Genomic DNA, 72,089 nt, shown 5'->3' on the forward strand with positions numbered 1-72,089 from the left:
AATCGCTCTCAGAGACAGAAGTTTCCCCTGGGACCATAGAAGGATCTGACTGGCTAGTTTGCATAGAGGTCGCGAGCGCAGACCCCCCTGATGGTTGATATAAGAGACCACCGATGTGTTGTCTGTCCTGACAAGAACATGGTGGCCCCTTAGGTCTGGGAGGAAGTGTTTCAGAGCCTGAAACACCGCCAACATTTCTAGGCAGTTTATGTGCCATTGAAGATGATAGTCCTGCCACAGACCCTGAGCTGGGCGACCACTCATGATCGCCCCCCAACCCGTGAGAGAGGCATCTGTCGTTAGCAGAACGCGACGACAAGAAGCTCCCAGCACAGGACCTTGGGACAGAAACCAAGGATCGTTCCACACGATCAGGGCGCGAAGACACCGTCGCGAACTCAAGATCGTGCGGAGCGGATTTCCCCTCGGGGAGAATCCCCTGGTTCTGAGCCACCACTGCAGCGGCCTCATGTGCAGCAGGCCAAAAGGAATCACGTTGGACGCTGCTGCCATGAGACCTAACAGTCTCTGGAACTGCTTTACAGTGATAAGCTGGCCTAGCTTGATCTGTTTGACTGCGGCGAGAATCGAAGCAACACGAGCAGGTGACAGACGTGCCTGCATCGTCGTCGAATCCCACACTACACCGAGAAAAGTGGTTCTCTGTAATGGAGAAAGCACACTCTTCTTGGCGTTCAGTCTCAACCCCAACTTCTTGATATGAGCGAGAACGACATCTCGATGCCGAACCGCTTGCTGTTCCGACTGGGCTAGGATTAGCCAGTCGTCTATGTAATTCAGGATGCGGATGCCCTGAAGCCTCAGCGGGGCTATCGCCGCATCCATACATTTGGTAAAAGTTCGGGGTGACAGTGCTAGGCCGAACGGAAGAACCCGATATTGATACGCTTGGCCCCCAAACGCAAACCTCAGGAACTTCCGATGTTGAGGAAGGATCGATATGTGGAAGTAGGCATCCTTTAGATCTATTGTGACAAACCAGTCCTCGGACCTGATTTGTGACACAATCTGTTTGAGAGTAAGCATTCTGAACTTGAGTTTCCCTACAGTGCGATTTAAAATACGCAGATCTAAAATCGGACGCAACCCCCCGTCCTTCTTTGGAACAATGAAGTAACGGCTGTAATAGCCTGACTCCCTGCTGGGAGGAGGAACCCGCTCTATAGCTCCTTTTTGCAGAAGAGTCATAACCTCCTGTTCCATTACCAGAGCCTGCTCGGGGCCCACCACAGTGGGAAGGACCCCTCTGAATCGAGGTGGACGAGATCTGAATTGTATGGTGTAACCTCTCTCGATCGTGCGCAAGACCCAACGAGACACATTTTGAAGGTTTCTCCACTCTACCAAAAATTCTACTAAGGGAACCAGCCCCTCGGGGCTGGCCTCTGGTTGAATATTCGGCGTGACAGACACAGCGCCCTGTAACGGCGCACCGGCAGGGAGCAGCTGGTCTGAGCACACTAGAGCCCTCCTTGGAGGCGGCGAGCGTCCCTCGGGAAAACACTCGCCGGGCCGTTCTACGCCCTGGTTTGGCAGGGTTGGTAGAGCAGGCCCCTGAGGGAGCCGAGAGAGACAGGGCACCATTATAGGAGGTGAACACGAGTTTCTCTCGGCGGGGACCACCCTCAGAGCCCTGGCGCAGATCGCGTCAGGACCTCTTCGACGCGGCCTTCTTGGCGACAATGACTGTCCTCAGATCAGCCCTGCCACGAGAAGGTCGCGCCGGAGAGCGCCTCGTCTCGTCCCTCCAGTCTCTCTGCGGGGGGGCACGAGACGCGACACTCCGTTTCTGTTGTGTTCTTTTAGCAGATGTATTCGGCGGCTGGGTCTGCCCTCGCTCAGCAGGCCCAGTAATACGAACTTTTAGGGGAATAAATTTCTGAAAAGCATCCGTCTGTTTTTTCTCCTCCTGGAATTTCTCAGCGACAGAATGAAGAGCGTCACCGAAGAGACCCACAGGCGAGACGGGAGCATTAAGAAGAAGATTCTTATCTTTTTCCTTCATAGATGTTTGACATAACCATAAATGCCTCTCCGTGGCCACCAGAGCTGCCATAGACCTGCCGACAGATTTGGCGGTCTCCCTAGTGGCCCGAAGAGCAAGATCAGCAGTCTGCCTTAATTCATTAATAGTATTAACAGAAATTTCCCCCCCTTCACAAGCATCTTTGAGCAGGTCGGCCTGATAAGCCTGCATAATGGCCATAGTGTGTAAACATGCAGCCGCCTGCCCCGCCGCCGAATAAGCTTTCCCTACCAACACAGATGTACTTTTCAGTGGTTTAGAGGGAAGGGCCGGTGTTTTAAGTGAAGACGCCGAAGCCGGAGAGAGATAGCAAGCCAGCGTCTCCTCCGCCTTCGGCATCGACACATACCCTGAAGCTTTCGCTCCAAAAATGTTAGAATAAGCATTAGATTTATTCGTGTGAATTCTGCTTGAAACTGGACTGACCCATGATTTAGACACCTCAGTGTGCAAATCAGGGAAAAACGGCAAACACCGGCGAGAAAGCTGTGGACGTGGAGGCAGAAATCTATCGTATAATTTGCTTTTTTTATCACTAGACTCCTGCCTATCAGCTGGCCATTCAATACTGAGTCTTTCCACAGCACGAGACAAAACATCCATCAGCTCATCATCTGCGTTTATGTGTGACGAGTCTCCTGATGTGAAACTTTCGACATCCAGCTCCTCAGAACTGGATAATCTAAGTTCCACATCATCATCCCGTGCCTCGACCCGGGCAGAAGTAGCGGCCTCAGCACGCGCTTCCAGAGCCGGGTATGAAGCACTGGATCCCGCCGGAGAATGCTGAGATAGGGCGGGGCCCGTCTCAACATCGCCGGTGAGATCCATCTGCGAACCCCAGGACATGCGTCTCCGATCAGCCTCAGCTGAAGCGGGACCCGAGCCCTGGGGAGCTCGCAGCCACCCGCCCTCCTCGAAGAGCGAGCGCCGCGAGCGCAGAGTTCTGGATGGGAAGCGCTCACAATGCTCACAGTCAGCTCCCTCGAGAGCTGACTGGGCATGCTGCACCCCGAGACAGGCAACGCATAGCTGGTGTGAATCCCCACCCGTGATGTAACGAGTACAGGGGGGAACACACTTTCTATACTGCTGCTTTTCGCTCGTCATATTGACACTCGTTAGTTTTTTTATATATAGAGATATATAGTGATAAACTCCTGCCTACAACAGTCAAACACAATTTTTCACACACACAGATTTCAAACACACTCGATAGCTGCTGAAGAACAAAAAGCTAGCGGCTTGTGGATTCGGGGTTATTTATAGCTTCCTGGTCGGTGACGTCACTCGCTATGACGCTCCATCTTTTCATTGACGGATTTCATTCATACTTCAGACGCGTCACGCTGGGGGGCGTTCCCACTGCGAGTCTCGCAGCGAGAGTTCCTGAAGGGGAACTACTTCTTATGATCTCAGAGGAACACTTATGTTCAGTAAACCACAAATCAGAACCAATGTCAAACAGAGATGTCTGTCTGTTCAAGGGGTTAAACTGTGGAATAGTCTCGATGATGAACTAAAAACATGTAAATCCATTAGTAGTTTTAAGAAATTATATATAAAAAAAAAGATTACATTATACAAAGCTGAATGAATCTAGTTGCTTTTTCTTTAGTCATTGAACACAAGATGATTTTGGGATGTTTTGTGTGCTAAATAAATGATATGTAAAAAGGATCGGCGCAATAAGCATAAGCTTCAGCCGACACCTTTTCGGTCTATCTAAAAAAATATATATATATATATTTATTTTAAATATTGTTTTCATTGTAATTTAAATTTTGTTTTTATGTTTGTTTGTAAATTGTTTTTCTTTCTTTTTTTTTTTTCTTTTTTTTAAGTTGAGCGAAATAAACTTTAACTAACTAACTAACTAACGAATGGCTGGATATGCGATCGTGTTCAGTGACGCCAAATTGTAGATTTAAAAATCTTGCTTCCCCTTATTAATTGATTTCATGGAAACAGACACCAGTGATTTTGCCAAGATATCTAATTTATTTTACCATTTTATATAAGACATAAGGAAGAGAACGGACCAGCAAAAGATCTTCATGCATCTCAGTCATTTTCTCTCTCTCTCTGCCTAAACAAAGAACTTCAGTTTTTTTTATGCTGAAACATGTGGTTTCCATTAACATAGCATAGGATGTATATATTATGCTAGGTAGAAAAAAACACTGCATACATTCCATTCCAGATACACACTCAAAATCTCCCAAAGTCTCTCTCACACATATGCATTCAAAACGGTATGTGAACAGTATGATTCATAAAACACAATGATTACAAATGATTATGAATGTATATAAAAAGTATAAAACAGATACATAATACTTCTGATTATGAATATGAATTAAAAAAAAATAATAACACTAAAAACAACATTAAAAATATGAGATTGTAAGTCTTCAGTCGTAGAACGGTCAGTTCGGTTGTTCCCTGCCGGTTGGCCGCTTCAGGGCACCGAAGTGACTGTTCAACCAAATCCAGAGGCCAGTCTCCAGAGACTGGTGCCCTTAGTAGAATTTCTGGCAGCGTGGAAACTACTGCCACATATTTCTCAGTGGGTCCTGCACACTATAGAAAGGTTTCAGAATTCATTTCGGTTCTCCCAGATTTCTAGGGGTCCTCCTCACAGTGGTGGACCCCGAGCAGGCTCTGGTTATGGAGCAGGAAGTACTGACACTTCTGCAAAAGGAGCTATAGAAGGGGTTCCTCCTCCCAGCAGACAGTCAGGGTTTTTCAGCCGTTACTTCATTGTTCCGAAAGAGGATGAAGGGTTGCGTCCTATTCTAGATCTGCGTCAATTAAACAGCAGGTTTCAGAATCTCAAGTTCAAAGTATGCTTACGCTAATATGATTGTGTCCGTAATAAGATTCAGTCCGAGGACCGGTTTGTCACAATAGACTTGAAGGACGCTTATCTATCCATCCTCATCACAGGAGGTTCCTGAGGTTTGCTTTCAGGGGTGAGGCATACCAGTATCGGGTTCTTCCATTCGGCCTGTTTATCACCCCGCATCTTTACAATATGCGTGGATGCAGCTCTGGCTCCTCTGAGACTCCAGGGCATTTGCGTATTATACTATATCGACGATTGGTTGATCCTAGCTCAATCTGGGCATATGGCAGTTTGGCATCGAGATGTCGTCCGGTTTCATTTAAAGATGTTGGGGTTGCGACTCAACACCAAAAAGAGTGTGCTCCTCCCAGCTCAGAGGACCACTTTTCTAGGTGTGCTAGAACGATCCGCCGTAAATGGGGTAAAACTAGGCCAGTCACTCACTGTGAAGCAGTTTCAGACTGTTGGGTCTCATGGCAGCTGCGTCCAACGTAATTACTTTTGGCCTTCTGTACATGAGACCCCTGCAGTAGTGGCTCAGGACCAAGGGGTTTTCTCCGAGGGGAAATCCGTTTTCACATGATCAAGGTCACGTGCCTCGGTCATGTGAAAGAACCTTGGTTCCTCGCCCAGGCCCAGTGTTGGGGGCTTCTTGTCGACGCATTTTGCTATCGACAGATGCTTCCTTCACAAGTGCGGGGTGATCATGAGTGGTCACTCGGCGAAGGGTCTTTGGCAGGACCATCTTCCTTTTTGCACATAATTGGCTAGAAGTGAATGCGGTATTCCGAGTATCTCAATACTTCCTGTCAGACCCGAGAGGTCACCATGTGCCTGTCCTTTCGGACAACACACTGATGGTCTCGTATATCAGAGCAGATATCCTGTTGAGGCAGGGGCTGAGGCCCGGGGAATGGACACTTCACCCCGAGGTGGTGGAGCTCCTTTGGGAGAACTTCGGTAAACTCAGTCTACCTTTTTGCATCGTTTATACAACGCATTGCCCTTTGTGTATCCCTGACGTTGTACTAGGTGTGGTTGAGGCTACACCTGTACGCATTTCCCGATATCTTTGCTCCCGGGAGTTCTGGAGAGGGTTTGCCGGGTAGGAGCTCATCTATTATTAGTAGCCCCATTCCGGCCGGCCCGAGAGTGTTCTCAGACCTACTGTCCCTTCTAGATGGCTCTCCCATGGAGATTCCGATCAGGAGGGACTTAGCGTCCCAATCAGGGACACAATATTTCACCCTCTTCCGGAGTTATGGATACTGTGGGCTCGGCCTCTGAGGAGGCCCAGCTCATAGATTCAGGTCTCTCGACCGAGGTTGTGGAGACCATACTCCAGTCTAGAGCTCCCTCCACGAGAAGACTGAATATGCATTGAAATGTTAACTGTTCTCTGCCTGGTGCGGAGAACGCCTTCTGAATCTTGTTATCTGCCCAGTACTTGTTTTTTGCAATAAATGTTTCTTTGCTGGGTTATCTCTGAGGACAGATCCTAATTTAGTTTTCTCCGTGGTACATGAGGCTGAGGCCTGCACGTACTTGGATTTGCACCTGGTATGGTGATATTCTTTCTTCACCCCAGGCCGGGTTGTATTCCTAGGTCACTTCTAAATTTGCGGGTCATTTGTGCTGCAGGCCTTCTGTCCTCCACCTAATACCCCAGATCAGGAAAAACTTAATCTGTTATGCCCTGTCCGGGCTTTGGATGCTTATGTCCACAGAGCTGCCCTGTGGCGTATATAAGAGCAATTATTTGTTTGCTTTGGGTTAACTAGTTAGGTTGCCCTGCATCTAAACGGATAATGAGCAAGTGAGTAGTTGAGGATATCTCACTTGCTTATGAAGCGGCCGGACAGCCTTCACCTTTGGCTGTCCGGGCCCATTCTATGAGGAGTATGGCTGCCTCTATGGCTCTAATTTTGGGAGTTTCCCTTCACGACATTTGTGATGCGGCAGGCTGGTCCTCGCCACATACATTTGTCAAATTTTATGACTTAGACCTCTCCACTCCTGGTGCTAGGTTGCTTGCTTCTAGTGTGCGCAAGGTCTTCACACAGAACGGGCACTTGTCATTATGGCATAGTGGGTATGGGGTTCCCATTGCGTAAACGCAGCGGGAGTTCCCTTGATAGGGAACGTCTCTGGTTATGTATGTAAACTTAGTTCTCCTGAGAGGGAACGCAACGCTGCGTTCGCCTGCCATACTTCCTGCATGCCCTGGTCGACTTGCTTCAGGCTTTTCAGAAGCTGTCACGCTCTGCGTTCAGGGGTGATTTATAGTTTCCTGGTCTATGACGTCACCTGACGTCCCGCTCTTTCATTGGGCTGATTATACATGTGCTTCATGACGAAACACTCGGAAGTGTTCCAATTGCGTAAACGCAGCGTTTCGTTCCCTCTCAGGGAACTAAGGTTACATACGTAACCAGAGATGTTTTTTGGAAATGATAGAAGTGTATATATATATATATATATATATATATATATATATATATATATATATATATATATATCCTTTTTTTTTCCAAATATGTAGGGTGCCCAGGATGTTGGAGACAGTGATTTATCACAAAGGCAAAACAAAGAGACGGAATGTGCATCTCTCGAATTGGTGACTTTTTATCTTTAGTTTGCTTTCCTTTTGTCTGATCTCGTATTATAATTGTATGGGTCTATTTTGTAGTCATCCTTAGTTTAAAAAAAAAACACAATATTTTGTGTACAATATCACAATATTTTCTTCTTAAACAGAAAAGAGAGAGCACAGTCGACCCTGAAGTGGACCCTACACAGGTTGTTTTAGTTTATATTGAGTTTTTTTTTATTAATTTTTTGGAAATTATAATAATTATAATGATTTTTTGCCCAGGATGTTGGATATAGTCATTTGTCTCCATACCAAAATGAAGAGGCTGAATGTGCATCCCTCGAACTGGTGACTTTTTATCTTTAATTTGCTTTCCATTTTGTCTAACATAGACATTGTTTTAGAAATAAACCCCTCTCTCACCCTTTTCAGGACGTGTGGGTCCTTCAAACAGTGACTTGGCATCAAATTGTGCTACCACAAGTGAAAAGGTTAATGGTACTTTTTCTATTAAATGTAACTAATTTTCAAATCATACAATGACAAATTTAATTAAGTAAATTCTTTGCCATGCCAGATCTAAGTTATTTATCCATTGCAGATTAATTGTAATGTGAGAAATATAAAACAATTCACTTTAAAAGTTATTTGCTAAATGAAATAAATCTAAAAGACAGTAATAATCATTATAAAGATAAATGGTGGGGGGGCGCATGCGCGCAGTTCATGGAGTAGTCGCTTTTTACAGAGCTCTTCTCCGCTGACACTAGATTTTGATTGTTTTTGTAAATTAAGTACCATCAGTTCACCTTACAGGCGATAAAAACCTTTTGAGAGTTACCAGTTATCATTTGTTTTGAACATTTCGTGAAATTTAAGTGGATTGAGCGCGATTTTCGTTATTCACAAACTTATTCGGTGTGCGCAAAATGGCGTCGAAGAAATCTTCAAAAACCGTTGCAGTTATTAAGGAGGACGCAAATCCAAGTGATTCTATCGCACAGGGAAATGTGAACGCGATACTTGCTGCAATTGGTGCCCAAGGAGATGATTTAAAAAAACTGATAGAGGACAAGATGACAGCTCTAAGTGTTCGCTTGGATGCGTTGGACGCCACGCTGGTTAACTTGCAGTCTGAACAGACCGGCATTAAACAAAAAATGGTAGAGATTGAAGGTGCCCTGAACGGGACTGATTTACGCCTTGGTGCGGTCGAAAAGGTGTGTGAAGATTTGTGTGCGGAAAATAAATCTCTCTGGACTAAACTGAATGACTTGGAAGGACGCTCTCGCAGGCTAAACCTCAAATTTGTGGGAATAACCAAGGGTGAGGAGCGGGGTCGCCCCTCTGTGTTCATTTCAGACTTGATCACTGAGCTCTTCGGTCGAGACAACTTCCATAAACCTGTGAAAATCGACGAGCTCATCGGGCTCTGCTACCCAAGCCATCTGAAGGCCAGAGACCTCGCACTATTATCGCACGGATCCACAATGATCGGGATAAAGATTTAATCCTTCGTCTGAGCCGTGAAAAGTTTTCTCTGGAATATAAAGGAAAGCGGATTCACATCTTCCCTGACTATACTCCGGAGGTGACCGCGCGGCGACGTGCCTTCAGTTCAGTCACGAAAGCTCTACGGGAGGCTGGATTGAAATGGTCCCTGCGTTTTCCAGGGAAACTGACACTGCATCACAACGGGCGGGAGCGCACTTTTGAATCTCCTGAGGAGGCTAAGAAGTTTGTGGATAACTTGTCGAATGACTCAGGGTAACTTTTATGTGTGACTCTACTTAGCTTGATCTGAGTATGGTCCTCGATTATCTGAAGTGGACTATTTTTGGATTATTTTGTTATTTTCATTGTGGTACGTAATTCAGTTGAATGATTATTTGCGCGGCGGAGAGCAGCTTTATTTCTGTGGGTGTGTGTTAGCCTACTCCTTGTGTGTTTCGTTATTTCTGCTCTTTTTGGGCTAAGGTAAGCTAAGTTTAACTTTGCACTCTTGTTGTCTCCGAGTTGATGGGGAATACAAGCTGCTTCGGTTCTTGGAGCAGCTGTGGGGAGTTCGTGAGTTCTTTTTTTATGTTTTGTGTTGCACCAGATAATGCTACGATTATTACTATTTTTGTGTTTATGTTTTTTAAGATGCTGTATGAGTAGTGGCACTATTACTAATAGTAATGGCGATGCTGAAGTGAATATTACATTTGTAAGTTGGAATGTAAGAGGAATGGGACACCCGATAAAAAGGGGAAAAGTTTTTGCACATTTAAAGTCATTGTCGGCTGATATTATTTTTCTTCAGGAAACCCATATTAGACCCAGCGAACAGGTGCGGCTTAGGGCAAATTGGATCTCACAAGTTTATCAATCCACTTTTTCCTCTAAAGCCAGAGGGGTGGCTATACTTTTTAGGAAATTTATTCCTTTCCGAATGCAATCTGTGGTGTCTGACCCTGCGGGAAGATATATTATTGTATCCGGATGCATTAATAATTTTCCGATTACATGTATTAATGTTTATGGACCAAATATAGATGATCCAGCTTTTTTCAGGAAATTATTTGGACTTATTCCAGATACTAACTCGACTAATGTGATAATTGCTGGAGACTTTAACTGCTATTTTGATCCTCATATTGATCGTCATTCTTCACAAGTTCCCCATCCTATTCAATCTGTTGGTGTTTTAAATAATCTGATAAAATCCATGAATCTTGTGGATGTATGGAGATTACTTAATCCGACTGCTCGGGATTATTCTTTTTTTTTCTAAGGTTCATAAATCCTATACACGTATTGATTACTTTATTATTGACTCCAAACTAATTCAGGGGGTGACTCAGTCCAAGTATAATAATATTTTGATTTCTGATCATAGCCCTGTTTCTATGGGTCTAAAAATTTCACTACCAAAGGCGCAGTATTGTTGGCGTTTTAATCCTCAATTATTAATGGATAAACAGTTTCAGTCTTACATGTCTAAGTGTTTACACCAATTTTTGGAGACTAACGACAAGGGGGATGTTTCAGATTCTTGTCTGTGGGAAACATGTAAAGTAGTGATAAGAGGTAATATTATTGCATATGAATCCTCTTTGAGGAGGGAGAAGCGTAAGCGCCTGGCTGAGATAGAATCCACACTTCCATCTTTAGAACAAATGTTCCGTGCATCTAAAGCTCAGAGTGACCTCAACGCTATTCTTAAGTTGAAATATGAATATAACTCTATTTTGAGTGACCATGTCTCTAATTTGTTAATTAAACTTAAACAGAAACAATTTGAATTGGGAGATAAGGCAGATAAGCTTCTTGCCAGGCAACTAAAAGGTGTGCAGGCTAGTAGGGCCATTCATCAAATCAAATCTCAGAATGGTACTTTAGTAACAAACACATCCTAAAGAAATTAATAATCGTTTTGTTGAATTTTATAAGCAGCTTTACTCATCCAACTGTTCTGAACTGAACATTACAGGACAGCGATTCCTTGATGCGGTGGATTTTCCAAAACTTAATGAAGGTGCCAGAGAGGAATTAGAGGAGCCGTTTACTCTTTGTGAAATTTTGGAGGCAATTAATTCCTTTTCTAATGGTAAAGCCTCAGGCCCTGATGGGTTTGGTGTGGAATTCTATAAGGCTAATGCAAATGCAATTGCTCCTTTGTTACTTAGAATGGTAAATCATTAAATTGAGAAGGAAATATTTCCCGACTCTTTTTATGAGGCACATGTATGCCTTTTGAAGAAAAAAGACAGAGATGTTACGGAGCCTTCTAGTTACAGGCCAATAAGTCTTCTTAATTGCGATCAAAAAGTAATTGCCAAGATTTTGGCCACCCGTCTAAATAAGCATGTGGCCTCGTTAATTCATCCAGATCAAACTGGCTTTATCCCAGGAAGATTTTCATTTTTTAATTCACGTCGCCTGCTAAATATTTTGTACAGTAATCAGAGTAAGAGCTCTAAGGCAGCTGTTCTTTCTTTAGACGCTGAAAAAGCCTTCGATCGAATAGAATGGAGTTATATGTTTTCTGTGCTGGATCGATTTGGCTTTGGTGAGAATTACAAACGAATCATAAAAATGCTTTATTCTTCTCCCAAATCTGCAATACTCACTAATTTGGATAGGTCTGCTTTCTTTCCTCTTCAGCGAGGTACACGGCAGGGTTGTTGTCTAAGCCCATTGTTATTTGATCAAGCTTTAGAACCCCTGGCCATCCATCTTCGTAATCATCCTGAGATCAGGGGTATATCATGTGGTCATTCTGAGGTTAAACTTTCCTTATATGCAGACGACCTGCTTTTATATTTGAGTGATCCCTCTTCTGCTTTGCCATTCTTAATGGAATCACTTGAGGTTTTTGGCTCTTTTTCTGGTTATTCTGTTAATTGGGAGAAAAGTGTTTTCATGCCCTTGGGGGAAGGGTTGGATACTCAGTTTCAGAGGTCATTACCTTTTAGAGTAACAGAGGATCATTTCACTTATTTAGGGTTAATCATTCCGAAAAAATTTACACAAATTTTCACTCTAAATTTTGCAGAAGCCATAAATAAGTTAAAAATATCTATTGATAAATGGAGGGTGCTTCCGTTATCTTTAATTGGTCGGGTCAATACTATTAAAATGGTCTCTCTACCTCGCTTTGTTTATCTTTTTCAGAACCTGCCTATATATTTGCCACATTCTTTTTTTAAACAATTAGATTCTGTCATTTTGCCATTTATTTGGGGTTATAGAGCACATCGAATTTCTAAGGACCATTTGCAGAAGCCAAAAGAGTTGGGTGGTCTAGCGCTACCTGTTTTCCGTCGTTATTATTGGGCTGCTAATGCCAGGGCTATGATGTTCTGGCGGCTTAGTGATCAATCTGCTGATAAACTAATGGACACCCAACCCAGGTGGCTGTACATGGAGGCTCGGTCAGTTGTTGGTAGCTCTCTTGCTGCTATTCTTTTTTCGAACCCTGTACCTTTAAAGAAGTCACAATGTAAAAATGTTGTTGTGCTCAATTCCATTAGAATTTTAAATCAATTGAAGACTGTTTTGAATATTACGCATCCCTCAGTTCACCAGTCCATTTGTGATAATCATAATTTTTTGCCTGGCCAGTCAGATAAGGTATTTTTACTGTGGAAAAGCAAAGGGTTGACCATGATTAAGGACTTCTATATTGATGGAAAATTTGCCACCTTCGAGCACTTGTATAAAACCTTTGATCTTTCCCAATCACAATTTTTCCGATATCTACAGGTGCGCCATTATATTAAACATTATTTTACTGAGTTTCAGGAGTTAGGATCATTATCTGTATGATCTCAAATGCTTTTGGAGAATAAATCAGTCCAGATTTGGGGTTAGCTTTGTTTGGATGTTCTGACCCTATATTAGCATTGACATATTCTCAGCAACTGTCTCTTATGTTTGGTATGGTGGTGGCTAAAAGGGTGATCTTGATGGAGTGGAAGTCCACTGTACCACCCAGCTTTCATAAATGGTTGGCTGAAATGATTGCTGCCCTCAAGCTCGAAAGGATTCGTTTCTCTAAAGTGGATGCTTCTAAAAAATTTGATAAAGTCTGGGGCCCCTTCCTTAGGCATCTTTCTAAGAGTTGAAATATGTTTGAGCCTATATGTAATATGAATAACTACTCTCTTTAATCTCTTCACTCCATTGTTAATGTTTTGTTTTGTTAAAGTCTATGTATGGTTTTAAGGTGTAATTTCTCTTTCTATCTGGTGCGGGTTGGGTGGATGTGTGTGCGTTTTTTTTTTTTTTTTTTTCTCCCTTGTTTATTTTATGTTTAACATGCTTGTTGTATACATTTTGTGCATCTTTGTTTTGTGTTTGTATAAAAACTGTTATAAATAAAATTATGAAAAAAAATAATAGAAAAATAAAGATAAATGGTATTTTAGAAAAATAATTATTTGGTGATTCCCAGGGGAATCTTTTAGCATTTTTAAAATGGTCAAATGTTTATATATTTTCTAAAATGATAATACATTTCCACACATGAACTTAAGTTGTTTGTCATGTGAACATATTTGTAAGCTAGTGAAGAAGTAAGCTTAATATATTAAAAGTATATCTACCATTTTGTAACCTCTTTTTAATGAATTTTCCTGTATTACAGATTTGTGAGGGATCAGACAAATCACTTTGTATCTCTACTCACAGCAGTGAGAAAGAAGATACCTACTTCACATGTTCTTTGCCATGTCAGTGTCAGGGACCAAAGCAGTGAGGCAAGACGACACAGGAGACTGTCTCTCAAAAAGGGGGTTTTATTACCCAAAAATATTGAGAAGTTTACATAAGGACCAAAATTAATAACTAGGCCTTAAAAGAGGTCAACAAAAAAGTAACTGAATTTTAACTCAAATACATAAACTCATAACACAAGGTTAACTGAACAAGAACTGACCTGCCACAAAGAGACAGAAGGGAGCTTATATAACAGCTTGACAAAACCAAATAACATAGAAGGGGTAAACAAACTAACACTTGAGAACAAGAGCTAACTAAGGACAAAATCCCCCCTGGCACATGGTGAGACATGGTATGGCCTAATGAGCTGGCTTCTGGATATAAGTCTCCTCAGCCCTTAGCCACTCCTTTCGCCCAAGCAGGAAGGGACCGCCCCCAACAGTCAAGGTAACTCAACACAAAGAAACATGTGATTAGTGCATTCCCTGTAAATCAATGTAAAGCTAAAGCAAAATAAAACAAATCAAAAAACTGCATTGGGTTTGTTATTTAGATATCGTAGTTTAGATGACTGTAAATAATAATCAGTGCAACAAACTAAAGAGGTGAAATACTAAAATGGTAATCAAATGTTTAGAACTGAGGTGATATTACCCTGTGTGGCCCTAGCCATCACAGTCAGCCTTGTTTCTTTTTTATCGAACAAAAAGAGTGGCAAAAGCTAAGACAAGACCAGAAAGGGAGACTTTTTCAAGGACTTCAGTGGACTAATGTCATTGCCAAGGGCATCAAGTCTGTTCATCCCTACTGCAGCTTTGGTTTTAAGAGACACAGTGTGAAAACCCTGCAGTCACAGACACTGGCACCAATTTTTACATGTATGGCCTACTGTCGATTCAAAGATTACCCAGTCACTGTACATGTGGAAGTTGCAGAAGGAAACACCCTAAAAGCATTAGTGAAGCATTACCAGTGCGTGTAGGTGCACGACAGTCAGCAGCAGAAGTCCTTGCAACCAAGTTACCTCGGAGTTTGTATTTGGAGTCAATACAAAAAATTCCACCAATGGTAATTGATTCAGGTTGCAGGGATGATGCTCCATCCAAAGAAGTCCTTAAAAACATTGCGTGGAGTGAAAGAAAAAAAACCTGACGTCATTCTGATGAGCTCACAAGCTTAAAAACCATCATTGACGAACAGCGTGGTGAAGACAATGATGTTGCAGAGGGTAAAGATGCACCCAAAATGAATTATGCTCTGGTCAAAAAAGACCCTCTCTGTCTTCTACAAAAGATGCGAGGACATAGTGTACCTGGACACCACAGGGAGTATAATTCCAAAGGAAAAATCAGAAAGCCCCCCCCCACTATGTGTATGAACTGGTGGTAAGAAATCCGTCCAAGGGTGCATCACCTTTACCTGTGGCCACCTATGTCACATGTGACCACACAACATCTTCTGTGACCTACTTCCTGCAGGCTTTTCAGACGGATCTTGTCAGGATGTATGGAAATGGGGCAAACAAAAGGCCGGCTATGATCACGTGTGATGGCTCCCTTGTGCTCATGCAGTCTATTTCTATTGCATTCTGCAGAACAGGTCTGGATGATCTGCTGCAAAAGTACCTTCTTTTAATCAGTGGGCAATATCCTGCAGACACATTTGACCTCCCCAATCTTCATAGATGTTTAAGTCACATAATGAAGAATGCCAAGGATCTTTGCAAGAAACAGTACATATATTTTTTTTAGTATGATTACTTTATATTCAGTTTGAAATTAAATGTATGATTATAATCTTTGCTTTTGATCGCTTTCTTTGTAGAAGTCCCCAACACTACAAGCTTGCCATGCACATATTTGGCCTTCTTGCGTGTTGTACAACGCAGAAAGAAATTGATGAGGTGCTTCATAGTTCAGCAGTCCTCTTTTGCAGTCCCTGCAGTGGACTAAAGCACTACAAACATCTGCAGTTGCTTTTGCAGCAAAGGCAGACATTTGATCTGGATGAGGAAAACATAATTGCTGAAGACTACAAGGTATTAAATGTTAATATTGTTCATGTTACTACCGGATCACTCACCACCGATGCAACGTAAACTTCCGTATGCCAGAGAGAGAAAAGAAAAAAAAGAAAATTCCATCCTCCTCCATTGCAATAGTACAAAACAACAAGTCTCTAAATGGTCCGTATGCTATTTTGACCCTTAAATAGTCTTATTTTAATTAGCTTAAGTCTGCTTAGAATGTCAAGATCGTTCCATTTTAGTCCACAGGCCAGTTATCCACGACTCTAGTCAAGTGGGCCTCAGCGTCCTCAGGTGATTCAAAAGTTTTGGTCTCGCCTTCTTTTGGCGGTGACGATAAGTGTAGATGGGAACCGAAATCCGTACTTGATGCCAAGATTCTTACATTTCTTCTTAACTTCGCCAAAACAATATCTCTGTTTCAACACGTCCGCCGTCAGATCTGGAAAAATGTGCACCTTTTTTCCTTTATACTCCAAAGATTTCTCTCTGGCCAGCTTCATTATTAACTCCTTCGCTTGGAAATGATGTATCCTGATGACAAACGCTCTTGGACGGTCGTCCCTCGGTCTGCGCAGCGCCCTGTGTGCCCGGTCAATCACGATAGGCTTGGTGAAATTTTCCACTCCCAGCAATTTTGGAAGTAACTGCGCCATAAATTCAGTAGGTCTGCCGTTTTCTTCCCTCTCTGCAACTCCTACCAGCCGAATATTATTGCGTCTGGAGCGAGATTCAAGATCATTACATTTATCCCTGAGTTTCTTACATTCTTCCACAAGCTCCACACACTGCTTTTCCACGCTAGTGAGGCGAGTTTCCTGATTCGTAGTAGCCTCTTCAATTGTCGTGACTCTTTCTGCGATATCTGTCAGTGTAACTCGTATTTGATTAACTGATTGCGTGAACGTGTCGAATCTTTGGCTAAAGGAAACATTTAAAGCTGTTATCGCATCCATGATGTCTTGATTACTAGGAGGGGTTGCACCTGAAGTAGCGCCAATTCGCCTCGGCTCCGTAGCATTTCCCGCGGCCTTGCCCTGGTCATCGGTCTCTTAATTTTGTTTGTCGTTTTTTTCCGGAAGTTTTGGCATTGCTGTGGGTTCTAGTTGATTGCTGACTCAATATTGAACAAGTTAAGGGTTAAATGTCTAATTACATATATTGTTCGTTAAATTATTGGAGGATTCGCGGAGCTCTAGTCACGAGCGACTTTCTCCATGCAAACCGGAACCGGAAGTCAGCTTAATATCTTTGATATCTACAAGCAGTTGGAGATTCTAATTTGTTTCCATATGAGTGTTACTCTAAAAAGTATTACTAGTGTTACTAGTAAAAAAAAAGTTAGTGTAGTTTAAAATATTATGATATTATGATTATGATAAATGATTCAAAATACATGCCCTGAATGACACCTGCAAATTATTAATTTTTCATTTACATAACTGCATAACCACAGTCAATGAATTATAAAGGTAAATTTAGTTGTAAGCGTACTTCATGTCAGTAAGATCAGTACATTTATTTACAATTGTTAAAAAATTTATTCTGAAATGAACATTTCTTGCATTCTTTTACAGATATTCCACTCACGATTCAAGCTAATGCAAGGTAAGTTGGCAATACTTTATTACAGCACACCTCACAGATAGAGATAGCAATAAGTATGCATTCACATGTGCATCATTTGTTTACAGTAGGTGCCAGAGCATGAGGTGGAAAAGCTGGACTTCTATACTCCAAAACTCCTGGCTTTGTTTGAGATGAAGGGTGGGGTTGCTGACATAAGAATTAGACATATTCACTCAGCCAGGTGAATGTCATTATTATTTTTTTTACAATTGTGAATTACTCATGTCAGGGCTGGAGTGGGGCCACTTTTCAGCCCGGGAGATTCAGGCCCAAGACTGGCCCACTTTTTCCATGGTGGAATTCCAAATTAGCATTTTTTTCCAAATTGGATAAATGAAGCAACAGTTCAGCTCTTACTATTGTGTAGTTTGGATTAATACCATGGTTCAACAAATAATGTAAAGGTTAAATAAAAATTCACAGAAGTTAAAAAATATTCCACTATTCCATTGATAAATTAACAAAAGCAGAAAGAAAGGAAAAAGAAAGAAAGAAAGCATTTGAAATGTATCCCACTCTTCCACAAAGAGGCATATTGAACTAATGTTTACAGTTCTGCTGCTCAGAATTAACAACAAATAATTAAGAGGTCATTTTACTGCATACACAGATCAAGCATGAGTTTTCTTATCAATATTAAATTGCATAATATTTGCAAAGTCTATGAATCGCCATGACATGTATTGAGTGATACAAAAAGGCTAATATTTTAATTAAATTTTATATTTTGCTTGTGAATAGTTTGACAACGATACAACGTTATTAGCCGAATAATTATGTTGCAGCGTTGCTATTGCTAATCATTACTAGGCCTATCTCTCTTTACCTGCTTGCCACTTGTGTTTGTCCTCTTGAAAATAAATCTGTGTCATGAATTTGCGTGGAAGTAAAGGCGGTAGTCGGATCTAAATGCAAGCAGTAGACTTTGACCCCGTTTACACGATGGGAAAACGCAGATATTTCTCTGCGTTTTGGCCTGTCATTTACACGAAAACGCCGTTTTTATCCCAGAAAACGATTATTTCTAAAAACTCCGGCCAAAGTGGAGATTTCTGAAAACGACGGTTATGTGTTGTCGTGTCAACTGGGAGAAACGGGGTTTTAGGTTCTCTCTTGTCGATTCTGAGGATTCTGATTGGCTTGCATGGCTTTATCCTTCTCCCTACACTGCCGCCCATAGGTTTGGCATAGTTATAAAGGCGCTCGACGGCGTATTTATGCGGGTTGTGTGCACGATGTTATTATTGAAAACGGAGGGGGGGAAATATTCGTTTCTCTAAATACCTGGCTATGTGTAAATGTGGCCTTTAATTACTCAGAACAGGATAAACTCAGAACAAGGAACAGGAACACTCACACGGAACGTACATACAATCACTGACCAGGAACAAGAGAGAACACAGGGTTTAAATACACAGAGGGGAACAGGGAACGAGACACAGCTGGGGCAAATGACATCAACGATAGGGACCATACAAACTAACAAGGCAACACACCTGAAACAAAGGAACTAATTAAGCAGGCATAATTGAATACATAAGCACACAGAATCAAGGAAACTGAATGAAATAAAACAAAGTCCAAACACACAGAAACATGACACACACAGAACCTGGTCATCACAGTAAGCTTGGCACATTTGGCAGCATCCTCTTCCAATGCCTTCCTTTTTTTCAAACAGGCTTTTTCAGCCCCTCCTGGCCTCTTCCTCCCATCCATCCTCCCTGACACGTACCGTTACGGTAGGGCCGGCCCAGCTATCGGTACCTGAGAAAACGTTTTGGAAAAGACCCGCTATGGACCCAACCAACTATAGGGGAGGGGAGGGGAGGGGAGGGGAGGGGAGAACTGCCTCACATGGAACAACCCATGCAGAGGCTGCACGCTGCGGTGTCCGAATGCAGAACGCGTGTAGCCTAATATTGTAACTAACGCAGAGGTGGACAGTAACAAAGTACATTTACTTGAGTACTGTACTTAAGTACACTTTTTGAGTATCTGTACTTTACTTGAGTATTATTTTTTTCAGGAAACTTTTACTTTAACTTCACTACATTTGAAAGACAAATATCGTACTTTTTACTCCACTACATTTCTGTCAAGGTCCTTGAGTAGAAAGTAGTAATGTCAGGGATGATTTGGTTGCATTTTGGTTGGAAATGAAAGTCTGGTTGACGTCAGAACTCGACTGATGTTGGTTTCTGACGTCAACCGATTTTAAACCACAATACAACGTCTGTCCAACGTTGGAGATTAACGTCAATCTGACATTGGATTCTGACATCAACATGATTTAAATTTTCAACGTTGGGTTTGGTCTTCTAAATGCGAATTTTGTCATTGTTTTGGAGCACACTAGCTTATAGATAACAAGGCTAACATATTCATACTAAAAGCCAAAAAACTGGGAACAGCCATTTGTGTGTCCGAAACCATTGTGGACGTTATTGATTGACTTATTCAATCCCACGACTGGAACTGTGTTATAGAAATAAACGTGATATTGATATGAAGGTAGGCAGGCAGAGATTCAGAGGCATAAGGTACTGTAAGTATAACATGCAACAATAATAAAACTGTAAGAGCCATAATTGGAATAATTAAAATGTAATACTAAAGGCTTAAATGTTTAAGTATAGTTTAGGTTCATGTTATTTATGTACATTCGTTGAAGACCCCTCTGTTTAAGTTGTAATGGTTTTCTCCGTTTTAGTATTGAAACTGTCTTTAGCGCCTTTAAGAATGACGTTCCCTTTAAGAATTGCGCACTTCCTCAAAGAACGAAAGAAAGACGGAGCAACACAGTTTTTGACCGGAGTTTATTTATTGATTATTTTCTGTTTGTGCAAAAGCTTTCAGTAAACAAATGAAACTTGAACGAAGACCCGAGTCAATTCTTTGCCCGAAATAACCAGAAGGATTATTGCTATTATAAAAACAATGCATTGAAATTTACTTTTATACTTAAGTACTTTTAAAAATGAGTACTTCTGTACTTTTACTTAAGTAAAAATCGGTCTTTACAACTTTTACTTGTAACGGAGTAATATTTGACCAGTAGTATCTGTACTTTTACTCAAGTAAGTGAGTTGTGTACTTTGTCCACCATGACAAATGTAAAAAAATAAAAATAAAAAAAATAATCAACCGGCCCAAAAGTGAAGCGGCCTACCGGGAATTCTCCCGGTTCTCCCGATTACCCACCCCGGGCCTGACTCATGTGATGATATTCTGCTTCCTGACTCTGTAAATATGTTGTTATGTGTAGATGTATACACATTTAATGTTCACTGCATTTTACTTCTTGTTTTTAACAGCAAGAAGGCTTGAAGATAGGCGAGATGTTGTGATCCGCTGCCTCCTGTCTTTCCTGGGAGAATCAGCTGAGGAGCTCATTGAAGACCACCAGGTAGTACAGTTCAATTAAATTCAAATTTATTTGTATAGTGCTTTTTACAGTGTACAATGTTACAAGGCAGCTTTACAAAAAACACAATGTTGGGTCATCTAACGTCTTACTGGGAGGCGGGGTCCAGACATGGATATAAAATAATTACCGGTAGTTACATTATTGTATATCCATGCATACTACATACATGGCTACATACACAGCTACATCCATTTCTATTTTTCCTTGATTTTGGATATAGACAGTAGTGGTTTGACTGATATACTGTATTTATGTATTGGATGTTCTTTTTATTCCTGCATGAGCCATTAAACCGTCTACAAGGAAATCTTCCACAATCTTTCTTTTTGCAGAATTTTCGGCATATTTGAACCCTGTCAAGCACTGATGATGATGCTGATATCCATGTTTTCGTACTGAGGAAAATTGAAAGGCTTATGCACCATTGTTACAAAACTTAAAGAACACCCAGTGATGGTCAAGAAGGCAGCACCATACATTTAAATGTCAGGTGTATGTAAACTTTTGGACAGGATTACCAGTGTAAAATGTTATTTTGTTTATATTTCTTATCTTTAATTTATATTGTCTTTAGAAACAATTCAAATGTTTCCCAAAAGACATAACAATTTACACCAATTATCATTTCCAGAGGTTTACACCCTCCTGACTCTAAATGGATGGTGCTATCTTTATTAGCATCACTAAATGTTTCTATCTATTGTAATAATTGTGTATGAGTCTCATTATTGTGTTCAATCTAAAAGTATAACTTAACATCATACAGTTACTGCTGAAGAAACTGCATATTGGGTTTAAATATGCAGAAAATGCTAAAGATACTAGTGGACAGTTTGTCTCAGAACTGGAACCCATTGAGGAAAATTGAAAAATTGATACTCTACAGTATTTTAACCACTTTGCACTGATTAGTGTATTTCACAGGATATCAGCAGAGACATCATTAAGGATACCTTCTCCAGTCATGTCATGAAAATCATCATACTGAGCAGATCTGTAGCAGAGGAAGATGCCAGTATGTCTGATGTCATCATTGTCATCGAGCAAACTGAGGTGCTGCTGGGATGTAAAAATCTCACAAATGCATGTCTTTCACTCATGGGCTGCATTTACTCCCTAAACTTAAGCTATCCCCCAAAGCTGAGAAACACATTCGAAGTGTTTCAGAAAATGTTTCTTGGGCTAGATGCTTTAAAATTTTCTCCAAAGGTTAACTCTTTGCATAGAAAGATAATGTAATCTGCTAGTTGGGCACTACTTGCACTTATTGTACTTTTTACTTTGTACTTAACGTTTTATTTTATTTATTTTTTTGCAAGAAAGGTTGTTCAGAAAACAACTTCAACTACAGTACTGTTTAACATAACAATTCTTCTTCTGCAACTGAGGTTGTTGTAAAATGTTTATGTTTAAATGTTTATGCATTTTAATGCACTGTGTAATGCACTGTGTGGTTGTTTTATAAATGTTTACTGGAGTAAAATGCACTATAGTGCACCATTTACCAGAACCATCAAACTGATGGAGTTTTACTATTTGTTTTATTTAATCTTCCCATCTTTAAGGAATATCATTGAAATAAAAGTATTCAAGTAAAATGTATGTCAGTGTTATTTTATTGAACACTATTTAAATACATAAACAACATCAAGTAATTTTAAAATAATATTTAAAGTAAAGGTTACTCAAAATTTTGAATAAGATAACTAGGTAAAGATAACTATCTTGAATAAGATAACTAGATAATAAGATAACTTGTGTAAAAAAACATTTATAAGCATTTCTTAAAGGAGTCATGACCTGTAATTTTCACTTTTCCACGAGAATCAATGTATGTTATGATTGCCTAACGATTATACACTGGCCGGGAAGCTGATATTTAAAAGTGAAGCGTTTGTTTACCCCTGGGTTCGTAAACCAGCCCACGCGCACTCAAATACGAGATTTTAATTTCTGCCCCGACTTGACGTCAAGACGGGGCAGGATATTCCATATATGGACACCGCAGATCTATGCTGCAGGAAGCCCGCCCTGCCCCTCTCCCCCTCATATTCAGTCGCGAAACATGCAGAAACGTAGTACACATGTGAGTTGCTCTGTTGTTGACTGCCAGAATCAACATGTAACTTAAATGTGTTTTCTCTCCCAAGAACGGACCAAGCTGTCAGGGACCAGTGGATTAAATTCATTTTTAATGACGCGGTTCCTACAACCCTTCCCACTGGCTTAACGTTAGGTGTCTGTGCTAATCATTTTACGCCGGAATCGTTCACAAATTTGAATGTCTAAAAAAACACAACGTGAAACAAGGCAAAATAACACAGTCTCACCCCAAAACGTCACATACTGACGGGTCTTGACCATACGTCAACATACGACGAAAAGGGTACCCCTATAACAACGTCCATGTGTGACGATTCGGGTATTGTTGGGTTTAGGTATGCGTTAGGGTACCGCTAGGAGGCGCTGCTGGTGCGCTTATGTCTGCGTCTCATATTGACGTTATAGGGGAACCCTTTTCGTCGTATGTTGACGTATGGTCAAGACCCGTCAGTATATGACGTTTTTGGGTTAAGACCGGGTTGGGCAAAAACACCACATGCCCACATAGCAAACGGACTTGGCCCAAATGTGGCCTCATTATGGCACTGCTGGCGTGTTGCCGGCAATGGCATGCATCATGTCAGCCAACTGTGGGCCAAGTGTGGCAGTGATGGCACGGATGGGAGGTATGTGGCCCAGATCCATGTCAGCCAACTGTGGGCCAAGTGTGGCAGTGATGGCACTGTATGAATGACGGCAAACCAAATTTGGGCCGATTGTGGATTGAAGGTGTGTGGCCCAGATCAATGTCAGCCATCTGTTAGATGGGCCAGGTGTGGTAATGATGGCACTGCAATGACAGCAGACAAGCTTATTGTGCATGTGTGGCCCAGATCAATGTAGCAATTATGGGCCATACACTGCAAAAAATACTTTCTTAATTAGTATTTTTGTTTTGTTTCCAGTTTGTTTCCAAATATCTAAAAATGTTAAAATCAAGAAGAATTTACTAGAGAAGTAAAATGACATAAGAAATTCTATTTTGTTTTAAGATAAAAAGAAAGTAATTTAAGTAATTTTTTGCTTAAAACAAGCAAAATTATCTGCCAATGGGGTAAGAAAAAAGTTATTGGTTTCCATTTGAATTAACATTTTTTTTTCTTACCCCATTGGCAGATAATTTTGCTTGTTTTAAGCAAAAAATTACTTAAATTACTTTCTTTTTATCTTAAAATAAAATAGAATTTCTTATGTCATTTTACTTCTCTAGTAAATGCTTCTTGATTTTTAGATATTTGGACAGTTGGAAACAAAACAAAAATACTAAGTAAGAAAAGCATTTTTTGCAGTGTATACTTGTGTACTGGATAATTACTGCTACTATATTTTCAAGGCAAGATTATCCTCCCCGTTCTGAATAGATGTAAATATTTGATTAATTAATAATAATTATAATAACTAGCTAATAATCGAGTCAGTGTAAAAAAATATGAATAATGAATATAGTATTTTGTTTTCAGCAATGTTCACAAAACGTAATAATCATAAATTTTTACAATAGGCCTATGTACATTTTCCTTACATGATAATTTAGTTTAAAAATAATTATTTTAATTTGTTTTTATAGTAATAAAAATCCACATACAAAAGTCTACGTTTTCCATATTTTAATCATCATAATCATGTTTTAAACTTACTAAATATCTCTTTTTTTTCCTTCTAAATAACAGTTTATTTAAAAATATACAGCTTCATTCCATTCAGGCGCGATCTCCATGGTAACAGCAGCTTTTCTGGTTGGTGAATGAGGTTCACGTGATGCGTCGGTTGAAATTTCTCCCGCTGAAGTTTGAAGAAGAAGTCTCAGTCAACCGCTGTTCAGTGTTCAGGTAAGTGAAGTTCACTCTCTCTCTCTAGGCCTAACGTTAGCAGCTACTTGATTTCAAACTCGGATGCCACTTTGTTCTTTATTGAAGTTAACTTTTGTCTTTAGCTGATTCACTGCCCCTGAATGCCAATACAGACGCGAACCGGGTGCAATAACGTTAGACCGGCCCGCGGAATGTCCGAAGCGGCGCAGAGTGCATATTACCGGTTTTAAAATTGGCATTTGTCAGAGTGATCGGCCGGTCACCGATCACGTGAAAACCGGTTGATTCTTCCGATCACCAGCCGATCAATCGGTGCATTTGTTCATGTTAGTTCACTGTGTTAACTCATGTAAACAAGATTAGTAAATGTTGAAATTAACACGAAAAAAGATGAATAAATGCTGTATAAGTACAGTGTAAAACATTTTTTGTATGCCCAGTACTTCAATTTCTACAACTGTTTAAAACTATCATAATAGACTTTGTACATGTTAATTTGTGCATACTTTGCAAATAAATAATGCTACTAATACATGCATTTGGTATTTGTAGGAGGTCGTTGGTAGTTTAAAATGACCAATGCAATAAGTAGGCTAAGCAACTGTTTAAGATTATTAAATGCACTTTTTTTAAGGGAAAATAAGATTTTATGCTTTGAATGCGTTAGATTATCAGTACTTGAACAGTTCATTGGTTACTGTTTACACCACAGTTTCCATATATACACATTTTTAAGTTTTTTTCTGACAAGCCAGTTAGTCAATCAATAGTGCCACATAAGCAATCATTTCCTGTATAAAATGTAACCAAAGCAACCTTATTTTAATTTGTTACCTAAATTTATGTACAGTAGGTGGATGAATGTTTCTATATGTATCTGTTAATTTTGTATTATTAGGGGCCAAGCACTGAAGGTGCGGGCACCTATTGTATCTGTTCCCGTACCAAAAATAATTCTTCTTCTTCTTCCGCTCTGGGAGTCTATGGCAGCCCATAGAACCGATCGCGGGAAAGTTGTAATGGTTTGACATTCGGATAGAGGACAGTCCCAACATTAAATACACCAATTTTGGTGTGTCTAAGTCATTCCCTCTAGCGCCACCAACTGTCCAAAGTTTCACTCATGTTTATTCTAATAACTTTTGAACCACAAGGGCTAGAAACAAAATTCTTTTTTCCTCTGATTCCTGACCTCGTGACGATTCGATTGCACCCAATGCTGTCATTTTGCGCCATGAAAAGTTTTCCGCCATTTTGAATTTTCCGAAAAAGCTACTTTTTCGAACTCCTCCTAGGCCGTTGCTCCAATTTCCATGAAAATTGAATCAGATCATCTACAGACCATGCCGACAAAAAGTTATGGAATTCAAGTTGATTCGCTTAGCAATTTTCGAAAAAACCCACAAACAAATTTTACGTAGCGCTTGCGAAAACAGACGTAAGGCTGTATCTCCGCAACGCTTTGTTGGATTCAGACCAAATTTGCCACATGTCATCACAAGCATGACTTGAGGCTACATGCTGCGTTTCGGCGCAGCGCCACCTACTGGTCCGGAGATATGAAAAATGGCTATTTTTGCTTATAACTTCTGAACAGTTTGCCCAAAAATCATCAAATTGGTCTCGTTAGATTCAGGCCAACATGCTGAGTCGACTGATATCCAATTTTACCATGTCGGCCATTTTGGCTGTCGGCCATTTTGAATTTTGTGCTAAAATGCTGTATTTTAAGAACGCATGAATGGATTGTTACGAAACATGGTATGGGTCATCAGCACGATGCCCTGAAGGAGCGTGAGAAGTTTCGAAACAGCGCCACCTTGTGGTCAAAAGTTATAACAACATTTCCAAAAAGGCTAATAACCTTTGAATACATCTGCCTATTGAAATGCCACTGGTCTCAATAGATTCGCTGGGTCACGCTGAGAACATAGATACCAAGTTTGCCATATTTGGCCGAACTTCCTGTCCGCCATCTTGATTTTCAGTCAAAACCTACTTTGTCGAACTCCTCCTAGACCGTTTGTCCGATTTTCACCAAAATCGAATCGTATCATCTCCACACTGTACCGACAAAAAGTTATGGAATTCGTGTTGATTCGTCAAACCGTTCTCAAATACCGCGCAAACAAATTTTACGTTGTGCTACAGCTACAGATTTAGTGCAAAAGTACTACATCGCCCATAACTCCTAGAGTCCGTTTGTCCTAGACTCAAGTGTCTCACACCACTGTGATCCCTGGCTCAAGGCGGACAAAATGGCTATCTCCAATTTCGATTTAGGCCAGAAAAATTTTCTGCTATGTCGAATTTTGTCCGAAACCTACTTTTGCAAACTAGTCCTAGGTTTTTCACCAGATCGGAACCAAACCAGTCTAGGACATTTCTCTGGACTCTCTAGATCAATAAATATCGAAAAAAAAGTTGAACTTTTGCATTTGGGTGGCTGTAACAGGGTCATTTAGAAAAGGGGCGTGGCAAAATACACTAAAAAGCCTATAAATCCCATATGAAAATTCAGAACTTCACCAAAATTGATGAGCATATGTGTCAGAACATGGTGAGGAAGCATGCAGAGTTTCATGGAGATCGGACCATAGGTGGCGCTGTAACTGGCAAAAAGCCTTCAATCTTATTAGGGGTTCAAGCATGAAATGCTGAAACCCTATTGTAATTAAGGATTCGTAAAACGCATCGTGCAGGCCAAACCGTAAGGCCTAGAGACGTGAAACCTGGCCAGATGGTAGGCCTCAATTTGGGGACAACCTATCAGAGTATGACCCCGAATGGCCCATAGGTGGCGCTACAGCAACCAAAAGTTCAAAATTGATCATAGCTCTTAGACCGTTTGTCCCAGGATCAAGTGCCCCAAATCGTTGGAATCCTTGGCTCAAGGCGGACAAAATGGCCATCTCCGATTTCGATTTAGGCCAGAAAAAATTTCTGCTATGTCGAATTTTGTCCAAAACCTACTTTTGCGAACTAGTCCCTGATTTTTCGCCCGACCGGAGCCAAACCAGTCTAGGACATTTCTCTGGACTCTCTCGATCAATAGTTTTTGAAAAAAAGTAGAATTTTTGCATTTGGTTGGCTATAACAGGGTCATTTGGAAAATGGGCGGGGCAAAATACAGTCAAAAGCCTATAAATCCTAAACAAAAACTCAGAACATCACGAAAATCGCTGAGCATATGTGTCATGACATGGTGAACAAGCGTGCCGAGTTTCATGCAGATCGGACCATAGGTGGCACTATAAATGGCAAAAAGGTTCCCTTATTATTAGGGGCCAAGCACTGAAGGTGCGGGCACCTATTGTATCTGTTCCCGTACCAAAAATAATTATTCTTCTTCTTCCGCTCTGGGAGTCTATGGCAGCCCATAGAACCGATCGCGGGAAAGTTGTAATGGTTTGACATTCGGATAGAGGACAGTCCCAACATTAAATACACCAATTTTGGTGTGTCTAAGTCATTCCCTCTAGCGCCACCAACTGTCCAAAGTTTCACTCATGTTTATTCTAATAACTTTTGAACCACAAGGGCTAGAAACAAAATTCTTTTTTCCTCTGATTCCTGACCTCGTGACGATTCGATTGCACCCAATGACGTCATTTTGCGCCATGAAAAGTTTTCCGCCATTTTGAATTTTCCGAAAAAGCTACTTTTTCGAACTCCTCCTAGGCCGTTGCTCCAATTTCCATGAAAATTGAATCAGATCATCTACAGACCATGCCGACAAAAAGTTATGGAATTCAAGTTGATTCGAATTACCGTTCTCGAATACCGCGCAAATAAATTTTACGTAGCGCTTGCAAAAACAGACGTAAGGCCGTATCTCCACAACGCTTTATCGGATTCAGACCAAATTTGGTACATGTCATCACAAGCATGACCTGAGGCTACATGCTGCGTTTCGGCGCAGCGCCACCTACTGGTCCGGAGATATGAAGAATTTATATTTTTGCTTATAACTTCTGAACGGTTTGTCCAAAAATCACAAAAGTGGTCTCGTTAGATTCAGGGCATCGTGCTGAGTCGACTGATATCCAATTTTCCCATATCGGCCATTTTGGCTGTCGGCCATTTTGAATTATGTGCTAAAATGCTGTATTTTATGAACGCATGAACGTATCGTTACGAAACTCAGTATGGGTCATCAGTACAACGCCCTAAAAGTACTCAAAAATTTATGAGACAGCGCCACCTTTTGGTCAAAAGTTATAATGAAATTTCCAAAAATGCTAATAACTTTTGAATAAATTTGCCTATAGTAATGACACTGATCTCAATAGATTCCTTGGGTTATGCTGAAAACATAGATACCAATTTTGCCATAGTCAGCCAAACTTCCTGTCCGCCATCTTTATTTTCTTTTAAAACCTACTTTTTCAAACTCCTCCTAGACCGAACGTCCGATTTTCACCAAAATTGGATCGTGTCATCTCCAGACCGTGCCGAGTAAAAGTTATGGATTTCGTGTCGATAGACAAAACCGTTTTCGTATACCGCAGTGGCAAAGTTGAGGCATGATGCCAAAATGACTATTCAGGCTTTATATCTGCAATGCCTTGACATATTGACACCAAACTTTGTATGTGTCATTGTCACTTCACTCTGACCACATCACATCAGTTTCGTAACTGCGCCACCTATTGGTCGAAAGTGATAATCATATTTTTAGTTATTGTATGTGATTTTTCAACCATTTTGCCAAAATTCATCTTCAAATGTCTTTAATTGCTCTTTGCTGCAGTGGGTCTCACACTCCCAGCCACTTTGGCATGTCTTGTCGTCTTGCTTGCGCTTGGCCCCGGTGATTGCTGCTTGCAGCTATATTTCATTTTGTATTTTGTCTTTTAGCTGCTGTGAGAAAAAACCGCCTGACGCAACACGCCACCGATCAGGAGATTGAAGCAACGATTCAAAGATGGCTTCAGCTTGCTCCTGATCGCGATGGAGGAAGAAGAGAGCGATTGAGGAGGAAAGAGGGGCTGCAGAACTCTACTTTAGTTCCTCCTAAATAGGATCACCTTTTCCCACTTATAGTATATAAATAATATAATATAATAATAATAATTATGTAAATTATATTATAATGTTAAAATATGAGTGCTAGATTCATTTTAGATTCATTTAATTAGCTCAGGCAACACCGTTTAACTTTCTCCCACTTATTATATTATGTAAATAATGTAATGTATAATAATAATAATTATGGAAATTATACTGTAATGTTCAAATATCAGTGCTAGATCAATTTTTGATTAATTTAGTTAGATAGCTTAGGCAACACAGTTGCACATCTCTAGCTGTCTTTTTTTTTTTGTAGCTTGTGCATTACAGTCTTCACACTGTTATACCGTTCTATGTGTAATAAAAACATTTTTTGGCTTATGTTATTGTTTAATAAAATTTAAATTGAATTGAATTGAATTTTTCTGTGACTTTTTGTTCACATGGTTTGAGTAAGATAAGGCTGGGATATGGCTCAGTTTTGGGGTTTCTGGTTAAAGGGTGGTGTTGATTTGGTTAACTTGTGGCTGAGAATTGGTACTAATAATAAAACCTGTTTTGGCCCAATTCAGGGCCAGTTAATGGTGATTATCTGGCTGAGATTCGGGCCAGTTATGGCCCATGTGTGACCCTTGTCTTTAACCCAGTTCTGGGCCAGTTCAGGGCCGTCATTCTTTGCGGTACTTGGGCCAAGGGAAAAGTGATTGTCTGGCCCGGAGCTGGGCCAGAAAACATTTGCTATGTGGGTGATAGCAAACGTTGATCTCAATAACCACTGTAAGCTGATAAAAAAAAGTAGACTACATCTCCGTTAATGTAATCTACATTAAATAAAAGGTATAATGTATGTCTCAGTCAAAATTATTGTCTTTACCATTCAGAGACATCTTGATGTAGACGTCCTTCCATCGACTCTACATCTTCCCTTTACAGCTCCGGTTCAGAGTCTGGCTCGTGCATATACGGTTGAATTCCGTAGGTCGCGGCCAGGTCGGGTTCATTCACAACTTGCGCCATGATGTCATTTTGGAATGATATGCTGAAGTTACCTGCGGTGTCAACCCCCCTCCTTCCTGCCACCAATCAAAGCGCCCCTCATTTGCATTATTAAAATGACCGTCCACGAAATATCGTCGCATCAGATCTCGCGAGACAATAATGCCTTCAGAAATGAGGGTCAGAGGAGCTCTATGTTTATTTTTTTTCCACTTTTCTTTTTTAGAAGGGCCTGAAAGACTATAATAGAGCGTGGGTATCCAAGGTAATACTAGGTTATGACTCCTTTAAGTAAAATATATAAACAAACAGTCAATACAATTTACTAGGAAATTCCAAGTAAACTTTACTTGAGATTTTCTAATTAAAGCTACAGTTCCTTGTGTTTAGTTTTTACTTGGGAATTCTATTGAAATTACTCACATTTTCTAAGTGAAAAAACTTTCTTAACTTTTTTTAAGTAAATCCTACTCCAAATTTTTTTCAGTGTGAGTGTATTAATAATTTTGTATTTGAGTTAGTAGGTGGAGTTAGGGGGTTTTCCCTGATTTGCGGAATGAGTGACGTCATGGGAATTCCTGCACTTAAGCCGGCCTGGTGTTGAGGGCGCGGTCTCTCTCTCCGCTTCTCTTGCTCCTCATTCTTCGCCTCCGTTCCTGATTGTTGTCAGCTGGGGTGGTTCGCCTGATGGCGAAAACGCTCATCATCTCGTGTTGCGTCTCCATGCTGAAGACTTTGATGATTGTGATCTGAGTTTACTTTATTATTTAAAGCCAGGTAGAGGTTATTTTAGAGGCAAGTTGAGCTATTGAATATTAACAGAGCAGATCTGATGAAAATTGCTGCTCATTTTAAGGTCAGTTTTCGTAAGACTTCAACTAAACGTGAACTTCAGATGTTGCTTGTTGATTCATTGCATGAATAGGGCGTTTTTGGTGAGGAGGAAAAGATGACGGATTATCCTGAATTAGTTGAGGGTAGTTCCGAGGATCTTGCGATGCAGATTAAGAAATTGGAGCTGCAAGCTATTGAGCACGACAGAGTTTTGTTGAAGGAGAGAGAAGAATGGGAGCGTGAGAAAGAGAGACGAAGTGATCGTGAGAGACATGAACTTGAACTGAAAAGGCTTGAAATGGAACAAGCGTGCCACCTAAAAGAAATGGAGTTGAAATCTCGCTAAAGGGGTGTGTTTGATGCTTCTGATTTCGACGTGAGTCGTAATATTCGTATGTTTCCTCCTTTCCGAGAGTAGGAGGTAGATACGTTTTTTGCTCTTTTTGAATGCGTTGCTGTCAATATGAAATGGCCGCAAACATTTTGGTCCATGTTGTTGCAGTGTGTTTTTGTGGGTAAAGCCCAGGAAGCTTTTTCCTTTTTATCAATCGAAGAGTCTCTTGATTATGATTGAGTGAAGGCATCTGTTCTCAGAGTGTATGAATTGGTTCCCGAGGCTTATCGTCAAAAATTTCGTAATCTATGGAAAATTGATGAGGCTATTGATTGAGTTCGCTCGGGGGAAAGAGTCACTGTTTGATCGTTGGTGTGCTTCCATGAAAGTGGAAACGTTTGAAGAGCTCCGTGAATTGATTATTTTAGAGGAATTTAAAAACTGCTTACCAGAACGCATTGTAACTTATCTAAATGAGCAAAAAGTTTCAAAATGTTCTTCTGCAGCTATATTGGCTGATGAATATGTGCTTACACACAAGAACGTGTTTCAAAGTGGCGTTGACAAAGTGGCGGTGAGTTCTGATAAGTCTGTGTTCTCACCCGTTTGTTTCTATTGTAAGAAACGTGGACACATTATTTCTGAGTGCAATGTGCTTAAAAAGAAAAAAAGTGTTCCTAAACCTGTAGTTTTATTGATGACGTCCTCGCCACAGGTGGAAGGACTGGAGTCGTTGGCTTTGGAAGCTGACATGTGTGAAGATGAGGGGTATGTGCCGTTTATGATGGACGGATTTGCATCTTTGGCAGGTAATGCTAGTTTACGCAAACCAATCAAGATACTTAGTGATACAGGTGCTGCTCAGAGTTTTATTCTGGAAGGAATATTGCCGTTGTCTGATGAGAGCTTTACTGGTTCAAGCGTCTTGGTGCAGGGTTTCGAAATGGGCTTCGTGAAGGTACCTTTACATGAGGTTGAAATTGAGTCTTCCCTTGTTGTTGGCCGTGTTGTGGTTGGAGTGCGACCGTGTCTTCCCGTTCGAGATGTTACATTTATTTTAGGGAATGACTTAGCGGGAGGAAAGGTTTTTGCTTGCCCCGAGGTAACTGGTGTTCCTCTTCTCTGTCCTACAACTGATGTATTAGCTCAGAAATATCCTTAGATTTTTCCCTCATGTGCTGTTTCTCGCGCTATGACTCAGAGACCAAAATATAAAAGCCTTAGTGAATCAGAAAGTGAGTGTAAGTTTGATCTGAGTGATACGTTCCTTTCTAATTCTGATCCTTGTGAAGTCAAGTGTTCAGACCTTGTTGACTGTTCAGATCTTGCGGTTAATAAATTTGTTGAACATTTTATGGGGCCTAATAAATTGTCTTTGTCTCGCGAGCAGCTTATTGTTGAACAGAGGAAAGATGATAAATTGTTGTCCCTCTTTGAAGCTGTTGTTCCTGTCGAGCAACTCGACCATGTATCGCAAGGTTACTTTGTGGAAGATGGGGTGTTGCTGAGGAAGTGGAGACCACCTACTGCATCTGCTGTTGATGAGTGGCAAATCGTTAGGCAGATAATAGTTTCCTCCTCGAATCGCTCCGAAATTGAGTCTTGCGCATAATAGTTAATTTGCTGGTCACTTAGGAGTGAACAAAACGTACGATCGCATACTTCAAATTTTTTTTTTGAAAACTGATGTTGCAAGTTAGTGCCGAAGTTGTCACGTGTGTCAAATGACGGGAAAACCGAACCAGAATATTTCACCTACTTCGCTACATCCAATTCCAGCTATCGGTGAACCATTTGAGCGTGTGATGTAGTGATTTTTGCGGGGTTTACTTGTATCGACATCGGCCGATACGCGGCTGCTGCATTCGCCGATAGTTTTTTCCCGGCATTATTTACAGACAGCTCTGTGTTGCCGGAGACACTGCAGTTCACGTGCTGCCCATTCACTGCCCCTCCCCCACTAGCAGAGTGCTGAAAGCCTGCTCAGTTAAAAGATGCTTTGAAAGTTTCAAACTTACCAGTTTGACTTAGCTGAAATATTGCCATACACTTTGAAAGTGGAAACACGTTGCTCTATATGTGCGTGCAACTATAGCTAAGAAAGTTTGTGGGTCAAAATGGAAAACACGAATGCCTTGTCTATAAAACTACTTGCCATTGTATTTAGGGTGCTGCAAATAGCTAAGTTGTAGGCTATCCGTATACTTATGGCAACTGTTAAGGATTCAAGGTTCTCTAAGCGATCCTGGGTGACGTCACTTCTTGTTGACGTTCGAACTATTGTCAAACAAAACGGAGGCTAGCTAGACCCTCCCTCCTCCTCATCCGCGCACTAACCCCCCAAACCCCACCCCCACCCCTTCTTGTCGGTTATTGGCTGGAACACTGTTTGTTATGTTGTGGTGCGGGTTAGTCCAGTTTGTTTTTGTTGCTGTTTGTGGAGCCTGGGGTGTCTACAGAGACCACGTTTTTTTAGAGTGTGTTCAGGAGACAGGCAGCTAGTGGATAGTGAGGAGATATTTGCTGTATGTGACAAAAAATGTTTGGCCTAAAAAATGCATGACATCGCTTAGAGCACCTTTTAAGTAATGCCGACATTGTTCCGTGATTCCGTGGTATTTGTAGGAGTTTTATTCAGCGACCACCTGGCTGAGGTTTGGACGCATGCTCATAAAAGAAGCTGCGCGCATGTGGTGCAGCGCGCTCGTTTGTCCAGGCACGCTTATGCCGTGGTGAGATGAAAATCTCAACTTTTTCGAATGCCGCAAGTGAACGCAGCTAATGTGACAAAAAACAACAGCTGATCATAGCTGGACAGGGTGGGTTTTTATTTCTCCATAAATATAGTAAAGGGCTAGAAATCAATTAATCCTTTGCTGATACTTCCTCGTCATTGTGTAGAGCGCAGTTCATGGTTGCATAGCAATGACAGACTCCACGGGAGCGCAAGCTCTTGTAGAAAGGAGAAAGTGGCGCGGCTGTTCTTTTTCTACGCAATTTTAGACGCGATATGTGAACTAAATCATAATAAACATAATCATATGTTCATCTAAATCATAATAAACTAAGAATCTACTTGGTTTTAAATCGTTTTTGTTTTGTTTAAAATGGAGATCACGATTACATATATCAGACAACTACACAGAATAACATGTTCCAGTCTATTTAAAAAAATATATATATACTCGTTTGAATCATTCATTCAAACACGTTTTTTTAATGAATCTCTTGAGTCTTCTTGAATAAATGATTAAATGAAAAAAAATAAATAATAATTAACAGTCGATTTTTGCCACTTACTGGAGTAATGTAATCAACACAATCTTTATTTGAAGAGACTCCTTTCACTTTAGCCATTTTATTGGTTATTGCTTAAAATTGGCAAGAATAAAAGAAAGACATATTTATTCTTGAAGTATTTGCCCTTCCCCCCCCCCCAAAAAAATATTGGAATCGGAAACAAGAATCGATAAGAACCGGAATTGCTAAAATTGAAAAACGATACCCAACCCTACTTAGACATGCTCATTTTATTTTATGTAGAAAAATTGAAACCATGGAAGTCTTAATTTACAAATCAAGCACTTTATTTCAATGGCTACTTTTCAGATTTATTGTTTTCTTAAATTATTTAAATGTGTTGACAGTCAGGACATTTTGTGATGACCTGATTATATCTGTCTTATAATATGTCAGCAAGCAATGCATCATCAAGGGCAAGGCTGTGTTGTAGATTGATGAAAGCCTTTTACCCTTGCACAGTTAACCATATGCAGTGCACTAATCCATATGATGCACATTGCACACATAATATGGGTGATATGAATGTAAGATGATTGTAGAAGTGACACTGATCTGTGTTTTTGTTTATTCTTTTTAAAGAAATGGCAACAAACCCAGTGTGGTGTAAGCGTGGCTATTTTGGTCCAATGAGGGTTTCCAATAGCACGGGAAGGTTTCTTGCGCATTCCGTCTTTCCAGCATCTCAAAGTAATTTGGGTTAAATGCAATACATTTCTCAAATGTATTTACTCGTTATTTCATCTGACTCCATAAATGAAAGGTTTTAATAATATCTATGCATCACTAAAAGTGAGCGAATGTTTGATTATTACTTGTTAGACTTATTAAATGAACAAGGTCAAAATCAGTTTGAATAATCAAATGTAACAATTTATTAAATCAGGTATCAGGTCAATTGTATAATCAATTCAAAGATAATCAATATAAAGCATGAATAAAAAGAACCCAACCTGAATAAATTACATGAGGCTGGAAGTCTCGGTCACTTCCAGCCATCACGGGCCAGTCTAGATACAGAAAGCGCCCCGATTCCTCTGCCGCATTCCATTAAATAGCCAAAAACCCCTTTCACATGTTAACAATGGGAATTTACATTCAGAGTTGACACCTTTTGGGGGTAGGAGACCATTTGCCTAGAGACAACCTTCCTTTGTGTGCCAGTTTCTCTAAACTTCTCAAAACCTAATTCCTTTTTGTTTAACTTAGTTGGAAATTAGACATTTGTACCACTCACTCTGAGACATTTAAAATGATACTAAACATAATAATCATTCACATTAAACCACATATATATTCTTGTGTGAGTCTTTAGGTGTGAGAGGGAGTGAGACTGTATGGGGGAGATCAGATGTTAATTTCCAGCAAGGTTCTTTGTTTCCTATACCAGTCTATCTCTCCAACCAGTTTCTCCAGCCTTACAGTGGCAGCATTTTACGTAGCCTACTCCAGGTAAGGCTCGCTGCAACATCTGCAATATATTGGTGAGCATGGGAGCTGAAAAGGCAAAGACGAAAAATACTTCAAATATGTGGAGCCACTTGAAACGTCACCACATTGAGGCCTATAATGAAGCACAAAAAGAAAAGGATGATCGAGCAGCAGCTTCTACTTCTGCAGCAAGTTCAATACAGCCTAATCTTGTGCAGATGTTCGATGCCCAAAGGAAATGGGGTAATTCTGACACCAGGTCCAAAAAAGTTGATCTTGCCATAGTTGAGATGATTGCCACAGACAATCATCCATTTACAGTTGTCTCTGGTGTTGGGTTTAAAAGGTTGGTGGCATTGCTGAAGCCCAGATACTCCCTCAAAACAGAGAAGTACTATCGCACTGACCTCTTTGAAGATGTTCACTCAAAAGTAGAAAACAAAATCAAGGAGCTGGTCACGTTAGAAAATGCAGGCCCCTATTTGGCATTTACAACGGATTGCTGGTCTGGTGACACAGAATCCTTAATGAGCCTGACCTGTCATTTCATTGACAGTGACTGGTAAAGGAAACAAATTGTCCTCAATGTCAAAGCCATGCATGGCTCTCACACAGGTGAATATATCAGTGAGGTGTTCCTCAGTCTGCTGAGGCATTGGGACATTGACACAGAGAGAGTCGTGCTTGTGCTTTGTGATAGTGGCGCCAATATGATTAAAGGGATGAGGCTCACCGAATTACCCGATCTCAGCTGCAGTGCTCACACACTTCAGCTGGTGGTAAATGACGGGATCAACAGCCAGCGAGCAGTGATGGACATTGTCGCTAAATTAAAGTCTTCTGCTACCCATTTTAACCATTCGATACTGGCCAAACAGCGTTTGAAGGACATTCAAAAAGAACTTGACCTCCCCCAGCACAGAATAATCCAGTCGGTACCAACACGCTGGAACTTCACTCTTCACATATTGGAGAGCATGCTGGAGCAGAAACGGGCACTTACTGTATATGCAGGGGAACATGGAAAGATATCAATCTTAACAGCAGATCAGTGGACTCTTGTGGGCAATTTGATTGACACACTGAGCCCGCTTAAACAGGTAACACTGGAAATGAGCAGATCAGACTCATCAATATCATGCATAATTCCCAGCATCACTGTCCTAAAAATGCTACTTGAAGTTGAGGGTGCAAAAGCTAGGGGCATCAAAACTCTCCGTGACACTATGCTGGACAGTTTAAAGGTAAGGTTCGAAAACGCAGACAAGACCAAATGCTCTGTCCTCGCAACACTGCTAGATCCTCGTTACAGGGGTCATGTCTTGGCACCAGGCACACTGAGCACTGCAAAAGACTGGATAAAGGATGAGCATGCCACTCTGTCTGAGGCTAAGAAACGGATAAGGTCTTCCTCAGAAGATCAAGGCCCGGATCTAAAACGTATAAGGGTGGAGGAAGAAGAGGAGGAAGACACTAGTCCATCTGACATGCTTGAACAGATGTATGCCAACCTTCTGGGGGCACACGGACCAACCTCTGAGGAGACTGATGATGAGGAGCAGCTGCTTTTCACTCAGCAGCTGGATCAATACCTACGGGTACCGTTGATCGACAGACAGACGGGCCAACCAGTGAGAGGGTATTCAGCGAGGTCAGCCAGATATATGAGAAAAAGAGGAATAGGCTGACAGGAGAAAATGCAGAGCGTCTCTGTTTCCTCCATTATAACCTGCAGCTCCTAAACTGGGAGTATTAAGAACTTTCAGTCAGGGGTGTGTGGGGTAAAGAAGTGGGCATGTTATGCACCATTCTTTTTAAGTTATTTTTTGTTCAGTATTGCCGTTTACATTTTCCTTATATTCTTTGGAAAGCCATTCGCTCTACAAGAGATTAAGTTAAGTGCACTAAAACTTTAAGCATTAAATGACTAGGTTGTAAATAGTTGGTTACTTTTAAAATTAAGAATAGTAGAGTGCGCACTTTATTTTGCTGCTTGCTTGTTGCTACTGTGTGCAATAGAGTAATTATTTTATTTATGCTTAAATATTTATTTTCAGAATTTATTTTCAGAATTTGAATTATCAGTATTTTTAGCACTGAACTTTTACTTGTTCTACCTCACGTTTTTTACTATTTGTTAAATATAGTTTTTTTAAGTTCAATAAATGTTCCTTTATAAATTGAGACTTGTAACATTTGTTATCATCGTGTCATTTTTATGATGTAAATTGAGTGAGCAAAAGCAGTATCGGCTCCAAATATCGGCTCAAGAAAATCGGCGGCCTGTATCGGTCATCGGCTAAGGCTGATGAAAATAAATCTGTGTCGGCATCGGCACTAAAAAATCGTCAATCCCTAGTGTGATGATTGATTGTGTCGGTCCCTTGCCTCCAAGGGGGTAGGTTTGGTCTCAGCTTTGGTGGGGACATCCCACCCCCACACCACCCCCTTATTTTTTCAGCCAATCAAATGACGGCGTTCCTTGTACTGTCATACTGGCCATGGGAATCGATGCAAATCTATGTTGATTATATGAAAAGTAAAAAGCATGAGTAAGATTATAAGATGTGCAATCGGGAGACAAATAGAGTGGGCAGAAATTATTTTGTAATTTAATGTATTAATTTATTTTTGTAGAAAGCCTTTCTTTAAAGTGAATTTCGTTTTGTATTAATTGTATCTTAATTTTAATCAATGTTTCATCAACCAATTGCCTGGATTTAATAAATAAGAAGTAAATATAGCAGGCAATATAATCAGACTTCTCATGAGCTCCGTGCCAGTGCGTGAATTTGAGCTCGTCTCAAATGAACCCAAACTCAGCGTATAAGCTTTGCCTCAAATACCGTAGAGATATATAGCAAGCTTGAAATGTGTACTTTTAAACAAAACTTCAAAACGAAAGAAAACAGAATCTCTGCTTATGTAATCCGTATGAAATGTGCATTTCTCTCTGGCGCGTTTATTACTGACAAGATCACGAGTCAGCGTCAACTTCATCTTTGCAGCCGACACTGACAGAAAACACTTGTTTATTAATAAACAATTAAAATGTCTCCTTGCTATATTTGACATATTCATAATCATTACTTTTGCCGGTTCTTTGTCACCACGCGCTGAAAAATTGCCTAATGAAAATGAATAATAATGCAGATATTATTTCAGTATAGAAACACAGACATCACGGGAGTCTCCCGCATATTGAGCGGCTTACTGATGCCCGCGAATTAGTTAAAATCTCCCGGAATCGTGAGCGCGCCCGCGAGACAGATACTGTGCTCCAAACCGCGTAGTGCGTGCACGGCAGAGAGGAAGAGAGAGCAAGAGACCGCGGCGCCGCGCGCGCTTGCCTCAAGAAGCGCATGTAATATGTCTGATGGACACAAGACAGAATGGACACAGGAACCCAACAGAACCGTCACGGTGGAAAAAGTGTATCTGAGCATGTGACTGTCTATCCGAGTTTTGTCGAGAGCAGAAGGCAGCACCTAATTTGACGGAGGCGGCCGCCTCGTAATTCTCTCACAAATATTGGTGGGGACAATTTTGTCATTTTAAAATATTGATTGGGACTAGTACCTAGCGTCCCCCCTAAACCTACGCCCATGCTTGCCTCGCACAAAGTCGGGAAATCAATACTTACTTACCATAATGTGTACGTCAACGCGTTTCCCAGAGGCAATTCCTCTGCGTAAAATTACTGCACCAGTGATTGTAAGATCACTTATCAAATTTTTCTCATTGTTTGGTCTTCCGCGTACTATTCACTCTGACCAAGGTACGAATTTTATGTCCCATGTGTTCAAGCAAGCTCTGGGTCAATTGCATATCCAACACTGCACATCGAGTTGTTACCATCCAGAAAGCCAGGGAGCACTCGAAAGGTTCCACCAGACTTTAAAATCAATGTTGCGTGCCTTTTGTCTTGAATTCCAAAAGGATTGGGACGAAGGAGTGCCTAAGGTTATGTTCGCAGTGAGGGAGGTAGTGCGAAGTCGTTGGGCTTTAGTCTGGCTGAGTTAGTGTTCGGGCACACTGTCCGTGGCCCACTAAAGCTGATTAAAGATCATTGGACTAATGATACGACTCCAAACAACATTCTTGACCATGTCTTAGAATTTCGTTTGAAGTTGCGCCGTGCATGTGAGTTGGCCAAAGCGAACTTGGAGATGTCACAGCAACGAATGAAAAAACGTTTTGATCGTAATGCTAGACTTCGTAGCTTCGCTCCTGGTGACAAGGTGTTAGTGCTGATGCCAGTGCCTGGGTCTGCATTGCAGGCTCGTTATTATGGTCCCTATAAAGTGAAAGATAAGGTGAGCGAGCTTGACTGTTATTTTGACGACAGACAGAAGGAAAAAAACTCGTCTATGTCACATTAACATGCTTAAGCGGTACTTTGAGAGACCGCCAGATTCGTCTGGAAGGAAGTCGGCTGTGTTAATTGTTTCACCCACAGACTTCCCGGTGACTGGAGAACAGGCACTGTCCAGTGCTGATGTACCTGAAGTTGAAGCGCTGTCTGGACCTGAAGCTATCCGCCCATTGAGTTCGGCTGTATCTGACAGCGGTGATGATTCCACTTTCGAGGAGGATGTAGAGTTTCCTTCGACGGAATTATTGTTCGGATCATCTCAGAATTTTTCAATCTCCCCGCAACCAGACTCGCATCTTTCCAATTTGACCGTTGCTGAACGAGCTGACGTAACTAACATTATTCGGACGTACAGTAATTTGTTCTCTGATGTTCCATCTCGTACTTCGCTAATAGAGCATGACATCGTTATTGGTGACTCGTTGCCTATTAAGCAGCACGCATATCGGGTAAGTCCTGAAAAAATAATTCTGTTGCAAAATGAGGTGACTTTCATGCTTGAAAATGACATCGCAGAGCAAAGTTTTAGTCCTTGGAGCTCACCTTGTTTATTGGTTAAAAATACTGACAGTACATTTCGTTTTTGTACTGATTTTAGATGCGTTAATGCTGTGACCAAACCAGATAGTTATCCATTGCCTCGTATGGAAGATTGCGTGGATCATGTTGGAAATGCTGCGTTTGTTACGAAAATCGATCTGCTTAAAGGATACTGGCAGGTGCCCTTGACCGATCGCGCAAAGGAAATCAGTGCGTTCGTGACACCAGATCATTTCCTCCATTATAACATAATGGCTTTCGGTTTACGAAACGCCCCGGCAACCTTTCAGAGATTGGTGAATCGTGTCATCGAAGGCATGCATAACATTGAAGCGTGTTTGGATGATTTGGTAATTTACAGCGCGTCTTGGTCAGAACATGTGGAACAACTCGATGCGCTGTTTAGTCGTTTATCTCGAGCTAACCTCACGGTTAATTTAGCGAAGTGCGAATTCGGTCGAGCTACGGTCACTTATTTGGGAAAGATTGTTGGTGGCGGTCAGGTTAGATCTGTTGAGTCTAAAGTCGAGTTCATCACTCATTTTCCCGTGCCCAATACACGCCGTGAGCTCCGTCGATTTTTGGGTATGGTAGGGTACTACAGAAATTTCTGTAAGAACTTTTCTGTTGTTGCTTCGCCCTTAACCGACCTTCTTAGTCCTAAGGTTCAATTTAAATGGTCTGAGGTTTGCCAATCGAGTTTCGAGAAAATCAAAGCACTTCTAGTCAATTCTCCTATTTTATCTGCTCCTGATTTTTCTACTCGGTTCCTTCTTGCTGTTGACGCAAGTGACACTGGTGCAGGAGCTGTTCTCCTTCAATTAGACAAGACTGGGGTTGAGCATCCTGTTTGCTATTTTTCACGCAAATTCAATAAACATCAGCGAGGTTACTCCACCATTGTATGGAGCTAATATTCTGACAAAATTATTTAAATTTGAATTGTGTAAATTTGAATTATTTGCAAGTGTAATCTAACAAAATAGAATTTTAGGTGGTAGTTTAAATAGTTCTGAATTTGATTTTTTTTTAACCAATATTGAACATTTGAAATGTAACAAATTGAAATGTTTTTATGGCTGAATTTTATAGACATGTATTTTCAAACAGTAATATTCAGTTTAAAAAAATTCAGATTCAAGTTTTCAAGATGAAGAAATTCGGAACTTCAAATTCAGTTTTCTAAAATTCAATGTCAAAAATTCAGATCTGACAGAGAGTAGGTCACAGGTCATCCACAGGGAAGAGTAGATGATCTCAGAGAAGTCGAACAGAGTATTTTGGCCAATTGGGGACTGCGGAAGTTTTCCAGCGCGAACGTGGTGGTGGTTCAAGAGGTTGCCACTCTCTGACCCTTGTCATGAATCGCCCGGAGGTAAGTGATTCTTAAACATGAATGATTTTGTGTTTATATGTTAGGTTAGCGTTCTCAGCACGTGTGACATTTGTCTAAGCGGTCTCTGGTGTTTGTTTTAAAGTATATTTTGTGTAAAATTGATTAGAACGCCACCGTGTCTACTAGACCTAAGTTACACAGACAGGACGCGAGCGGCGCGACGCAACACAGTGCTTGAAGCGACTGTTGCAAAGAGCTGGGACTAGGTCAGAAATAGGATGGGGAATCCGTGTGCTGTTGGGGATTTCACGGGTCGCGTCCGGTCTCTGCATCGTACATGTAAGCATAAGGTAGCCTACGAGAGAGTGTGCTGTATCGTGAATACGACGCAAACCGGAGTGCTTGCAACCCCTTCAGACGTAAATTATTCACGAGACAGCACTAGCCTTGCACGTATTCCCCATCCTATTTCTGACCTAGTCCCACTCCCAGCTCTTTGCAACAGTCGCTTCAAGCACTGTGTTGCGTCGCGCCGCTCGCGTCCTGTCTGTGTAACTTATGTCTAGTAGACACGGTGGCGTTCTAATCAATTTTACACAAAATATACTTTAAAACAAACACCAGAGACCGCTTAGAGAAATGTCCCACGTGCTGAGAACGCTAACCTAACATATAAACACAAAATCATTCATGTTTAAGAATCACTTACCTCCGGGCGATTCATGACAAGGGTCAGAGAGTGGCAACCTCTTGAACCACCACCACGTTCGCGCTGGAAAACTTCCGCAGTCCCCAATTGGCCAAAATACTCTGTTCGACTTCTCTGAGATCATCTACTCTTCCCTGTGGATGACCTGTGACCTACTCTCTGTCAGATCTGAATTTTTGACATTGAATTTTAGAAAACTGAATTTGAAGTTCCGAATTTCTTCATCTTGAAAACTTGAATCTGAATTTTTTTAAACTGAATATTACTGTTTGAAAATACATGTCTATAAAATTCAGCCATAAAAACATTTCAATTTGTTAAATTTCAAATGATCAATATTCGTTTAAAAAAATTCAAATTCAGAACTATTTAAACTACCACCTAAAATTCAATTTTGTTAGATTACACTTGCAAATAATTCAAATTTACACAATTTAAATTCAAATCATTTTGTCAGAATATTAGCTCCATACCATTGAGAATGAGGCACTCGCCCTTGTCCTTGCTATTCAACATTTTGATGTGTATATTGGTTCTGTTTCACATCCACTGATTGTCTACACGGACCACAATCCCTTGAGCTTGACATTCGTCACATTCGGGGTAAGGATAATGTGGTTGCTGACGCTTTATCCCGTGTCTGAATTAATTGTAGTTTTGAGGTAAGATAATTTTTTTCCCTCCAATTAATAATTTAAGGGTGAGGGTGTTACGTGGATCTATATATATTGAACTACTGAGTGTATTAATAATTTTGTTATTTGAGTTCGTAGGTTAGGGGTTTTTCCCTGATTTGCGAAATGAGTGACATCATGGGAATTCCTGCACTTAAGCCGGCCTGGTGTTGAGGGCGCGGTCTCTCTCTCTGCTTCTCTTGCTCCTCATTCTTCGCCTCCGTTCCTGATTGTTGTCAGCTGGGGTGGTTCGGCTGATGGCGAGAACGCTCATCGTCAGGTGTCGCGTCTCCATCCTGAAGACTTGGATGATTGTGATCTGAGTTTACTTTACTTTATTATTTAAAGCCATGTAGAGGTTATTTTCTTAGTTCACTTTTTGTTATTTACTTAGATTACAGCGTAGAGATAGCCTGGCCAGCCAGACTTACATCAAGATGTTTAGTCTGGACACTGTCCATAGACTAGGCTTACTCTGAGAGGCGGGATAAACGGCTGTCTCTCAAAATCCCTCTGCACGCAATAGGATAGCGCTACAACCAATCAGAGCAACGAAGAAGGTGACGTGGTGCGTTTTCCCACCAGCGGAGCTAATTGGTATATTAAACTTATTCCGTATCCAGTCGGCAAAACTCCGAATACATCTTCCTTTTTTAAAAATGATTTAAGTGCCGTTTTTTGCTCTTTTCTTAAAGAGAAACTTAACTCCAAGTCCTCCAGAGTCGCGGCCAAAGCCGATTTGAAAGACTGCTGTTCGACAGCTGCTGCCGCCATTCTTTGTTTACAAGTGCCTATGCCAGCCGTCGCAACTCTGTCGTCATATGTTAAGCCCGCCCCGCATGCTCTATACACGACGTGATTGGCCTGACCCAATCTGGGTTTTTGCTGCTAGAATGTGTATTGAGAGTTGCTAGACTGGCCCTGGCTGCAAAATACATTTTGCTGCCGCTAGGGGCGTCTAGATTTCTAGGCTAGCGTAGAGAAGCAGTGGCCCGGAAGATTCACCTGTTTCTGTCGGGAGTTAGGTAAGATCTTTCCTGCTACGATAGGCTTAGTTAAGGGTTTATGTTTCTTTCTGTTGCCCTACCTGTGCTGTTTATTTGTTTATTGTTTATTATGTGGTGCTCTCTCCTTTGTCTGTTATGGACTGGATTAAAACTTATGGCGTGATTAACGTCAGAAAACCACTCAATCGTCTGTGATTACTAAGTATGTTCGGTCCTTGTCTTATATGTGATTTAAACGAGCCAAGTTAGATAAAGGGCCGTAACAATTTAGTATACTTAAAGTTGTCTCAAAATAACACATTTAATACAGTACACTTAAAATACATTAAGTATATCAAAATAAGCACAATTTAAATATATTTCCTTTTCACCTGGGATTTTGAATACTCCCTATTTATGTAAGTCCATTACAACAACCGGAGGATGATGTCCACATTTTAGACACGATAAGGCATAATCATGGTGAGTTAGTGCCTCAAAATGTAAATATGCATGAAGATACTCTGTCTCCTTTGGGTAAGGCACATGTGTTGTCTTTTGCAATATGGAACGCACCCTTCCAACTGCCACATGATCCTGAGTGAGAACAGTCATGAGAACATATATCAGTGCTAGATCAAGTTGAACAATCTTGAGCCTAATGTATTTTAAATTTCAGGAACAAAACCTGAACAGAATTCCTTATGAAGATGCATAGAAAGATGCTTAGCAGCACTTTATCACTAAAGTTGTGAAGCCCATGCATCCAGTCCTGGTATCGGTAAAACATACCACAATTACTGCATTTCTTGCAGTATGTGGATATTCCTAATGAGGTAAATAAACAGATAATAATAGTAAAAAATGTCAAATAATCACTTGGCAATTATTGTGAATAGCTTACTTTAATACTCCGCTAATACTGGAGTATAATGCAAAAAATTACATGTATTTATCACAAAAAGTTAGGGATATTCAACTTTTGCAAATTGACTCATTGTCTGGGGAGGCACAGCATCCCACTCTTCTTAAAGGGCTGCCCTCAGGTCATTGAGGCTCTGGGGTGCAGGGTCACGACCCTCTACATGGTACCGTGACAAGCCAATACTATCTGAATAACACCATTAATCAAGTCGTTGTGCCTCTGTTTGAGCAACACAGGCCTGATTTTATCTTTATGGATGACAATGCCCCATCTCATTGAGGTCGCATCATCAGGGAATAGTGGCAGGAGGCTGGGCTACCTCAAATGGAGTGGCTTGCACTTTCTTCAGACATGAATCCCATAGAAAACATATGGGATAAGCAGAGTCGTCATATAGAAAGTCATAACCCTGCACGCCAGAACCTTAACCCTCTGGGGACCAAGGTGTTTTTGGGGTCCTTGAGATGTTCTGACATGCCCTGACATTTGTGCTTTTTTCCATTGCTTATAAACATATTAATGGCAAAGGTGTAATCACACTCTATTTAGCACAAACAGGGCTACCATAATATGTGAGCAACATGCATGAACATGTTTGTATTTTTGAGAGAATAATGTTTATGCATGGTTATTCAAAAAACAAAAAATTAAAGTGTCTGAAATTACGCCACAAAACACATAGTACATAATTATGTTTTAACAATACTTTTGAGTAATGGATGTTATCACCTAGAGTTTTTCCTTCAAAATGATCTGAAAATCATCTTGCCTAATCATTCACATAAAACAATACATTGATTTACATTTTGTAAAACACTTTTTGTTTGGGAAGGCAATATGCGCAGGGGCGTGGACGATCCAACACCATGATGAATAGTAAGTGGTTCACACTTGAGAAGACAATGGCCCACTTAATGACCCCGCATAATGAGCTTGCATAATGAGCCTTTCATTCAGGTGTGTCACACACGAAAGAATGTGAGGACTGTCACGACTACCTGGCTCACAGTAGTAATGACATAGGGGAGACCACACCGTTTGTTTCGTTAAATCCAAAATAATTTATTAAACATTAAATTATACGATGAAATCATAATTTAAATCAATAAGTGTATCAAGTCAGTAAATTTGAAGCAAAAGAAAACTAATCAAAAGTGTAGTGCAGATCAGTAAAAGTGTAGACTATGTGTAATGCAAAAAAGGCAAAAAGGAGTAAGATGATGCTGCCACCAGCCCGGAGGCCAGAGCAAAGCAGAGACGCGCAGCACAGAGCAACCGGATCTCCAGAGCAACTGGCAGGAGATGTTTTTAAACCGTCCCGCCAATCAGCTCCTGCCAGATGGACCGAAAACAGACAGCTCCCCCTTCAGCTTGGAGGGAGAGAGACGGCCCAAACATTTACTGTTCATAGTGGAGTGAGCACACCCAGCATGGCAAAGCCGGGTGTGACAGGACAAAATAAATAAATAAATATATAATCCAAATATAAATTAAAGTGAAAAGCACATTTTTAGTATACTATTAGCAACATTTTTTCATACCTGGAAACAAATCTTGTTCAAATAGGCTATATGCGCCATTCTACAGAATTGCTTCAAAGTTAGATTTTGAAACTTCTTTTTTTTCACAATTTTTTTTATACATGCAAATTGTATAATATCCAAGCTCAACATTTCTAGTAATTGTGCAGTTAATTCTCATACTGTATTTTCAGAAAGTTTTGGAATACATCCTCTGCCCAAATGTGTCACTAATAAAAAACAATTATAATTTAATGAGAAGGCTTGACCTATAAAGATTATTTTACATCTACCTTTTAAATATATGTTTTGCTATTTTATTAAAAAGTGTTCACATGTAAATCAACAACAATTACAATTTTAACAATATTTCAAGTGTAATCTTTTTTTTTGTAAGTATCATACATATTTCAAAGTTAAGGATTCATTAGTTTGATATAGCCTAACGTTACATTGGAACAAACACTATAACATCTTAGTTGATGAGTTTAGTTTTGACAAAACATACTATATATTTAACATATGAGCAGAAACTGGCTAACAAAAGCTTTTTTGATGTCTATTTTACAGTAAAAACGTTATAGTCTATCCAAAACTAGTCACAACAGCACACATATATGCCGTTCATTCATCACACACAGAAACACGATTCATAAACAGTATTTTTGTGGTTTACAGATACTATTCCATATCGCGATTACAGCAAAGCATATAAGGATAAAAAACGTACTACTAATCTGGATCCATTGCTCCTCGAAGTGAAACCAGCACTTCTGAGGTAAATTTCCCAGGATTATTCCTCACAGCCTCGCAAGATGACACACAGTACATTCATCTGGTTAAACTTGATGTGTTTTATCGAGCTGATGTGGCCAGTTTGCATGTATTGCCTCAGATCATTTGCGTTTGAATGAATATCATCGGTCTGCGGAACATAAATGGGCGTTTTTTCCCTAAACGGGAACACCCCCCTTTTCTTCTTCTCCTTCTACGAGGAACTGTCAACATCCGGTCTATATTATGTCAAAATAAAGGTTGTACATTGACGTTATCATTGAACCAAACATAGGAAAGCAGGAACTTACGTTTAGAACTTACCGAACGTCGCAGTAGCAGTTGAAAATGTTTGGTTGTGCAGTGCATTGTTCTACTTGTCAAAAAGCTTACGATTATAAAAAAATAAAATGACATAAAAAAGTATTGTACTGCAGTATCAAACCAGTATTTCCTACAGTAATTAACGTTACTGCAGAATAGGCTACTGCACCTCAACAGTTGTAGTACTGTGTAGCAAGTGCAATAATTTGGATACGAAAAAACTGCATTCATAACAAATACTACTACAGTGTTACCACTGTATACTTAGGCTACTGCACAATGCAATATTTTGGACACGAAAATACTGCAGTACTGTTTTCCTGTCACACTTTTTTCAGTCTAACAAATCAGCAGGGAAAGCAAAACTGTCTCATAACCCCAATCGGATACCACACTATCCGTGGATCTGATACTGCTTTGCATTCAGAAGGACTTATATTAATCTCCACAATACACCAAACCACATCAGTAATATAATTTTGTATAATATTCATAATATTCCCTGTGTATATCCCAACAAAAATGGCCAAACTGAAGTATGGATTTTAATATCACCTGGACATTGAGCAAATTTGTTTAAGATACAAGGAGCATTTATTTACAATCAGACAGCATAGTTCACAAGGGTTCCCTTATTTACACACAAATACTTGGCTGAATATGGATATTTTCAATAAACACACAAAGACCATTTATTTTACGTAGCAAACTTAAGAAAACTTTATTGCCATGCAGTATAAAAATACAATGTAAAAAAAAAAAAAAAAAAAAAAACATAACTGTCTTGGTATAACAATGTCTTGTTATAGTGTGTGTTGTTTGTGTGGTGTGTGTTTGTGTTGTTGTTTTTGTGTGTGTGTTGTGTTTGTGGTGTGTTCTGTGTTTGTGTGGTGTGTATGTGTTTGTGTATGTGTGGGTTTGTGTGGTGTGTTGTTTGTTGTGTTGTGTTTGTGTTGTTGTTTTTGTGTGTGTGTTGTGTTGTTTGTGTTGTTGTTGTTTTTGTGTGTGTGTTGTGTTGTTTGTGGTGTGTTTGTGGTGTGTTCTGTGTTTATGTGGTGTGTTCTGTGTTTGTGTATGTGTGGTGTGTTGTTTGTGTTGTGTGGTGTGTTTGTTGTGTTGTTTGTGGTGTGTGTGTGTTTGTGGTGTGTTCTGTGTTTGTGTGGTGTGTATGTGGTGTGTTTGTGTATGTGTGTGTTTGTGTGGTGTGTTGTTTGTTGTGTTGTTTGTGTTGTGTGGTATGTCTGTGTGGTGTGTTTGTTGTGTTGTTTGTGTGGTGTGTGTGTGTGGTGTGCTGTGTTGTGTGTTTGTGTTGTTTGTGTGGTGTGTTGTTTGTTGTGTTTGTGGTGTGCTGTGTTGTGTGTTTGTGTTGTTTGTGTGGTGTGTTGTTTGTTGCATGCTTTGACCTACTCTGCAAACTGTACATCCTCTACCAAGTACCTTCCATAGCCTGTGTGTCTAAGCACCAAGCATGCTTTCATCCAATTTTTTTTGGAAGAAAACAAATGTGCTAGTCGTAGCACAAGGCCACTGCCACAGCCTGCCACCTTGCAGATTTTGCCTATGCTAATATGCACCGGATCACTTTCAATTTCAAGATCCTTAGCCACGCTATCATTAATGCTGATCATTGGATGAAAAGGCCTCGAAAGATCTCGAAACAATTTAGATGTGTTATTAAATGATTCCAGCATGGTCATGTCCATTCTAAGGGTAATTCCAATGATCTTCTGCAAAATCTCTGGAGGGAGGTATGACTGGTCCTGGTCCTGGTCCCTTTCTGTTGCAGCAGGTGTGACCACTGGTCCTTCAGTGTTGCTGAGAGATGGAGAGAGTTTAGCATATTGGCCTACATCTTCAAATGTAGGTAAAATCACAAACTAAGAATACAATGTGATACCTTTCAACAGTAAATTTCTGCAACACTTGCGCACACCACCACCTTCTGATAATTGTCATGTCCGCCTGAAAAGTATTGTGGTCAACTTCCAAATAGGACAAGTAAATGACTGAACATATAATATTTAATATTATCTGATTAAGATTTTAAGATAAAAAACCCACCTCATTGAAGTCAAATGGTTTTTGGAGGGTAGCATACAAAGCATACTGAAATTAAGATTAAACAAAGTTACTAATTCAGAATAAGTCAATAAAAGACGTTACAGAAAACATTAGGCTACAACTCACCATCAGCATGAACACCCCACAATTATTGCTGAGATGCTGAAGAGATGCACCCTAGAGAAATCATAACAGAGCATGGTAAATGACAATGATCCGTACATATTTGCATTCACTCTCTAAATCAAATTGCATATAAGCCCCTTTCTTTCCACACATGCCTATGTTTTACCTCATAGTCTGACAAGAAAAGGATGTTCCACTCTTCACTGGACACCATATGTGCGAGGTTACTGAAAATAATTTTGAAGACATTTTAGTTGCAATGCTCTTTTAAATGGAACATTGAGCCCTAATAAGGAATTGCCAATACTCTGCCTTGACTACACATACCCACCTTGAGAGCACAGCTTATAATTGTACTGAATAAAGTCTACACTATACCCGTACTAGTAACTGGCCTAGGAGTAATAGCAATTCCTAATAGAGATTTAGGAACATATATGAACATGTATGAACAGGGAAAACAATTTATCTGAAAAAAAAGGAAGTTATAGTATAAAACAGAACTACTATACTTCCATAAAAAACACTCTGTTCTTGAAGCAGTGGTTTGAAAGCCCACATAATATTTCTAACAAGTAAAGACTCTGATGTTTCCAGTGAATAAATGACCAACTGTCTTCATTTTAATCAAAAAAAAAACTACACAACTATTCTCTTAAAGGTTTAGACATAGTAATGAACAATGCTTCAAGACCCTCTGAGTTTTCCATGAACAAAGAACCAGCAATCAGATTTCTAGGAAAAACCTGAAGACATCTAGGTAGCAGCCATCTCCAAAGCCATTAGGATCCATGGAGTCAAAAAAGTGCATAGTCCTCTGTCTTGGTTTGAGAACCTGTTAAAAGTTTCATTTCATGGAACAGCAAGACCCAATTGGTTAAGGACCCAATTCCAACCATAAAGCACTTTACAGCTGATGTTTCTCACTCAGCCATTATCTACCTCCTGCGCTTATCGACCCCATATCATAGATGTTTTATTTGTCTCGTAGACTGAGCACTTGACTTACCCTAGGCAAGGAAACTGATGAAAGAAATATGCTTTTAAATATATTATATTAGCATTTTCTGTATTTTGTGGCAATTTCATATTAGAATAAACATTCCTGAAACAAATTCCAGGAATAGAATCATTTTGTATTCTTCAGAATCAATTCCCAGCCCCAGTGCCGATGACAATGTTGCGATGTACTGTATCATATCCAAAGTAAGGATAATGTTTGTATAAAAATAGTATAGTATTTCAAAGAACAATATGCCAAGGTGAGATTACTCACACACAAAGTCCAGTGTCCTGGCTCCCAGGCTGGGAGAAGCACAACATCCTTGGATGCAAAGTCACACTGGAGAAAACAAAAACTTTTCAAAGAGGAACTTGAAGGATATGAGGTAAATACAAATAGGTAGATAGACAAGGTAGATACAAATTATTTTACATCAATACTCACAATCATGGAATCAGCAGGGCAAGCTGATAATGGAGGAAGCCACGTCACTACCACATAGGCATCCACAGCAATGGTTGCTATGCCCTTTAATTAAAAACAATAAAAAAAAAAAAAATCTAATTCAACTGTTAAAAACAAAATCAGAGGGCAAGGTCATTTCGTAAAATAAATAAACCACGGACTTACATGTGCATTTGCAGTGTTTGCTACAATGGTGAAACAATAATTTGCAATCTAAAAGGAAACAATAAGATTATTCATACTGTACCCCACAAGTAAATACAGATCAAAGGAAAGACACTAAGTTTATACTTACCGTTGCTTCTACATCTCTTTCTAGGCCAAGTGTCCAAAAGTCTGACCTTCTGAGGATCGGGGAGTTGGCTAGGACAATTGGCTCATGTGGGTTGCCATTAATGTCCAACACATAGTCTAGCTATGGGGAAATATGCATAAAATGATATACATGCATGCAAGATTGAAGATGCTGATAGAGAAATACTACTATTAAACCTTACTAATTGAGAGAGTCTTGCATGTGGTGTTTCTTTCCAATTTGCAACTGTGGAGTCAAGATTAGTGGGGTGAACAGCTGAAGAGAGACAAAAAATAGAATGTATTATTGGAAACATATATGCTGTATGTACTGTATACAATCACTAGTGAAAACAGCGTGAAAATGTCTCTTACGCTGACATTGTGGTGGGAAATTTGGGTCTAATTCTGTTGTCTGTGAAGTGTCCATGACAACATGTGTGTCTGGGAGAAGATCACATTCATTTGTCTGAGAAGAGGGCAAGAGACAGAATTCTGCCTGTCCATACTCATTGAGAGTCAGTGGAATGTCAGGGCTCACAAGCTTCCTTAACTCCTCCATGACTGTCTTGTTTTTCCGTTGATTGTAGTGATGAATGATATTTCGCATTGTGAAGACATGTGCAGAAGGAGAGAGCATGTTCATGAAGTAATTGTTTTTCTTCATGATGGAGAAGAGCTGTTCAGCTACTTGGCTGTTTATTCTTCCGGCAAGCTCTGGTACCAGCCCTAACTTCCGGAGGATATCTCTTGGATCTTTTGTATTTCTCTCGTGGAAGGTGTCATAGAGACAATAGTGTTCTTTCGACCCAGTCAAAGGATGGCCATTCGGGTCCGGGAAAGTTTTCTTGGTTTTGAGCCAGGGTAAACTGACTGTGCCACCTTTGGATGCCCACTGCAGGTTTTCAGGGCTGGGGTCCAGCAGTCGACCCTCATGAGGGCTGAAAGGGACCACCTCAGGTTCTCTCAGGTTAGCATGTACTGCAAGCCCTCTGGCAAAATCGTAAATGCTTATATTTGGCATGTGTTTCCACGAGAGCAACAAGTCTGTGAAGTCTCGCGGACTTTCTGCCCTGATGTTGCATTTTAAAGAAACAACTTGTCCACAGGGGCACATGACAACAGCCCAACCACCTGTGGTAGAAAGAAAGTACTCAATGATGTCCAACTACATTACCAGTAGACAGTCCAAAAGATTAACGTGATAAACACTTGTGTTGAGCCAGTTATTTTAACTTACCAGATGCACCCCAAACCTTCTGAAATACTTTATCGTACTTGCTTCTAGTGGCCATCTCTTCTCTTAGACGCAAAATTAATTCCATTTTTGAGCCCCTGGAATCAATGCCACACTCCTTACAGAGTTTGCGAATGGCATGGACCTGTAATGTATTAAATAAAAAAAAAGTGTAATTGCCAACTGCTGTATTGTTTGAACAGAATAATAAAAAAAGAGACACAACGTTTATGTCACATGCATAGTGTGCTGTGTGTATGTAGGTTACTGGTGACTGGGGAGGTGAAGCAGTGTGCTGGTGTGTGTGAGGAGGGAGGGTGTGAGAGGTCTTACTTATAATGGCAGGGGATATAGGGTATTTAGGGTAGAGAGGAATATTATGCGTGGAGAGATGTAAGACTGGTCCATGAAATAGAGGGAGAAAAAAGTGCTGAAAGTCAGGTGTGTGTGTGTGTGCGTGTGTGCAATGTGTTTGTATGTGTTCATAAGTGATGAAGAGTGAATGTGTGCAAAGTCAGTATAGTATGAGTTTAAGGTTCAGATCATGTTCAGGAAATGCAGATAAGCTCACCTTCAAATTGGATATTTCGTCCAGTAACCGATCCTCTGTTATGTCCATCTCCCTGCTTTCATTCGGCTGCATGGACATGTGGACCTTCTCATGCTCTGTATTGAGCACCATGTTCGACTTACGAGTATGAGAGCCAATCCAAGGGGCCCAGTGGTTGTATGTGGGTTGAACTTGGAAAGGATTTTGCCTGTCACCTGAAAGAAAACAGTCTGCACTTAGGGTTTGTAAGGGCAGTAGATAGACAGGGACAGAGTGTAGTGGAGAATTGTATTTCAGTGGGTAACATTACATGGCAATTATTTAAGATTACAGTCACTTACTTGGAACAAAAGCCCTTGCGATTCTCTCTAGGCATACAGAGTCCCAGAAGTCCTCAATGTCCACCTTTCCATCAAAACCATCAGGTGGATTCTCTAGTTCACTGACTATAAGTAATAAGAAATATTAATATAGTTGACAATAAATGGGGGGTGGCATTTTCTAGAATAAAACCCGGACTGTACCTGCCATGCTAAAAACACAGTTCTTGTGGAGATCCATGACGGCAATAGGTGGGTGATGTCCACAGCGAACACAGGCAAAATCATAATTATGATCTGTTAACGCTTCAAAATGAAGGTACCCATGTATCAGAGTGTTTTTATTGGGATATTTTTGTCCTGAGGTCAGCTCACATGTTTCAATAGCTCGACCTAGAGCTGTGTGTGTCTGAAATAAGAGATCTTCAATAATAAATTATATGAAATGCACAGGTATGCAATATCCAATTTCACATCTTGAAAAATGTACAATTACCTGAAGGCAGTTTCGAAGGTAAATACAAAAATGGAGAGTAAGAATGACTCTGTCATTGAAATTGTGTACACCATCCTCCCATTCTTGATAGCGAATCATCATACCACATGAACTGCATTTTTTGGAATAAGTTGTCACACCTGTATTACATTAAGAAATCATTACAGTAGTATCACCTAAAACTTGGAATAATAAATAAATACAACTCAATGTAAATTTTACATGACACTTACCCTCAACGACTCCCTTCAGTGAGATTATTTTTGCTGATTTGGTTATTATGAAGGGTTTACTGAGAGGAACATTGGGACATTCTGGACAAAGTTGTTCCTTTGGGATCAGATGCATTGGAAGTTCAGCCTCACTCGCCAAGCCACAAAACTCTGAGGGCAAGTCCGCAGGAAGCTTTTTTTCCCTGTGTATGTATTTCACTATTCTTTTTAAGTTTTCTTTTTGAGGAGGGTACCTGTATTCAAGAAAGCAGGGTTTCGTTTCAGGCTCTTCTTCTTCTTCTTCTTCAGCCTCATCATTTGCATTTTCAAAATGCTCCTTCATTGATTGGAATAGGTGCCACTTGGCAATGCACTTGTGAATACAAGCCTGTTTTCCTGTAGCACAATGACAGTGCCATGTGTTTTTGACTAAGTCAAACATTACCATCATTCTGCCAAACTGGTTGCAGTAGGAGAGGTGTGGCTCATAAACAGACAAAAATTTCCTTGTGGAAGAGCTTCCAACTTGAACCTCAATACTGAAAGGGATACCTTCCTCACTTGCTGCTGCTTGTTTCTGGAGACATATCTTTTTTTTCTCTTCACTGAACCACTTGCTGCTCACAATTTCTCTGAGGACATCTTCCTCAAGCTGGATCTTAGAGGTGAGGGGTGGTGGACAGTACTTCAATGACTGAATATGGGCACAGTCATATGTAACGAAACCACTCCTGTGCATTACCTCTGTGTTTCGGATACAGTCGTCCAATGCGCACCTAATTTGGTGGTTCGAGCCAGATGTTTTTTTCTGGACGTGAATGGGCCCACTGTTACTGTTAAATGACTTTAAAACAGCATATATTCCCATATCAGTGTCCAGACATTCGCACGCTAAATGGCGATCCACTCTTATATCTTCTTTGACAATCGTGTGTCGTCTCCTCATGTGTTGTTTAAGATTTTTTTTATTCAACACAAGTGCACAAATTGTGCACTGCACCCGTCTCACTTGAGAAGATCTGTTGTCAACTGTTGTCGTTGTTGATGTTGGTGTCACTTCATCCAGCACAGGGTGAGCCTGGGGCTGGTGCTCTGGCCTCTGGTTTGCCCCCTGTGAATTCTGTGATTGGCAGGTGCTGAGGTGTCTCAATAAATTATTCCTCCTCGGAAATGTGAGGCCACAACCACAGCAGTGGTAGTGACTGCCCTTTCTGCAGCCCAAATTGCATATGTACATCAAAAAAAAAAAAAAATTTAAATAGTTGGCCCACGTAACGTGAAACAATGGCTTGGCAAATATGGCAAAGACAGCTGACCATCAGTAACTTCATCACTAATAACATTATTTTTGTAATTTTATAACCAATTAATAGAAGATTTCATAGAAGGCCTTGATACAGGGCATAGTGCAATATATGCGACAGGCTGTGTACAATACATGAGTCAGTGTGCAATATAGGACAAACACTTTTTATAACTTTATGATCTTCTCATTAAGTGATGCAGATTTGTGGATTGTGCATAACATAGATGGGGAGAATCTTATGATGCGTAATTGGTGGAGGGGTATGTGGTCTGTGTGTGTGTGTGTATGAGTGTCTGCATTAATTTGTTTATTTACTATACTGATGGGACAATATTTAAAGTCAAGTCAAGTCATCTTTATTTATATAGCGCTTTTTACAATACAGATTGTATCAAAGCAGCTTCACAGTTATAACATGAAAATACAAAAAAAATTTTTTTTAAATAATTGAATATTAAATGTCCCCAACTAAGCAAGCCAGAAGGTAAGGCAACAGCGGCAAGGAACCAAAACTCCATCAGGTGACAGAAAAAAGAAGGCCATGATATAGAGTAGGATGCAATACATGTTGTAGGCTGTGTGCAATACATGAGGTAATAAGGCAGTGTGCAATAGAAGATTGTGATGCAGATTGTGGACTGTGCGTTCCTTGAATACTTATCATAGGGCTATTTTATATGATATGTACTTGTAATAGGGAGGGGAATCTCTCCGTGTGCATGTCTATGTGTGGGTGTGTGTTTTGTTTATATTGTGTAAACATGATTTTGTGTACCCGTGCCAGACTCTCACTTCCCAAAGATGAATTTCTCCACTCTGGAGATAACAAAGGCTTAACTATCTATCTAAAACATACCTCTATGATGCACCACCGTCTTTAGATGGCTCTGCATGTGGGTTTCCACCCTGGCATAGTCCCCCTTGTACTGAGGACAGAAAGGGCAGTGGAGCAGTGTGCAGCCTGGGTCTGGGCATCTTTGGTATTGCGGCTTCTGACCGCTGTACAGTACTGAAGAGTGTAACTACAGTGAAAGGAAGACATATGGAGAACATTAACCAAACTCAAATTGTATTATCATATCATCTTGCTGCTGCTTGAACTTGCTGCGTTGTCTAACGTGTTCAACAAACAAGCAACACGGATGCATAATGTTTTTTTTACATCTTTACTTTGAATGACGTTTAGATGGAAAGAAACAATGTGCGTTGCTGACACGTTTTTAACGTTGCCACAAAAACACGATTACTAGATTTATTATCAGTATTTAACTTACCTAAGCAATCATATTGTATATAAAATCAAACAATCTTAACTCCGTTCTGGCTAGCTGAACATAGAACTACGGCTTACGTCGAGCCTCAATTATAACGTTACCCATGCCATGCCATTACATCGTTAACTAACTTGCTTGTTTGCTTGCTTTCGTTGTCACTGAAGAAAGTCCGACCACATTCTAAAATGACGCTGGAATTGCTCAAACTGTACAAATAAATTATACTTACGGACATAACTTCTCATGAACCAAATACGCTAACTCTTTGAAGTAACTTAGCTTCCACCATAGAAAGATTCGTAAAGACTTTTACCATATTCCCAAAAAGCGGAAATTACGCCTTTCCCAGAAGGCAGTGGGAAACTATTTCTGATTGGTTGATAAAACGATACAGGAATGCCCATTGGGGAGTTTCTGTGGCTAGTCTGGAACGCCCATGCCGCAATCGGACCCTCCTCGTTTGAATAGCGCGCGCTCTCCGTGGGCGTGGTCACATTAAAAGATAACGACCTATAATGAGCTGAAATGAGAACTCGCTCTTTTTATATAGATTACATGAACAGAGAATATTTGTTTTAGTTTTGAATTAGATCATTTAAAAGTACACACTTAAATGATTATAAAGATATATTGCTCATGCCTGGGTGAATAGTATTTGCTGAGTTTTGTATATGTTTACAGACGTGCATTAGAAAAAAATATTCATGGAGATGGAGAGGCAGAAAGCACACCCTGTTTATTTTCTTTATTTTACAAAAGCACAATGTTTTATTTCGATTGTAAGTGGACACATAAAGTAGACATTTAACAGCTTATGTTTTCATATTTCTTAAGTCTGTATGACCAAAAATTACGGAGTATTTTAAATCTATTTTGCTGCTATGTAAAAAAAAACCGAGCAAAACGCGCCGGCGCGTTTTTGGTCCCCAGAGGGTTAATGACCTGAGGGCGACCCTTTAAGAAGAGTGGGATGCTGTGCCTCCCTAGACAATAAGTTGATTTGCGAACAGCATGAGATGTCGTTGTTAAGCTGTAATTGATGCTCAAGGAAAGTTACAAGTTATTGAGACATGTGGTATATCCACCACTGTTGTTAGTTTTTGTTTTAATAAATTGCTGTAGAAGAATAAATGCATGCTTCTACTTAAATGCCCTTCTTTTATGATATATTATCACTGACACAAACTTTTTACATTTTCCATAAATTTCACCCGAAAGTCGAATATGCCTAACTTTTAGTGAGTAGTATAAATCAACAGCTTATAAATATTAAATATTATCATTAAAAATGTACAAACCAGCAATGCCTACCAGTCACTACACCAGTGAACGTCGCCACTTTAGCATTTTTGGTGATAAGGACAGGAGCACTGAGAGGAACCGGTCCAAGGGCACTGAGAGCAGAACTCCTCTTCAGGAATAAGATGTTGAGGAATGTCTTCCTTCTTTACATCTTCTATAAAAACATCTGATAGTGTGTCTGGAAACTTTTTGTTATGGTATATATATTGTACCATCTGATTCAGGCCATCACTCTTTGGAGGATATTCCCATTGCAGGCCAGAGAAGTCATCATGTTCTGCTGGTTCAATCTCTGCAGCTGCTTCTGGCATGGTTGTGAAGAGCTCCCGCTTCATTTGAAAGAGACACCATTTTGCTATGCAGACACGATCTCCTTCCTTTGATACAAGGGCAGTGCCAAGTGTTTGTCTTGGAATTGTAATTAACCAAAACTCTGCCCAGTCTACTGTAATAAGAAACCCTTGGCTCATATACTGATATATAATGCTTGTAGTCGGGGCCTCCAATAGTAACAAGGCTAGTAAATGTTGCACCTTTACTTTTAGCCTGACCTTGCAGTGTAAGGCATTGGTTTTTCCTTGTGTTACCAAACCATTTTTGCTCCACCATCTCAGTCAACATGTCCTCTGATAACTCTTCATGTGGTGCAATAGCACAGGAGTAGTCTACTGATCTCAGATGCACACATGATGTAACCAAAAGTTCACTCCTTTGAGTCATTTCAGCACAAGTGTTGCACATATCCATTTCACACATGAATGGGAATACAGGGCCCATGAAATGATTTTGCTACAACATATATCCCATTCTTTTTATCAACACACTGTGTTGGTAAATGATAAGTTGAAGTATAGGTTGATCTTTCCGCTCAATGTGTTTTTTAACATTTTTAGAATTTAGACTCACTCCACAGTGAGGACACCTCACAGTGATTTGCTGTCTTTTAATCACTGGAGGAGCTGCTGGATGACGTGGTGGATCAGGTGCTGCTGGGGGCAGCGAAGGAGTTTCTCGTGGTGGATCAGGTGCTGCTGGGGGCAGCGAAGGAGTTTCCCGTGGTGGATCAGGTGCTGCTGGAGGCAGTGGGTGGAAACTGCAAAGATGCCTTTTTATAGCAGCTTTATTTATGTAGGTCTGTGGACACTGACAGCAGTGAAAATGCTTGGCCTTTTGGCCACAGCCAAGGCCACAGCTGTATATAACATAATCTAAAGCAAAATTGAAAATAGCCATGTTAGTAGACGTAAAAAAAAGTTTAATACACAATTATACAATATTTTTATTTATTTATTTTATTTATTTGATATGGACATTAACAACAGCATTGGACGCACCAGATACATTGTTTTTTAGTGTTATAGCAAGACTGCTAATTTGCAACACTTGTCCATTGGAGGCTACGTATTTCATAAAACATAACAATGCAATATACAAAACATAGTGCAAAACAATACAATGTTTAAAAAATGTAAACAATACACATCATCAATATTCATTTCATACAGCATTACCATGTGTGCAGATTTGCCTTGACTTCAGCCATTGTTTCAGACCTCTGTCAAAGCTAATCATGTCTGTCTGCAGTTTTAAGTCAGTGGGCAGAGAGTTCCATAGTCTCGATCCATTATAGGAGAAACTGGACTGACCAAAAGATTTAGTAAATCTAGGAAGAACACAGTCCCCACTGACTGAGGCTCTGGTGGAGGGTCTGAGTGAGTAAAAAAGTACTCGAAAGTAAAAAGATTATGTCTACTACTGATGTCACAGTTATGCGATTGCATAGGTTTTCTGGCATATACTTTAACTGCCTGCTTGTACACTGAGACAGCCGGCTTGAGTGTGGACGCAGATGTTTGTGACCAGGATGTGATGCAGTAAGACAAATGTGATAAAATCATTGAATGCATGTATAACATGGCGGCCTGATAAGACAGATCCCTCCTAATAAAACGAAAACAATTCAAATTGGTTTTGACCTTTTTACAAACATATTTGACTTGACTTTGAAATTTAAGGTTGTTGTCAAGAATAATTCCAAGATATTTGGTCTCTTTTACTTCTTGAATAATTTCATTATTTATGCTTACTTCAAAAAGTCTGTCAGAGGGTCTTGTTTTAATTGAAAAACAGACAGCAACAGTTTTCTTCACGTTTAAGGTTAGATGGGAAGACTCTAACCATTTAGAGATGTCTACTAAGGCAAGTGTCAACTGCTGTGCTGCCAAAGCTGGTGTTTTTGCAGATAGATGGATGACTGTATCATCTGCGTACAGCTGGCTGTTGGCACCCTTGCAGCTATCAGGGAAGTCATTGATGTACATTGTGAACAACAGTGGCCCCAGTACAGATCCCTGAGGAACCCCCATGTTATTAGGGCAAAAAGCTGACATCACCCCATTAACCTTAACACACTGTTGCCTTCCCTCCAGATATGATTGTAACCAGGGCCGGGTTTCCCGATAACGATGTATCTTTGCTCTTAAGAGCGCTTTCTACGTGCAAGGCTACGAACGCTCGCGGCAATTCCACGAGCGTTTCCCAAAAATGCACTTAACATGAACGCGCGAGAACGCGCTCTACGTGCTACTTAAGAGTCGCTGTCCATTCGCAAAGTGCTGAAATATATATTCCTATTCTGAACGTTTAACCTAATAATCGTCATCTGTTGTGGATTAGCAATCAAGACAATCAAGTCTATATAAAGCACCTAAAGGCGGAGGCACTGACAAAATGGCAAAAAAAAAAAAAAAAAAAACTTTCAAAAAGATTACATTAAAGAGTGCCCTTACTTAACAGGGAGGAAGATGAAGAGGTGGAGGAGGTGGAACAGGAGGACGACGACTAAGATGGCATGGGACCACAAGGCCAACCAAGAAATCGCCAATACATGGCAGGTTTTCGTGCACGTCATTGACAGATGTTTTTGAATTCATCCCTATTTTGCCCAGTATTTGAAGCATATTTTCCACATAACTTCTTTTATATATTTTTTTGTTAATTCATTTAATTTAGGTGTGTATTTCTATATTTTTCTTCCCTTTTTAATTATTTCATTTATAAATTCATGTAAACAAAAAACGAGTACAATAAAGTACAATCAAAACATATTACTCACGTTGCAGTGTGTTAAAGGGCACCTATTATGGAATTTTGAAATTTACCTTTCATGTAGTGTGTAACATAGATCCAAGTGAACAAAAACATCCTGCAAAGTTTGAAATATGAAAGTGCACCGCATATAAAGTTATTGTCTTTCAAAAGTAAGAGTCGACTCGGAGTCATTTTTATGAATCGTTAGAAGACCGAAGCTTTTTCTCTGACTAGATGACGTCAACTTGTCAAGTTATTTGAATACGATACGCCCACTTATTGCGCTCCAAGGCCAGGGAAAATATCATGGTGACGAGACGCTGTGTTCTGAAGTGCGGCTCAAAAGCCAACTTTTTTCATCTGCCCAAGGAGGAGCATTTGAAGACTAGTGGCTACAATTCATATATACAACTATACCACAGAAGTATAGTCCGAGCCTTGTGCTTTGTTCGCGCCATTTTGAAGACGATTGCTTTTTAAATGCAATCAAACTTGGATTCGCGAGCCGGCTGATATTGAAGGAAGGTTCAGTTTACAAGTGTATTTGCATCAGCTTCCTCCTCCGTATCACAACCTGTAAGTGTTATTAATAATTGTTGCTTTTATGTTTTATGTAGCATGCTTAATAATAATTTTGTTTGTTGTGTAAGCACCGTTTAGCTTCTAGGTCTTCAATGACAATTGTATTGAGATATGTGAAGTGTTTGTCGTTGTTTTCGGAGTTGTTTTAAAGAATAGAATAATACCTCGTAGTAACGTAACTGCATTTTTTTTTTGTAAAAACGTTATGTTTATGCATCGGGCTAATGCAAACAAAGACTGATTGTGCTTTTACAATATGAACTCTGGGCTATGCTCGCTAACATAACATTAAATTCTTTATCTTATTTTTAGTTTTTTACAACACTACTACAAAGCAGTGGACTATAATCATTATTATAACACGATTTAATTGATAAAAGCATCATTGTACTCCGCGTTAAACGGGATTAAGTATTATCTCTGTAAACACTGCTGGGTCATCTGACCAATCAACGCAGATTAGCGTCGCGCAAAGGAGGGGTTTGGAAAAATGAGTCGTTGAACGAATCATTTGGGAGTTGGTGAGCAAATCAGGTAAAAATAAATGCATATTATACGAAAACAAAAGTGTTTTTTGACATTGCATGCACGTAAAACTGTTGTTGGGGACTCCCTAAACAACATTAGGAACATTTTAAATGTCATAATAGGTGCCCTTTAAATCTAGATAAAAGTGTAATCTGCCGGTTGTCCTGCAGGTGTCCTCATAAATCTGTCTTCTTACGATGCACTTGGGGATGTACGATTACTCCAGAGCACTCGTAGTTCTGCGAAGATTTTCACGTGCTACTTAAGCTACGATGCTTTTGGGAAACCGACCATAATATTAAGATCAGTCGTGCAATCGTTTTTACGATCAACTTCGGCTTACGATGCTTTTGGGAAACGCAGCCCAGGCCAGAGACCTCGGTGATATTTTGAATGGCTGGAGTTTGTTAATTAGCACCTTGTGATCCACAGTGTCAAAGGCCTTTTTTAGGTCTAGAAATACAGCACCAACTACCTGCCCCTTGTCTAGAGGCCCCTTGATTTTCTCTATCAAGTAACAATTAGCTGTTTCGGTGCTGTATTTGCGCCTGAAACCAAACTGTTGAGGATGCAGCAGCTGGTTTGACTCAAGATGTTCAATGAGTTGTTCTGCAATTACCTTCTCCAAGATTTTAGACACAACAGGTAGAATTGCAATAGGCCTGTAATTGTTTGGTGTGTCCTTTCCTTCTGACTTGTGGATTGGTGTTATTACGGCGGGCTTCCAGCACTGTGGGAATGTATTTGATCGAATTGAAAGATTAACTAAATATGTAATTGGTTGTAGCAGAGTGTCCTGATGTTTTTTAATCAAGGTCATACTTAAATTATGAATGTCTTTTGCCACAGAGTTGTTCATATTTTTAATTATCTTTTTAACTTTATCAGAAAATATCTCTTGGATTTTAAACATGCCTACATTAACTAAGTTTAAATCTTCAACACGTCACCCTGTTTTTAAATTTGTTTGCTAGTTCCTGCACAGAATCAATAAAAAAAGTATTAAAAACATTTGCCATTGATTCATTGTTATTGACAAGAGTGCCATCCACTTTGATGGACTCTATTATGTTGTGCTTTTTCTTCGCTGGGTTGGTTAAATGGTTAATGTGTTGCCATAATTTAAAACTACTGCCATTGGCCTCTTCTATCTTTTTAGTAAAAAAGTTGGTTTTGGCTTTACGCAGATTGCTTATGACTTGATTTCTAAGTGCAGTATAGATTAGATGATCTGTTCCGTTTTTAGATTTCAGAGACTTTTTACGTGCAGTGTCACGTTTTTTCATAAGGTGCCAAATATCGGCATTAAACCAAGGAAGGGAGTGTTTTTTTGGTTTACTTGTCCATGTTTTAATGAACTTTTTTATCGTATTACTCAGTGTAGTGACAAAGATATCAGCACTTTTGTTCACATTACACTCTTTCGTAACATTATCCCAGTTGATTTGGTTCAGTTCTTCTTCAAAGTTATTTTGTTTTGCTTTTGGAATTCCTGTTTTCTGTATTTTTGTTTCTTGGTTATAATAAGTCAATCGTTTTTTACCCAGTTTCCTAACAATTAAAGGTGCCATGTGTAAATGTCTGGCAAAAAAAATCAAGTCATACTCCACATTCCATACCAGATGGGGGCAGTATACCTCACATATCAAAATATGTGATGTAGGATATGGTATTTTATAAATCACACACTATAAATATGATAAAGAAGCAGAAACAGATAGTTGCAGTAAAGTAAGATATTTTAATAAGTTGAAGAAACAATAATGATTTGTGACACACACACACTCGATTTGCGCATCGCCATCATGTGTGTATTAGGCTACAGGTAACGTTATTGCATTGCTTCCTGATATCACGTGCGCAAACACAAATAACCTATATTTATATATATATATATATATATATATATATATATATATATATATACTACAGGGCCGTTGAACGCTTGTATCTGATAACCGTGAAGCTCTTGTAATTATTACTTTACCCAACCTCTCCATGTCGAGTGATGCAGTAAACATCAGACAGCGCACGTGAACCGATCATCTCTACTATAGTAAAAAAAAACGAACACTGTTAAAAGATACAGTAGGCTACAAATGACCTGTTCGCGCCACAAGTTGTTCTCCGTCCTTAGCGACCGAGTCATTGAATGTGAAACAGCCGGCTGCTGTCGTCAGCGAGCAGCACTCTTCAGACAACGAGGGCGCGCGCGCTGCGCTGATACCTCCGTTTCAGTTTCTCGAACCCGCGCAGTGCGGCGGTCAGAACACGGAGACCATTCTGCCCCTAGCTATGCGTGCGAAAGCATGGGGAGCGATCCCGGGCGTGTCAGAATGGGTGCTGAACGTTGTAAAACAGGGCTATGCGCTGCAGTTCGCTCGCCGTCCCCCGCGCTTTCGAGCCCGGACCGTGACGAGCGGTCCTTATCTTATCTGATTTAATTTGTGCTTCAGAGCGCGGTGGTTGTAGGGGTCTCTTGCCAAAGGCTTCAGCCATCCTTCCGCTCTCTTCCCTGAATTGAAATGAAGTAGTGGGCTGTACTTTCCACACGATAGACATCAGGTTCAAGTACGCCCACAAGCCGTGCGAGATATTCGTGTCGTGTATTGCAGGTTGGCTGGTGGTTATGTTGCCCGCATACTGCCTCCCATGGCCGAAACTGGTATTACGACACCTGTCGGGCCGTGGCTAGTAATGCTAATGCTAATTAAGGTTGATATCTCTGCAGCACTATAACTTGACATTTTTTTAATGACATCATTGCCCTTATTTCTTCTCATTCTTTTGATGCGTGTAGCAAATTTTTACACATGGCACCTTTAAGGTCATGTTATGATCCGAGAGCCCAGTAATGAGGTTATAGGTTTTTGTTATTCTTTCAGGCCTATTTGTTAGAATCAGATCAATCAGCGTCTTACTACTTCTAGTGATTCTGGTGGGTTTGTCTATAAGCTGTTTATATTTAAATGGATCTACTAGAGCTTTTAATTTAATTTTACAATTTTTTTCCAGCCAGTTTATGTTGAAGTCGCCCAATATTATGCTTTCAGAGCAGTCCATATTTGAAAGAAAACTCTTGAATTCATTGTAAAAATGCACACTGTGTGAGGGTGGATTGTAAAGAACACATAAATTAAATGACATAGTTGTAGACAAAGTAATTCATAGTGCAAGGCCCTCCAATTTCACATTAGTGGTAACCTCTTCACATTGAAAATGATCTCTGATGTATATCAACACCCCCCCGCCCCTTCCTTGTTCCCGATCTCTTCTAAAGCACTTGTAGTCTAGTATATTAATTAGATTTGTTGAAGTACATTGATTTAGCCAGCTTTCAGAAATGCATAAAAAAATCCAAATTCGAGTCAGTTAATAAGTTACGTATTTGGTCTATTTTTGGTAGAATACTTCTAACGTTGAGGTGTCCACCTAGTATTCCTTTGGGTTTTGTTTGCGGATTCCATATGACTTGCGCATGATTTACAGTCTGGAAAAATTTGAGCTGCCTCTGCTTCACTGTCGCGCAATTTGAACTTTTGACACCTGCGGGACACCGTCTTTGTGTACTTTCCGCATCTGCCATAGCAGCATAGCAGGGTGTTTGATTCTCGAGAATATGATCGTTGGTTGGATTAAAACTCACCGGCGCAGCGAGACAAACGGTGTCCGACGTGTCCCGCAGCTCTCTTTCACCAGGAGACATTAGGTGGTATGGGCCGACACACGTTTCTTCATTCGAGGTTTGAACATCTAGCTGCCTTCTCACCACAGAGGCAGAAGCCCCAGCTGCTTCAGCAAACCCGCAGATGGACTTGGTAGGTTTCACCCAACTGGATCCCGTTACAGCGATAGGCAAAACCCGTTCACTCGCTATAGCGGCCTCTGATGTAGCACACGATGAACTCCGGTGAAACAGCGATCCACGGCAATCCTGGAATGCTGCATCCTCGCCCAAGAGACTAGTTTACGAGGGCATCCCGCGCTGTGGAGAGGGCAATGCGGCGCAGCCGGTAAACTCGCCACTACTCCTTGATGGATCCGTCCAACTGTTCACTGGTGCCGCCGCGCTCTCCGGGGAAATAGAAGAGTCGAGGTGAGTGTTTAACTCAAACGTGTGGCGTAAAGTAAAATTGCGTACCTGTAAGTTTCCTGCTGTACTCTTGCTGTGATTTGATGCGATGATATGGGGGCTATCTGATGTTGGCCCAGTTGTCAGGCCGGGGCATTGGTGGATGTCCCCAGACAGTAGAAGGCAGATGGTAATTATTAAAGCGAGTGTTACGTGTTACTGTTTTTAATTTTCTATACAGGTCACGTGAGCTCCCGCCGGCTGTGATTGTGGGCGGGCCAACTGCCTTAAAGACGCCCAGTCTGGAGAACGTGGCTCTCTCTCACTTCCCATCCGCTCCTGGGGGCAGACGGAGCACTCTAGCTCCGCTGCGTGCTGGGCCTTTGTTTTCCTTTTGGAATTTGTTAGAGCTTGATTTAATGTTGGGTTCACAAGCATGATCCCGATATGGGAGTTCTGTTTGTTGCTTTTTGTTTATTATATTTATTTAGAGCTGGTGGTAACTGGTGATGGGTTTTAGCATATTATTTAGTAGAGTTTAGTGAAGAGCAGGAGAAAGAGGACCCGGAAGACTCACACAAACTCTGTCTTTTGTTTTGAACGGGAGGCAGGCAAGTTTCAACTGCTTTGAAGAATAGTGTGGGTCAGGGTTTTCTTTTGTTTATGTTTGCTTATTTTTGCCACCATGCTCTGCCTACGTCAAGACGCATTATTTGATTAAAATTATTTATTAACACTGTCACCGAATCTCTGTGGTCTTTTATATGTTATGCTGATCCATAATTCATTTGATGGGTTCGTAACATATAAATGGGGGCTCGTTTAGCCGGGTTTTGAACTATATTTGTCAATTTTTTTTTTGGCATTTTTGTAAGTTCGATTTTCTCTTAGTGAAAATCTTTTTCTGTGGTGGTTGCACTGCGCGCTGTGAGTGCGCATTAGTTTGCTGTGATCGCCCTTTGTTAATTATGCTGTGGATTTTCGGTGACTTTTCTATAGTGTATTTAATTTTTTTTCGTTTAGGGTGGACCTATTCTGTATTTTTCGCAATGTTTAATTTAGATGCTTTAATATCGCTCCTTCACAGGAGGTTTTCTTAACTGCTACGCGTGATGATCTTGTAAGAATTGCTGGCCACTATAAACTTGAGGTGAGTGGTAACCCTTCCAAGGCTGAACTTCAGGATAGGCTTCTTGAAGGTTTGCGAGAACTTGGAGTATTTTTGAAAGTGTCTCCGGATGCATCTACATTGCCTGAGGGTAAGCGTTTTCCTATTGAACCTCCACCTTCACCTAGTAAAGCAGCACTAGAATTAAAACGTTTACAGTTAAGAGAGAAGGAAATTGAATGGGAACGCGAAAAAACTAGATTAGAGGCTGATAGACAGGCAGTACGAGAACGGGAGAAGAGAGAACATGAATTTAGATTGAAAGATCTTGAGTTTGCGCAAGCATTACGTATCAAAGAGCTCGAGCTGAAGGCTCGTGAGGCTGGTGTTTCAGTTAGGCAAGATCAATTTGACATAACTCGTAACATTCGCCTTGTTCCACCTTTTAATGAGAGCGAAGTTGATAAGTTTTTTGCACATTTCGAGCGCGTAGCAACAACATTTAAATGGCCCAAAGAAATTTGGACCATGATGTTGCAGTGTGTTTTTACTGGGAAAGCGCAGGAAGCTTATTCCTCGTTAACTCTGGAAGACGCAGCAGATTACGAGAAAGTTAAGCATGCTGTTTTGCGCATTTATGCTCTTGTGCCTGAGGCGTATCGACAGAAATTTCGCAATTATCATAAACCTGAAGCTCTTACACATGTCGAGTATGTTAGAGAAAAAGAAATGCTATTCGATCGCTGGCTTAGCTCGCAAGAAGTGACAACCTTTCAATCTCTTCGTGATTTGATTGTTCTTGAAGATTTTAAAAACGGTCTCCCTCAAATAGTCGCTACCCATGTTAGTGAGCATCAGAATCTGACTCCGGCTCGTGCAGCTGTACTTGCGGATGAGTATGTACTCACACACAAGCGTGTTCCTTCTAATTCAAAATTTTCACAAAACGTTTCTAGTCATCCAAATGTGTCCAAGGTTTCTAGAGAAACCGTGCCTGTTTCTGGCCGCTCTTCAGACTGGCGTCCGTCGGGGTCTAACGTTACAGTTCCGACCTGCGCGTACTGTAAGAAACGTGGTCATGTTCTGGCAGAGTGTTATTCTCTGAAACGTAAGAATAAGGTAGCGAGTCAACCAGTTTCTGGTAGATCAGACGTAGGGTTGTGTGTTTCGAACTTGCCTGTGAGTAGGGACGACACTGATAACCACAGTTTTGCGCCTTTTATAATGGATGGCTTTGTCTCTTTGCCCGGTGAACGCTCAAAAATTCCTGTAAAAATTCTGCGTGACACTGGCGCTTCACAGAGCTTTATCGTACAAGATGTGTTGCCTTTTAGTGAGAAGACTTTTACTGGGGATAGTATTCTTGTACGTGGATTTGAAATGGGTTATGTTAATGTCCCTCTGCATGAGATTTCTCTTATGTCTGACTTAGTCACTGGCAAAGTTACCATGGGTGTACGCCCTTCCCTGCCTGTTGAAAATGTAGCTGTGCTGCTTGGTAACGATTTGTGTGGTGGAAAAGTTTTACCTTGTCCAATAGTGTCTCATGCATTACCAAAATCATGTACCGATGACCTGTCAATTAATTTCCCTGAGGTTTTCACCTCTAGCGTGGTTACTCGTGCGATGGCGAAGAAGAAAAAAAAAGATGAAATTGAGGATCAACTTGATCTTAGTGATACTTTTATTGCTCGACCTTCACTCTCTAGCGATAGTGATTTATCTTTGAATTCTGCTTCACTGTCGTTTTCCTCTGTTCCTAATTTATCTATGAGTCGAGAGCAGCTTATTAAGGAACAGAAAATTGACCCGTCTCTGTCTTCTCTCCTTTCAGATGCTATATCTGAAGAAGACATTGAGCATTCGCCGCATGGCTATTTTTTACGAGATGGTGTCTTAATGCGCAAGTGGAGACCTCTTATGGCCTCAGCGCAAGATGAGTGGAGAGTTCTCTTTCAAATTGTTGTCCCAGTTTCTTTTTGTGATAAAGTTTTGAGTATAGCTCATGACCATCACTTCGCGGGTCATCTCGGCGTAAATAAGACTACTGACAGAGTTTTACGCCATTTTTTCTGGCCAGGTATTAAAAGGGATGTCGTGAGATACTGCCGAACATGTCATCTATGTCAGGTCACTGGTAAACCTAACCAGGTGATCCCGCCTGCGCCTTTACAGCCGATTCCGGTTACGTCTGAGCCTTTTGAATGCGTTATACTAGACTGTGTTGGCCCATTGCCTCGAACAAAATCTGGGAATCAGTGGTTACTCACCATAATGTGTAGCTTGACTCGTTTTCCAGAGGCCATACCGCTCCGTAAAATTACAGCTCCTGTCATTATTAAAGCCCTGATGGGTTTCTTCTCTGTTTTTGGGCTTCCGAAAACCATTCAGACCGACCGCGGTACTAATTTTATGTCCCGTGCGTTTGCGCAAGCTATGCGTCAGCTCGCTGTCCATCATGTTACCTCCAGCCCGTACCGTCCACAGACTCAAGGCGCACTTGAAAGGTTCCATCAAACTTTGAAAAGTATACTCAAGTGTTTTTGCCTTGAGTTCCAGCGTGATTGGGATGAAGGTGTACCGCTTGCTCTTTTTGCTGTACGTGAGGTGGTACAGGAGAGTTTGGGTTTTAGCCCCTCAGAGCTGGTTTTCGGACACACGGTTCGTGGACCTTTAAAGCTGTTGAAAGAGTCGTGGCTCGCCGAGCCTAAAGAGTTTTCCAGTTTGACTGATTACGTGTCCACCATGCGTAACAGGCTTAGCCGTGCATGTCAGTTGGCTAGAGACAATTTAGGTCTTTGTCAGAAGAGAATGAAACAGAGGTTTGATCAGAAGGCTGTTTCCCGAAGTTTCAGTCCTGGTGATAAAGTTCTTGTGTTGATTCCGGGGATGGGTTCCGCTTTACATGCTCGTTATAGTGGACCTTATTGCGTTGCTCGCAGAATGAATGATTTGAATTATGTCATCTCTACTCCAGACCGAAGGAGAAAGACCACACTGTGTCACGTTAACCGTTTAAAATTGTACTGTGATCGAGGAGAAGATTCAATCTCGGAACTCACCCCGCCTTGCGCTTCAACTGTCCGTGAAAATGCTTGCGCAACTAAACCGACGCTGTCCAAGGCGCGTGGTGCTGAAGTTGTTTCTTCACTGGCGGTTGTGGGACAAGGAGAAAATGCGTCTCTGTCAGTACAACACGGTGCTGTGGCGAGTCCTTTCCTGGAAGATGAGGGTCGTACTCCATTGATGGAGGTTATTGAAGGGAGAATGAAGAATTCTGAAGTTCTTAATGATTTAG

At 40.5% G+C, this 72,089-nt stretch overlaps 1 protein-coding gene and 1 long non-coding RNA gene across 2 annotated transcripts; one reads left to right on the plus strand and one right to left on the minus strand.

Annotated features, from left to right (window-relative positions):
• The first annotated feature begins 17,413 nt into the window (after positions 1-17,413).
• On the plus strand, positions 17,414-22,179 carry LOC306997631. The gene is made up of 3 exons (XR_013797411.1): positions 17,414-17,531; positions 20,668-20,759; positions 21,693-22,179. It is a non-coding gene; the product is annotated as an uncharacterized lncRNA (long non-coding RNA).
• A 27,859-nt stretch (positions 22,180-50,038) lies between these two features.
• Positions 50,039-56,744, minus strand: LOC306997417 (uncharacterized protein). Its single transcript, XM_079610723.1, has 17 exons — positions 55,551-56,744; positions 55,318-55,457; positions 55,026-55,230; positions 54,843-54,947; positions 54,523-54,716; positions 53,955-54,096; positions 53,090-53,848; positions 52,918-52,991; positions 52,716-52,835; positions 52,586-52,633; positions 52,400-52,483; positions 52,229-52,294; positions 51,119-51,179; positions 50,953-51,003; positions 50,827-50,871; positions 50,663-50,727; positions 50,039-50,580 (listed from the first exon to the last, which is right to left on the minus strand). Exons 1-13 carry the CDS (start codon positions 56,473-56,475, stop codon positions 51,177-51,179), a joined length of 2,865 nt encoding a protein of 954 aa, XP_079466849.1. The 5' UTR covers positions 56,476-56,744; the 3' UTR covers positions 50,039-50,580; positions 50,663-50,727; positions 50,827-50,871; positions 50,953-51,003; positions 51,119-51,176.
• Between the last annotated feature and the right edge of the window lie 15,345 nt (positions 56,745-72,089).

Source organism: Phoxinus phoxinus (genome assembly GCF_949152265.1).
Source record: "Phoxinus phoxinus genome assembly, chromosome: 4".
Taxonomy (NCBI): Eukaryota; Metazoa; Chordata; class Actinopteri; order Cypriniformes; family Leuciscidae; genus Phoxinus; species Phoxinus phoxinus.

Coding starts and splice junctions, on each gene's coding strand:
- LOC306997417 (XM_079610723.1), bottom strand. CDS start 56,475: ATGAGGAGACGACACACGATTGTCAAAGAAGATATAAGAGTGGATCGC. Junction 54,948..55,025: donor CTGTGTTTTTAGCATGGCAG/GTACAGTCCGGG, acceptor TATTACTTATAG/TCAGTGAACTAGAGAATCCA. Junction 52,295..52,399: donor GCCCTGCTGATTCCATGATT/GTGAGTATTGAT, acceptor TGTTTTCTCCAG/TGTGACTTTGCATCCAAGGA.